The sequence below is a fragment of the Macaca mulatta genome, chromosome 9 (genome assembly GCF_049350105.2).
Source record: "Macaca mulatta isolate MMU2019108-1 chromosome 9, T2T-MMU8v2.0, whole genome shotgun sequence".
NCBI classification, from domain to species: domain Eukaryota; kingdom Metazoa; phylum Chordata; class Mammalia; order Primates; family Cercopithecidae; genus Macaca; species Macaca mulatta.
The window spans coordinates 79,385,034-79,445,883 of NC_133414.1; the positions used below are offsets into that span (position 1 = coordinate 79,385,034).

The 60,850-nt window shown below is 42.2% G+C and overlaps 1 protein-coding gene and 1 pseudogene across 2 annotated transcripts; both read left to right on the top strand.

Annotated features, from left to right (window-relative positions):
- Positions 1 to 14,631: 14,631 nt before the first annotated feature.
- PPA1 (inorganic pyrophosphatase 1) lies at positions 14,632 to 44,382 on the top strand. The gene is made up of 11 exons (XM_015147456.3): positions 14,632 to 14,763; positions 17,802 to 17,860; positions 28,690 to 28,743; positions 29,573 to 29,692; positions 32,589 to 32,675; positions 33,587 to 33,713; positions 37,485 to 37,612; positions 37,876 to 37,961; positions 40,883 to 40,952; positions 42,306 to 42,348; positions 44,031 to 44,382. The coding sequence occupies exons 1-11, from the start codon at positions 14,700 to 14,702 to the stop codon at positions 44,060 to 44,062; spliced, it is 870 nt and encodes a 289-aa protein (XP_015002942.1). The 5' UTR covers positions 14,632 to 14,699; the 3' UTR covers positions 44,063 to 44,382.
- Positions 16,771 to 17,415, top strand: LOC100425012 (interferon alpha-inducible protein 27, mitochondrial pseudogene; annotated as a pseudogene). The gene has a single exon (XR_013398098.1). The product of XR_013398098.1 is annotated as an interferon alpha-inducible protein 27, mitochondrial pseudogene (transcript).
- Positions 44,383 to 60,850: the final 16,468 nt, after the last annotated feature.

Here is a 60,850-nt window from a genome sequence, read left to right on the forward strand (position 1 = left end):
GCCATGCATTTCTGGTACTGTGTCAGTGTCATGTGTCACATAGGCCAGAGAGTTCTGGGCTATTTATGTGAATAAATAGCTGGTTCTGGGCTATTTATGTGAAGAAGTCTGACTCCAGGCTCTAAAAGTAAGCCAGAGAAAGGGCCATCTCAAACCCCAAATGCCTATCCCTATGGCTGGGTGTGAACTGTCTGAAGACACCATCTGGTGTCTCCTATGGGGTGTGTTTCTCCTTTAGCATAGCCTCCCCAAGTACAAAATCAGTATTTGGGGCTGGGGGCAGGTACGGATACCAAGGTACTCACTCAAGCCAACCTTTCCATCACAGCCCCTTTATCCTCCCCCAAAAGATGTCATGCTTTGACAGGTTATAACTGCCCAAAAAACTCCTTCAACTCTCACTGAAGATCACAATTAACATATTTTGCTGTTGTTTTTGTTTCTTCTAGGCTATACCTGCCCATTCAGATCTGAGTGATAACAGGTGTGACTTAATGCTTTAATGAAGCAGTGAGACGTTGTGGGTATGTAGGGAGTTTGTTTCTTTGTGGATGTGGTAAAATATAAATAATACAAAATTTACCATTTTGGCCATTTTTAAGTGTACAGTTCTGGAATTAAATATATTCACATTGTTGTGTAACCATTACCACTATCTATTTTCAGAACTTTTTTATTATCCCAAACTGCAACTCTGTATCCATAAAGAGTATCACCCCATCCCCTCTCCTCCTAGCCCCTGGTAACTACTATTCTACGTTCTGTCTGTGAATTTGGCCACTCTAGGTACTTCTATACAAGAGGAATCGTACAGTATTATCCTTTTTGACTGGCTTCTTTCACTTCGCATAATGTCTTTGAGGTTCATCCATGTTGTGGCATGTGTCAGAATTTCTTTCTTTTAAAAGCTGAATAATATCCCATTGTCTAGATAGTCCTCATTTTATTCATTCATCCATCAGTGGACCTTAGGTTGTTTCTATCTTTTGGCTACTGTGAATAATGTTGGAGTTTTTAGATGCTAGAAGTAGTTCCTGACAATAGTGCCTGTGTGAATCCTGAGGACAAATACCCCAGGTTGGGAACCAGGGTCTCTCCCAACTTACCATTTATGGGTGACAAAACAGAGGCTTCCAGGACAGCTGTGATGTGTCTCACTTACCTGTGCCCACCCCAGCTGCTCTGGGGTTCTGCTGGGCTTTACTTCTTGACTAGAGTGGCTAGAAAATTGTATGTTTCCTCTACAAGATGTTTTTATGAAGCTATTTTATAATTATAGACTTATTATCCCACTGGATTCCTATGTTCTGACACCTGGACCTTAACGGGGCCTTGTGCAGCCAAGGCACCCAAGGGCAGGCGGTGTGGACCGTTCCTGACGCGCCATCCTCCACCTCCAGGTTGGCTGGGTTTCCTAAGGTGACTGCCCTTTCATAAGCGGAAAGTTCGGAGATGAACGGGATGCGTGATGGGGGAAAAGGGCCAGAGGCCTGTTGACACTGAGCATCCCCACCCAGAGGGCCTCCTGGAGGGACTCTGTGTCCTGTCCTGCCATGTGCAGCATGAGTGGTCACCCTCATTGTGGGTCTCCAGTGATGAATGGCCTCTTGACTTTACCAAGACCAGGCAGCACCCAACAGACCAATGTGAGCTGGAGGCGGATGCCGGGCCCGGACCCCACAAACCACAGTCTGCCCGGCCCTGTGCTGAGGAGTCTCTCTTGGGGCCTGGAGGGTGCATGAGCTAATTTGCATTGGAATGGAGGGCGAAGTTGGCAAAGGAAGATGAGAGTCCCCCTATCATTAGTCTACTGTGTATTCATCCAAAAAGCAAGGTGAGAGCCAAGCCCAGGGCTGGATGGACAAAGCATTGCTATTAAGCTCTGTACCTTTTTGCACCCGTTTCCTCAGCTCACCCCTCAGAAGTGCCACTGATGAAAGATAGATGAGAAGGAGGCGGTCTAAATGGGCTTCATTACAACAAACAATGTTGAATGAACAATACATTCCTTGTTGAATAACCCAATTATTTATGATCATGGCATTTTATTGTTGTTTTTCTCTGTCTCTACAAAAGCCCTACATAATCATTGTGGAAATTTTACAAGATCTGGATAAGCAAAGGCAAGAAAACGAAAAGCACCCAAATCCTACCACAGGAGATAAGCATAGAGTCCTTTTCTGTGCATGTATCTCTCAATATATTTAACATTCTTAGAACAGCTTTATTGAGGCAGAACTTGCATATGAAGAAATTCATCCATCTTAAGTGTACTGCTTGATGAGTTTTAACAACTGTATATAGTTATGTCCCTGCGACACTGAAGATATTTCCATCATCCTAAAATGTTTCCTTGTACTAATTTATAGTCAATCCTTTCCCATGCTCCTGATTCCAGAAAACAATGATCTGATTTCAGAATGTCATGTAGATGGAATCAGTCTGCAGCCGAGTCTGGTTTCTTTCACTTAAAATGATGTTTGCAAGATTCATTCATGCTGTAGCATGTATCAGTAGTTTTTCCTTTTGATTGCTGAGTACTATTCCACTGTATGAATAGATCACATTTTGTTTATCCATTCATCAGTTGATAGACATTTGGTTATCACCAGTTTTTGGCTATTATGAATAATGCTGCTATAAACATTCATGTATAAGTCCTTATATGTATGTGTATGTATGTTTTCCATTTTTCTTGGGTAGATACCTAGGATTGAGATTGGTAGGTTGCATGGTCTGTGTATAATTTAACTGTGTAAGAAGCTGCCAAAGTGCTTTCCAAAGTCGCTCTACCATTATGCACTCCCATCAGCAGTGTATTCCAGTGTTCTGCATCCTGGCCAACACTTAGCAGTATTAGCCTTTTGAAAATTTCTGGGCCAGGTGTGGTGGCTCATGCCTGTAATCCCAGCACTTTGAGAGGCTGAGGTGGGTAGATCACCTGAGGTCAGGAGTTCGAGACCAGCCTGGCCAACATGGCAAAACCCCATCTCTACTAAAAATATAAAAACTAGCCAGGCATGGTGGCGCACACCTGTAGTCCCAGCTACTTGGGAGGCTGAGACACGAGAATCACTTGAACCTAGGAAGCAGAGGATGCAGTAAGCCAAAATTGCACCACTGCACTCCAGCCTGGGTGACAGAGCAAGACTCTGCCTCAAAAAAAAAAAAGAAAGAAAATAAGGCCGGGCGCAGTGGCTCAAGCCTGTAATCCCAGCACTTTGGGAGGCCGAGGCGGGCGGATCACAAGGTCAGGAGATCGAGACCATCCTGGCTGACACGGTGAAACCCCGTCTCTACTAAAAAATACAAAAAACTAGCCGGGCGAGGTGGCGGGCGCCTGTAGTCCCAGCTACTGGGGAGGCTGAGGCAGGAGAATGGCGGGAACCCGGGAGGCGGAGCTTGCAGTGAGCTGAGATCCGGCCACTGCACTCCAGCCTGGGCGGCAGAGCGAGACTCCGTCTCAAAAAAAAAAAAAAAAAAAAAAGAAAATTTCCCTGATGACTAGTGATGCTGGGCATCTTTTTGTGTGTTTATTGGCTATTCTTATATCTTTTATTGTAAAGTATCTTCAAATCTGTCTTTTAAAAACATGATTTTGGCTGGGTGTGGTGGCTCACACCTGTAATCCCAACACTTTAGGAGGCCAAGGTGGGCAGATCACTTGAGGTCAGGAGTTCAAGACCAGCCTGGTCAACATGGAGAAACCCTGTCTCTACCAAAAACACAAAAATTAGCCAGGTGTGGTGGTGTGCGCCTATAATCCCAGTTACTTGGGAGGCTGAGACAGGAGAATCACTTGAACCTGGAAGGCAGAGGATGCAGTGAGCCAAAATTGCACCACTGCACTCCAGCCTGGGTGACAGAGCAAGACTCTGCCTCAAAAAAAAAAAAAAAAAAAAGAAAGAAAGAAAAGAAAAGAAAATTTCCCTGATGACTAGTGATGCTGGGCATCTTTTTGTGTGTTTATTGGCTATTCTTTTATCTTTTATTGTAAAGTATCTTCAAATCTATCTTTTAAAAACATGATTTTGGCTGGGTGTGGTGGCTCACGCCTGTAATCCCAACACTTTGGGAGGCCAAGGTGGGCAGATCACTTGAGGTCAGGAGTTCAAGACCAGCCTGGTCAACATGGAGAAACCCCGTCTCTACCAAAAACACAAAAATTAGCCAGGTGTGGTGGTGTGCGCCTATAATCCCAGTTACTTGGGAGGCTGAGACAGGAGAATCACTTGAACCTGGGAGGCAGAGGTTGCAGTGAGCCAAGATGGCGCCACTGCACTCCAGCCTAGGTGACAGAGTGAGGCTCCATCTCAAATAATAATAATAATAATAATAATAATAATAATATGATTTTATTGTAGAGATTTTAGCACAAAAATTTGCCCTAAATCTAAGGGGTATTTTTTTTGTGAATATAATTTTTTTTTTTTTTTTGAGACAGAGTCTCACTTTTGTCACCCAGGCTGGAGTGCAATGGCGTGATTTCAGCTTACTGCAACCTCCGCCTCCCGGGTTCAAGCAATTCTCCTGCCTTAGCCTCCGGAGTAGCTGGGATTACAGGTGCCTGCCAACACACCCAGCTAAATTTTGTATTTTTAGTAGAGATGGCATTTTATCTGTTGGCCAGACTGGTCTCGAACTCCTGACTTCAGGTGATCTGCCCGCCTCGGCTTCCCAAAGTGCTGGAATTACAAATGTGAGCCACCGTGCTCGGTCAATGATTTTTAAATACATTAAGAATGGGTCTAAAGCAAGGTAAAAGGATATAGTGTGATAGAAGTAGGAGGGCTATTTGAACAGATGGTTAGGAATGGCCTCTGCAAGAAGTGACGTTTGAGTATAGATAAGAAGTCAGAGAGGGAGCCATGTGACTAACTGGGGAAAAAACAAACCCTGACAGAGAGAACATCATGTACAGAGGTTCTGAGGGAGGACTGGGATAACTGAAAAGGGAATTAGTAGATATCAAAATGCTATTGAATTTCAATAATTAAATTTCTGGTTAACTCAAAATATGTATTCAGTGTCTATTAAAAGTCAGGCATAGGCCAGGCATGGAGGCTCATGCCTGTAATCGCAGCACTTTGGGAGGCCAAGGTGGGTGGATCACTTGAGGTCAGGAGTTCGAGACCAGCCTGGCCAACATGGTGAAACCCCATCTCTACTAAAAATACAAAAATTAGCCAGGCATGGTGGCAGGCACCTGTAATCCCAGCTACTTGGGAGGCTGAGGCAGGGGAATCACTTGAACCTGGGAGGCGGAGGTTGCAGTAAGCCAAGATAGCGCCACCATACTCTAGCCTGGGCAACAGAGTGAGACTCCATCTCAAAAAAACAAAAAAACAAAAACCAAAAAAAAAACCAAAAACACAGCCAGGCATAGTACTACGTACTTTGTGTCTGTTATTTATTTCTCACAATGGACCATAAGCTCCATGAGAACAGGAACTATGTCTATTTCACTTACCTTTGTGGATTCAGCTAGGATATTGCCTGGTGCATAGGAAGCACTCAATAAATGTCTGTTGAATGAATGAAGTAATTAACTAAGGTATTTGTTATTATTCCCGTACAATAGATTGGAAATGCAAGTCTTATCAAGAAATAAAGTAACTTACTGGAGATTATATAACTAGGAGGTCCTGAAGGTGAGACTCAAACCTTAGTCTATCTGACCAGAAAGCCCAGGTTTTTGCCATTCCCCAAGCTGCTGTGGTCTCTCCTTCCTATGTCTGGGAAACTGAGGTTCAGAATAACAGAAAAGAGGCTTGATGGAGGTCTCCCATAACCCTAAAAATAAAATCAGCCAGCCACAGGCTCCAGGCTGCTGTTTTGGCCATGAGACACATTTGCATCACTTTCAATGGCTTCCAAAGATTTGGGATAGAAGGAATACCTGCAGTTTAGGTAAAAGGCTTAAATTTAGTTTGACTCAATACCACATCAAGCCCTCAAAGCTGCCACGGGCTCCCCTGCCCTGTGGTCACGGAAGGAGCAAAAGCTGCTGAACTGGCTGTAGTTGTTTGTGTTCTCCTGCTAGCTGCAATGCCTAGGTCTTTGAATCCTGTCACCAACAAATGATGCTGTTGTCATGTGCAAGCAACCAAATTAATGTGGGTGGAAAAACCCAAGCTTAGTGATTTGGGCAAATTAGTTTATCTGTCACATAGCCAGTGGTGGTATTAAATCACTCTCTGTTTCAGGAGTAATCACTCTCCCCCCATCACCACCCTCTCTGTCTTCCTTTCTGTGTGGAAGTTAGAACAGCCAAGTTAATCTGTTTTAGAGACTGAGTGATCTACATTTCTGTGTTTTGACTGCCCCCCAGGAGGAGTATGTTGTGTAGTGCATTTTGTTTGTCCATAGTACTGTCTCTTGGTCCTCCGAAGCCACCTCTAATGATCATAATCGCCTCTTTTATTCTTCTCTAGTCCATGTCTTTGCAAAATGATTCTGTTACCTATGCTATAAATTATGGAAAATAAACTCATTATGAAAGAGTTGTTTAATTTTTACTCTCCATTGCATTAGTAGTTTTTCCCTTTTGCTTCCTCACTGTGAATGAGGTTTTCAGGCAAAATAGCGATCCTTTCCAAAAAGGTAGAGAGTAGGCTATGTGACCACTAACATAACTGCAGTATTTCCACTTTGCGGATGGGGAATTAAGTTGCATGGAGGTGAAGGCATATTACCGAGGGCCCCATAGCTCCTAGGTGTTGACAGCAAAACAACATTTTAGGCTTTGTGGACGGCAGTCCAGTGTTCTTAACACAACACCAAATTACACATTTATAAATATTTGTGAGTTTAGGTGAAACTTAATTCTAGTATGTTAACACAAACTCAACATACTTAGTGTCTACTGAGTCTGGGAACATTGGGCCTCTCCACAGTCCAGTGAGCAGAGAGAGAAAAGAGAAAAACCTACAATCAGGTACCATGGTCGGCCAAAAATGTTAGGGAACAGCCAGAGGGATGTCAGAAAAGGGTTCCCATAAGAAGCCTGAAATAAGTCTTAGAGACTGAGTTAGGGACCACCACTTAGAGAGGAGGGTTTGAAGCAGGAAAGGGACGCGCAGAGACCTTCATCTTCTAGAGCTCATGTTGGCAGCACGTAGAGTACACTAAAAGGAAAGGGAGCTGCAGGCCAGTAAGGCCAGAGGTATTTCCAGGAATTCAGGTGAGAAATCTGGGATTGGCTAAGGCAATAGGGATAGAGAAGAAACAAGAAGTTCAAGAGATGTTTGAGAGCTCAGTTCAATGTTCCCTGGCCTGGGAGGATGTGGCAGGATGGCTCATCACCTATGATGCTTTTAGTTGCCAGTAACAGAAACTTGACTCAAGCTGGCTTAAACTAAAAAGAATACAATGGCTCACATAACAGCTAAGTGCAGAGGACTGGTTGGTCCAGGGGCTCAACAGTGTCTTCAGGGACCCAGGTCATCTCCATTCCTCTGCTTTTCCATCTACCCTGTGTGACCTGCATGCATCCTCATTCTGGTTTCCCTCAGGGTGTAGAATGTGGCCACTAGCAATCAAAGCTGCTTGCTTCCTTGTTTACATCGACTCAGAGAAGTGGGGAGGGGACAGGAATCTCTATCATCATGAGTTTCTCTAACAGCAAGCAGTGCCAAACTCTCAATGGCTCAAATTATTAGGTGAAGTACCTATTCCTGAACCCATCACTAAGGCCAGGGGAATGCCACATTCTGAATCCCGTGTTCTGGGATGGGGTTTCTGAACAGTTAATGAGGATGAGATTATAATGATTTGGACAAATCAATGCCCTCCCTGGACCTAGAGTCAATCCCCCAATTTAATTAGTCTGGGTTAACTAATCTGGGGAAAGGGTGAAAGGCTGTTGAGAAGTTGGATCCATTAGCATGTTTTTCAGCTGCAAGAAACAGAATACCCTGAATCTAACTGGTTTAAACACGACAGCACAAGAAAGTCAATTTATTATCTCATGTTACAAGATCTGAGGCAGGGAAGCTCCAGGGTTGTTAATTCAGCAGTTTAATGACACCATCAAGAGTCAAGGTTTTCCCACTATGCACCTTCATTGTAGATTTATCAATATTACCTAAGTCTACCTCTCCTCCAGCTTGTAAGGCAGTGGCTGGCAAATTTCTGTGACAACGTCCAACAGAAGAGGAGCGGGCCTCCTCCTATGTATCTCTCGTAGATGCAAGAGATCCTTTCCCAGAAGTCTCTCTTACAACTCCCCTTACATTGCTACGGCCAGAACTGTGTCACATACCCATGACCAGACCAGTCACGGGCACGGGGAATGAAATAACTATGACGAACTTAGACTGATCAGGATCCTCGTCCGGGGCTGGGGATGGCACTGAGTTAGGGGTGGTAGGTAGACGCATGTCTCTGAGCAGAGTACTGTTAGAAAGGAGGGAGAGTGAACAGGTGTTAGGTGGGTACCACCAGTGGCTGCCTCAGAGGTCAACCAGGAAGAACCCAGAGGAACTTCCAGGTTAGCTGACTGAGCAGATACTGCATCATTAACTGAGACAGAAGACTCAAGGGAGAGATGGTGAATTCACTTTTGAACTGGGGTAAGGGGTTGTTTATTACAATATTATCTAGAAAAACTGACTAATAGAGCAATTGGTACCAAAAGCAGAATGCTGTCCCAAAATGTGTATTGTTGCCTTTGGGGCCCAGTGGTAGGCAGCAAGGAAAACGTAGCCTTTGATCACCTGAAAGACAGGCAATATACTAAATAGCATGTGGTTTTAGGCAGAGAGGTGGGAAACATTATTACGAATGTGACTTGGTTGCTTTTAGCTGGACTTGACAGGATTCTATAATAAATAGATGAACTCAGAAAAGAACTTGGTGTTTTGTAAGCAAGGATGAAAGGAAAAAGAGAGAATCCAGAAGTTCCAGGGTTGATAGATGCAACTGTTGTTCATCTCCAAACAATAAAGGTAGATATTGAGAAATGCTTTGATTCATGAAGTTGATTAAGTCTCAACTTAAAACTTAGCCTTGGGACAGACCAAGGGGCTGAGCAACACCTCCGAGTAAGTCCTTTGTTGGATAAAACGGCTCAGGGAAAACAGACCAAAGGCATGGTTCTCCCATGGAGGCCTGTTCAAGTTACCTTAGTAATTATGCCCAGAAAGCAAAGAATTATAGGTGTGGTGATTGACATACAGTGCTGACTAGAATCAGACAGGTAAAGCACTATCAAAGCTTTCAAGGACATTGTGAAGCCAAAGACACACCAGCCTGGCTTAAAAGGGACTATGACTGTTGCGGAAAACCTTTGGGCTCTGAAGTTTCTGTGGGCAGGAAGGAGGCTGAGAAAGCTACTCAATCCTCATGGAGTGGATATTTTCTATAATAGATATGGCCAAGAAGGATAATGCAGAGGGTAAAGCCAAGAGCCCTCAAGAATGATACCAGGGGGCTACTTCCAGGTAGCTGAACTGGGACCAAATGAAAGAACATTTCCTAGACCCAGAAAGATTTGGAAGTCTAAGAACCACTGATGTTCTTTCTGTTTATGAATGGGAGTGTTAATTTCAGTGCTTATTCTGTCTTTGTTTGACCATTGCACGTCAGATATAGATGTGGGATAGGGAAACCTTTTCTCTATAAAAGATTAGCTGGGTGTGGTGGCGTGCACCTGTGGTCCCAGCTACTTGGGAGGCTGACGTGGGAGGATCACTTGAGCCTGGGAAGTTGAGGCTGCAATAAGCTGAGATTGTGCCATTGCACTCCAGTCTAGGTGACAGAGTGAGATCCTGTCTTAAAAACAACAACAATAAAAAGATATAGATGTGGGGTGATAGGTCACATTTGCTTACATCTCTGGATGAAGAGGAGCAGTATCTGGACATAATGTTGAAATTATCATGAGATACTAAACTTGATACCAGGATTGTTTGAGACTTTTGGTGTCACTCTTTAGGGCGAGTGAGTGTGTTTTTCCTGCAAAAAGGGAGAGATGAACATTTATGACTAAGAAGGTGGACTTGTAATAGAGGGTATTATCGTTCCTAGTTAATTGCTTCTCTCCCTGTAGGAGGATTATACAGTCTTAAACATGGTTACGCATTTGCAGTTCCCCCTAGGGGAGTATTCATACGTCCGTGCCCAAAGTCATAGGACTTTGTGCATAGAATGAGTGAAAGTGACATATACCATTCCTGAGCAAAAGCTTGTGAGCCATTGTACGGTTTGCCATTTCTTTTTTCCCTCTGCGGCAAGACCAAGATGGGGGATGCTACTTCAGTCTGAGCTGAAAATAGGAAGGCAGATGGGGCAGAACCACAGCTGACCCGTTGTCACCACCATGGAACCCAAACAAGAAATACGTGTTCATTCTCACAAGCAAATGAGATTTTTTATATTGTTTGTTACAGCAGCATAAACAGGTAAAAACTGACTAACTAAAGCTGGCTTACCATTTGGGCCCAGCCAATGGAGACACAGACAGGAGATTGGAGGAGTGGTTGAGGAAGGGAAGGGGTGTGTCTCCCTTCCTTTTCTGCCTCAGGCAGCATCTCCAGCAGCAACTCTGTACAGATAAACAGGCCCACTGTGCTGCCAGCTCCACCCAGAGACCCTGCACTCCTCCCTCTGGGTGACTGTGCCTCTTGCTCCCATCTCTCCAGCCTCGAGATGGTAGTGGCTTCTTGCCATTGCCAATCTCCGTTTGGTTTCTCAACTCTTTTATTATCTATTGACCAACTCCCCGCCTTAAAGTTCTTGTCTTAAACACTTTGAGTAGCTTTTGTTTCCCTGGTTGACTTTAGCTGATACACCATCCTATGTACAAATTTTGGAGTAACTTAATCTCAGATGTCTCAAACTTTGTTTGTTTGGAAAAAAGATATATCTGCTTTTATAATTGTTTTTTTACCATCTAAACCATTTTTAAATGTACAGTTCAGTGGCATGAACACTCATATTGTACAACCATCACTACCATCCATCTCCAGAACTTCTTTCTTTTTTTCTTTCTTTTTTTTGAGACAATCTCACTCTGTTGCCTAGACTAGAGTGCAGTGGTGCGATCTCAGCTCACTGCAACCTCCGCCTCCCGGGTTAAAGTGATTCTCTTGCCTCAGCCTCCTGAGTAGTTGGGACTACAGGTGCATACCACCAGGCCCAGCTAATTTTTGTATTTTTAGTAGAGACAGGGTTTTGTTATGTTGGCCAGGCTGTTCTTGAACTCCTGACCTCAAGTACCCACCCACCTTGGCCTCCCAAAGTGCTGGGTTACAGCCGTGAGCCATGGCACCCAGCTTCCAGAATTTTTTCATCTCCCCAAACTGAAACTCCACATCCATTAAACAATAACTCCTTTTTCCTCCTTCTTTCTAGGCCCTGACAACCACCACTCTTCTGTTTGTCTCTCTAAATTCCACTATTCTAGGTATCTCATGTAAGTGGAGGTACACACTATTGGCCCTTTTCTTGTTTGGCTTATTTCACTGAACATAATAATAGATTTCAATATAAATTTGAAAGTTTTCATGTTATAGGACCTCTAGGTGGTAGCTGACACCAAAGATATACATGAGATAATGTAGACAGACAGTATCTCTCTAGAGAGAGAGAGAACATGAGAAATAAGAAAGACAATGATGATTAAGATGATGAAATGAAGAAGACTGAGAGGGAGAATGAGAAATGAGTAGCAAAGAAGTAGGAACGGGCAAGGCATGGTGGCTCATGCCTGTAATCCCAGCACTTTGGGAGGCCGAGGCAGGCGGATCACGAGGTCAGGATTTTGAGCCCAGTCTGGCCAACATGGTGAAACTCCATCTCTACTAAAGGTACCAAAAATTAGCCGGGCGTGGTGGCACACCCCTGTAATCCCAGCTACTCGGGAGGCTGAGGCGGGAGAATTGCTTGAACCCGGGAGGCAGAGGTTGCAGTGAGCCGAGATTGTGCCATTGCTCTCCAGCCTGGGTGACGAGGCAAGACCGTGTCTCAAAAAAAAAAAAAAAAAAAAAGAAGTAGGAAGAACACGAAAAGAGAATGCAGTCATGGCCTGGCGCTGTGGCTCACACCTGTAATCCCAACATTCTGGGAGGCTGAGATGGGCGAATCATTTGAGGCCAGGAGTTCGAGGCTAGCCTGGCCAACATGACAAAACCCCATCTCTAATAAAAATACTACAATTAGCCAGGCATGGTGGTGCATGCCTGTGATCCCAGCTACTCAGGAGGCTGAGGTACAAGAATCACTTGAACCTAAGAGGTAGAGGTTGCAGTGAGCCGAAATCACACCACTATACTCTAGCTTGGGTGACAGAGTGAGACTCTGTCTCAAAAAAGAAAACAAACAAAAAAAGAGAGTGTAGTTGCAAGCCAAAGAAGGAAATTAGAGACACCCAATAGGGTCACCCAGAGCAAAGGGGACAGGATATGGACTGGAAAGTGCCACTAGATTTGGTCACTGAGAAAGATAATATTTGAGAAGAGATGGACTCCTTCTCTGTCAAACTAATGTACTTAAGAAGGTATTCACCTTTTCATTAATTCCTCTACCCATTCGTCCAGCAAAGATTCAGTAAACATCTACTCTAGGCTGTGTACTGTGCTAGGCCCTAGGGAGACATAGTAGACCAAGGTCCTTTTGGGCCTATGGGCTCACTACACTTGACTGCAAAGGAAAGTTACAATGCACCAGGGCTGGGTGTTTTACCAGAGCTGGTACTGACTGGCTCTCTGAATACATTCGATGAAACAAGAGCCAGTGTGCAAGTTCAGAGGTCAGTGAGACTTTATTATCTTGCTGTGAACTGGCAGGAGGCAAAGGGAAAGTGTATGTAGAACATTATTATTGCATCACTGCTGTCTCCTTAAGTCAGTCACAGATGAGAGTCTGGGTATTTCCAAGAAAATTGGTTCCATCTGCTCAAAGGCAGAAAAGTGATAGAGCAGTCCAATCAAAAGAGCATCCCCCTTAAAATATTCTCTGAACTTGATCCTACTTTTTTTTTCTTTTTTGAAACAGAGTCTCGCTCTGTCACCCACACTGGAATGCACTGGCATGATCTCAGCTCACTGCAACCTCCGCCTCCTGGGATCAAGTGTTCTCCTGCCTCAGTCTCCCGAGTAGTTGGGATTACAGGAGCGTGCCACCACGCCCAGCTAATTTTTGTATTTTTATTAGGGACAGGATTTCACTGTGTTGGTCAGGCTGGTTTCGAACTCCTGACCTTAGGTAATCTGCCCACCTCAGCCTCCCAAAGTGCTGGGATTGAAGGCGTAAGTCACCATGCCTGGCCTTGACCCTAATTAGTGACTAAACTATTGCTTCGCTATTTTTTTTTCCTGCCCTTTTGTTCTAACTGCAGTAAAACTGTGGTGTAATGTTCCAAAAAAATCAGTGAATCACAGCCTTCTGAAAATTAATGGGTGTCAGTGGGATTTGGGAGTTGGACAGAGACAAAGGGAGGGACACCATAACTAACTGGAGATCTTACTAGGTTTTCATTTAATATTCATTTTTTACAATAGACATTGTTTTGAAAAGAAGAGTTTAATTCAAAATGTCCTTAAGACACATTATCTTTAATGCTCTAGGAAAAGTTATTTAAATAAATCCTGGCCATGAAAATTTTTTAACAAATAAAACTAGGCATTCTTTGAAATGTAAATAATAATTTTCTAATTTATATTGAGGATTTTGGACATACTTTTTTTCTTTAACATGTATGCCCGGGGAGGTAGGTAAGTGATGCAAATATTTGCCCATTGCCTCTATCAGACTTTAGTTTTTGGGGTCTGGCCTGACATGATGAAATATAAACAGGAAAACAAGCTCAGAGGAGCCTATCCCTAAGAGCAATCCTTCACGCGACTCTAGCTCACGCCTGGACCTTCCCAATGCTTCCATCTGAAGCCCCTGGGGACCCGGGTGGGTTAAGTAAGGTGGTGGGGGGCGGGTAGGGGAAAGGGGGTAGTAAATCTTCCCCCACTGGGGAGGGTGACAGTAACAACTTCCAGAGTGTTTACAAAGACCCAGGTTCTGCTCCAAGCCTTTGACGTGTATTAACTCGGGTAATCATCCCAGTAACTCATGAAATAGTTACTATTACTATCTTCACTTCCCAGATAAGCAACGGAGTCAGAGAGGTTATAGAAAGTGGAAGAGCGAGTACCTTACTGCTAGCCACTAGGGGCGTCAGTATGGCTCAACTTTGTTAAGACGGATCAGAAAAATGCTCACCTTTAAGACCGCAAGCAGGGCCTGTCTGGGGAAGCAGATGACTTATCATCGCCTTTTGAGATAAGGAATAGGTCTGCGGGGAGGAGTGTGTGAGAATCAAAGGTGAGTTCCCTGTGTGCGTGGTCGGCCGTCAACTCCTAGCTAGTCCAAGCTTAGGGCCTGCGCATTTGCCCTCCCGGGTCAGAGCCCAATGCCGAAGGAATAGAGCCAGCGCCGGCGGCAGCCACGTGGCCCAGACTCTGATCCCCCACTGTCATCGCAGAGGCTGGGCCCGAGGGGCGGGGCTCGGGAGTGCGGAGTGCGCCTGCGCACGGGGTTGGCCCGGCGGGGGCGGGAACGCTAGCGGAGCCGCGTTAAAGGCGCTCCCCGCCCCGCCCACCGGTCCAGTACTCGTAGTGCGCAGGCGCGGGGCTCTCTGCTTGTCTGTCGGCGCCGCGTGCGGGCTGGTGGCTCTGTGGCAGCTGCGGCGGCTGGACTCCGGCACCATGAGCGGCTTCAGTACCGAGGAGCGCGCCGCTCCCTTCTCCCTGGAGTACCGAGTATTCCTCAGTGAGTGTCTGCGGTCCCCGGCCCCTCCGCGCCGGTCCGCCCATTCATTCCCGGGCCTCGCCTCCCCGGGAGGGTGCGGCCCGCGTTCGGCCCCAAGTCTCCGACGCGTTGTGGGGCCTGGCCGGCCCTCACATTGCACACTTGCCGCCGCCGGTCGGGGCAGCGGGGGTCGCCTCCGGCCATCCCTCCCCGCTGAACGGCGATGGTCCCTTTCTCACGCCACGGGGTACCCGAACCTGGGCCCAGCTAGTTTTGCATGTGTCCGACTCGGACAGGGTCTGATGGGAAAAGGAAATCACAGACCCACTCTAGAAAGGTGCCTGGAGGTAGCATAATGCCCGTAAGAGGATTGCTCAGTTTGGAGGGACGGCGACTCCGAGGGGGGGCAGTGACTTCCTAAAGACCTTAATTCCGCCGCCGTAGCTCAGATTATGGGCGCTGAGCGGAGCCAAGTCCACCCCCTCATTTTACAGAAGGGGAAACTGAGGCCCGGATCGGGAGCCTCTGTGAAGGCGCTGGACCGGTCCTCCGGGGTCCCGGTAGCGCTCCTGCCTCTCCGCCGCCTGTGTTCCCTCAGCGCCGATGCTGGGAATCCTTATGAAACAGAAAGCTGTTCCTCTCAAATCAAACAGATGACGTCAATCTGGAAGAATGACTGAGAAAGTGCCAAGTTTTTTACCTTTGCAGGATTCGGCGTCTAGGGGGTACCTACCCCGGGTCCTGCACCTAGGGCTGCACGGGGAAACCGGGAGGCTGCAGGCTGGCGCCCTCCACGCTCCTTAGGGCACCACCTTTTTTTTGGCCTTGTAGGTGGAGGAAATCTACTTGGGGTTTTTCTTTATCCTCTTACTCCCCCCACCCCCAGCTACTAGGAGTAGATTATGGGCGATAACGGAGGCGTTCGTAAATGTGTCACCACAAGCGCTTCTATTTTAATCTCTTTACAGTTTTATTTGGAAGGAAATGGGCAGGTACCTCGAACTCTGAGTTGGTGTATGAAGGACCGGGAAGCGGGGAGTAGAGGGGACGAATGGGAATAGGCATTGAAGGAACAAAGCTCCTAGCAAAAAGTAGCCTGGTGCGGGAGGAAAAGGAAAGTGAACCGTAAAGCAAACATCTAGCTGAAGGTTAACTATCAGAAAAATCCAGGAAGCGTGAGAACTACCCACCCCTCCCCATTTTATTTAATTTTGCAATTAAGCAACAAGGGCAGTGCAGTGACTTTTGACTAATAATTCATGGAACTGTTTTTCTGGAAATAGTGTTGGCTCCAGAATTTCTCTGTAGGAAGGGCTTACAGAGGTGACTGGTTTGAAGGTGAGGGGTGGATCTTCAAGCTGTATATGCAGAATAAATACACTGCTTTTACTTAGGTTATTTGCAATTAATATTTTCTCTCTATATATATAATATATATGTTATATATATCTTCCGTTATGGGAGACCAAAGCTACTTCTAGAATTTGGCACTAGCTGAAGTAACTGTTTTTGTCGAGTGGAACTCTCTGGAACTTAAGAAATACTAATAATTAGAACCCACTATATAGTTATCAAATTTTAAGTGCTTTATCCTTCCTTAATATAAATAAACTTTTTTTTAGCTTTGTAATATTACATTTGTCAGTTTCTCTAAAACTGATAGAGGACTGGACAGACTGCAAAGTCACAATTGACCCTAAAAGGACTTTTATGTTTTATTGTTTGTGTTTTGAAACAGAGTCTTGATCTGTTGCCCAGACTGGAGTGCAGTGGTACTCTGCAACTTCAGCCTCCCGGGTTCAAGTGATTCTCCTGCCTCAGCCTCCCGAGTAGCTGGGATTACAGGCACTTGCCACCACGCCCGGCTAATTTTTGTATTTTTAGTAGAGACAGGGTTTCACCATATTGGTCAGGCTGGTCTTGAACTCCTGACCTCATGATCCGCCCACCTTGGCCTCCCAAAGTGCTGGGATTACAGGCGTGAGCCACTGCGCCCAGCTTAGTGTGAGAATAATATCTTGGTTTAAAAATGTGTACTGGTGGAACACATCCGAGCTTAAGATGGTGGGGTCAGCTTCACATTCTCAGGAACTCTCCTTCTCTGGGCCAGGGAATTAACCCGAGCAGGCATGGTGGCCTCAGCTTTCACCTCATCAGCAGTGACCGGTGTGGCCAAAGTGGCCAGGGTGGCCTCTAGCCGTGCCGTAGTCTTACCCCTGGCGAGGATTGCTACAGTCGTGATTGGAGGAGTTGTGGCCGTGGAGGCTGTGCCCATGGTGCTCAGCGCCATGGGCTTCACTGCGACGGGAATCACCTCGTCCTCCATAGCAGCCAAGATGATGTCCACAGTGGCCATTGCCAATGGGGGTGGAGTTGCCCCGGGCAGCCTTGTGGCTACTCTGCAGTCACTGGGAGCAACTGGACTCTCCGGGTTGACCAAATTCATCCTGGGCTCCACTGGGTCTGCCATTGTGGCTGGCATTGCGAGGTTCTACTAGCTCCCTGCCCCTCGCCCTGCAGAGAAGAGAACCGTGCCAGGGGAGAAGGCACCCAGCCATCCTGACCCAGTGAAGAGCCAACTATCCCAAATATACCTGGGGTGAAATATATCAGATTCTGCACGCCCAGAGGAAAATAAGAAATAAAGATGAATTGCTGCAAAAAAAAAAAAAATGTGTATTGGTTGGGTGCAGTGGCTCACCCCCGTAATTCCGGCCCTTTGGGAGGCCGAGGTGGACAGACTGCTTTGAGCTCAGGAGTTGGAGACCAGCCTGGGGAACATGGCAACACGACCTCCCTACAAAAGATACAAAAATTATGCAGGCATAGTGGCTCATGCCTGTAGTTCCAGCTACTCCAGCTACTCAGGAGGCTGAGGCTGGAGGATCACTTGAGCCTTCAAGAGGGAAGCAGAGGTAGCAGTGAGCCAAGATCACACCATTGTACACCCTCCTGGGTGACAGAGTAAGAGACCCTGTCTCAGGAAAAAAAAATGTGTACTATGTGCATTTAGCACTACAATTAATTACAGTAATAACTTTTTCTAATTTATTTTGCAGAAAATGAGAAAGGACAATATATATCTCCATTTCATGATATTCCAATTTATGCAGATAAGGTAAGGCATCCTTGTCTTTTGGACACAGTCTGTTTACTCAGATCAACTAGTTCTACATATGAATTTTCTTACATGTCTCTCAACAAGTGCTTAAAATGCCTCGCTGTGCTGTGAGTTAAAGGTCGGTTGATTAGACTGGGCGTGGTGGCTCATTCCTATAATCCCAGCACTTTGGGAGGCTTAGGCGGGTAGAGGCCAGAAGTTCAAGAACAGCCTATCAACATGGTGAAACCCTGTCTCTACAAAAAATACAAAAATTAGCCAGGCGTGGTGGCATGTACCTGTAGTCTCAGCTACTTGGAAGGCTGAGGTGAGAGGATCGTTTGTGCCTGGGAGGCAGAGGTTGCAGTGAGCCGAGATGCCACCACTGTACTCCAGCTGGGTGACAGAGTGAGACCCTGTCTCAAAAAAAAGACCATTGACTAAATAAGAAGTTAGTCTTAAAACTAGATTATTTAGTTAAAGAAGCAAATATAACTTGGGGAACGAGAGGAGGCATAAAAGCAAAAGTATTTAATCTGTCTTGGTTAAAAAAAAAAAAAAAAAAAAAAGAAAAAATTACATTAGTCCTTTTTGTATGTGTATTTGGAACTAAAGTCGCAATACTTCATTACTGGTTCTAAAATAAACCAGGTAGCCAGCACAGAATTTTGACTGTGGGAACTTTATGAAATAGTAAAAATAAACTAGATTATTCAATGAGTATAGGAAAATTTAGTAATGGGCTAGTACAGTTAAGATTTGCACAGTTAAGATAGAGTTAATAAAGGTAGGCACACAGACTTCTAAAAGGAAATAGCTGTTCCTGTATATACCAGTGAAAAGAAACCTAACCGTAGCACAGATTGGTAGGTTTACCACAAATTGGTAAAAACCTTTACTTTTCTAGGGGGAAAAAAGTCTACAACTGTATACACCAGAATAGCTGAGTGTGGGGCGATTGTAATCTCACTTAGGAGGCTGTGCTGGGAGGACCACTTGAGCCCAGGAGTTTGAGACCAGACTGGGCAACATAGCAAGACCCTGTCTCAGGAAAATAAATAACAATAAAAATATATATCAAAATATTTATGATTCATGGGACTGCCCGTGACTCTTGGTTTTATTTTCGTTTTTGTCTTCTTATATTGTCTAATCTTTTTACAAAGAACATGTGTTATAAGTACAACTTTAAACATTTTTAAAAAACCCATCTCTTCTTAGCCTCCTTTCCAATGGAAGTAGTTTGTACTGTATTTAGCAACTTGGCACAAGGACAAATATCTTTTTCTTTTTCTACCTTTCAATTTTTTTCCTTCAGTACGGAAGTTTGATTCACATTGAGTACAAAGGTTTTTGAGTTGTAAGAATTACATAGGTTATTGACCTTCCTTAGCTAGATGTCAATACACAACACACGTGAACATCACTTTGCAATGCACGTCTAGAATAATAGTAATTTTGTTCTTGTGTGTGCTGTCTTACTGTTTTTCTGGGCGTGACTATTAGATAGAAATAGACAAATTCATTGCACTTCTACCAGGAAGTTTGCTGCAGTTCTGTACTGCCAGAAATTCCAAATTTTGCATTGCTTCCAAGGAGCCTTCCTGGGTAAGACTCCAATTGGAGGCAATGGAGCAAACAGCCCCAGGCCAATTATGTGCCACAAATACAGGAGGGACCTCTAATTGGCATGTGTTTTTCCTGTGGGAGTATCAGCATTGTATTTATTCAGAAACTTGAATTTGTTACATCTGATTTCCTGGGAGTTGATATAAACTGCAGAATCCTTCCCTCTTGAATTGGCCCCATTGGGTTGGCTTGAATTATCTGCTTGTTGTATTACAGTATGTATACCATACTGTAGCATCTCAGACCATTTTGAGCAATGAAGAGGTATAAAATGATGACCCTAAGTTTATTGATAATACCCTGGCATACAGGTGTGCTACAGGAAGAAAACATTTTCTTGACATAGAGCTGTTTTCCCAGTGTTCATAATTGATTGTATTCCTACCAAGGACCAGAATGATCATAGATGTTTTGGTACCTACTCTTATTGCTGCTTCAAGTTACTCCAGAATAGGAAACAAGCTACATTTTGGTGTCCTGTTAAATGTGTTCACTTAGATTACTTAGGGACACTGAAGTCTTATAAGGGACTGGTTGTGTCTATAAAGTGGATTACTCAAATGAAGACTCTGCCCTTGGCCTGCCCTGTCCCAGCTCAAAAGCACAGGCTTTTATGACTCTGGATTTTACCAGTGGTCTAGACCTCAGTGGACCTTGGGCAGGAGCCTTCCTGTCTGACAGGCCGGAAAGAATTCTTTTGTTTTGTTTTTAAGGAAGTTACTTGTTTAAAACACAAATAAAGGTGTGGTAGACATCATTTTGGATTATAGCCTTTAAAAAAAAATCTGATTAACTTGATTCGTTAGAGTGTGATTTTCTTTCTTTTTTATAAAAAAATCCATTGTGATTAATTTTACATGAATACATTCTTATGAGCTTGGCCTTGGACTTTGTTCCTAATGTGGTCAGTCGTCTGAGGGATGATAATGGGGGAATGTTGATCAAGTGAGCATGTACCTTTAACATGGCTCAGCCAGCTCCACTAAGGAAAAATGTCCAAGGACTCATATCCATATCAGACCTTTTTTTTTTTTTTTTTTGAGACAGGGTCTCACTTTGTCACCTAGGCTGGAGTGCAGTGGCATGATCGTGGCTTACTGCAGCTTATACCTCCCAGGCACAAGTGATTCTCCTGCCCCAGCCTCCTGAATAACTGGGACCACAGGCACATACCACCACGCCCAGCTAATTTTTCTATTTTTTTGTAGAGATGGGGTTTCCCTATGTTGCCCAGGCTGGTCTCAAACTCCTGGTTTAAGCGATCTGCCCACCTTAGCCTCCAAAAGTGCTGGGGTTGCAGGCATGAGCCACTGTGCCCAACCCATATCTGGACCTTTTAATGTGGCTATTCAGTTCGGCATATGCCGTTAGGTAATCAGTCCAGCCAGTTCTGGAAAATCTTTTGACTCGGGTACCCTGCTTTGATTATTACCAAATCCAGTGGGTAGAGAAGGTAAAGGCAAGGGCTCACTGGATATTTTTAAATTGCAGGGATGTCCTTTGCTCTGGATCAATTTTAGGATCAAATATAAAAGCACCTATAGCTCAGAGTATCTTCTAACATAAAACTTCTGAGATACCAGAAATTTTCCAAAACATGGTAATAAACAGTATGAAACACTGGGTAGATAAAAGCTTTCTGTAAATCTTAAAGTGCTCAAATATCATGACCTGATTTTTTAGTTTTGGAAATCAGATATTTTTCTATTCCGTATCTTAAACTTTCATGTTAAATTCTAATTCTGACAATGTAGGGTTCTGTTTTTTTCAGGTGATTGTTGGGAGCATATAGAAGCATGTATAAATATGGAATATGTGTTTCTTTTTTTCCCTTCTGAAAGAAAGTCAAGCCTCTAATCAAACAGATTGATGCTTCAGAAACTTAAAAGAATATTATCTACAATTTGGCATAAATGCATTTTTTCTTGGGAATGTTTCCATTGTCAAAATTGTTAGTCATTGCAAAACAGAAAAGTTTGACAACTGGAAATGCAGACCCTTGTGCTTGATATTATAAAGACATTAAAATAAACAGATTATGCTTAGAATATCTGTTTTCAAAATGTAGTCATCATAAAGCTTATCTGAAAAGAAAAAATAGCAAAAATAGCAGCTTTTTCTTTCCTCCCCCCTTTTTTTTTTAAAGACAGGGTCTCACTCTGTTACCCAGGCTGAAATGCAGTGGTGTGATCTTGGCTCACTACAGCCTCCACCTCCTGGGCTCGAGCAATCCTCCCACCTCAACCTCCTGGGTAGCTGGGACTACAGGTGCGCACCACTGTACCTGGCTAGTTTTTTTGTATTGGTAGAGACAGACTTTCGCTGGTCCCGAACTCCTGAGCTCAAACAATCCACCCACCTCAGCTCCCAAAGTGCGGGATTACAGGCATGAGCTACCACACCCAGCCAGCAGCTTATTCTTAATTATGACATGACAAATTAAGTTATTGCTCTACGTAGGTACATATGGTAGTGTGTAGTAGCAAATACAGGCATTTATTTGAGCTGCAATGAGTAGAAGATCTATGTAACTGGAAAACAAATGAGTATTTCTAAAAGTTTTGTGTGTATGTGTTTTAATTTCTTTAATAAGTTAATGATCTCCCTTGGAATCTTAACACAATTTTTTGAGCAAATGTTTTTTGGGTTGGTGTAAGTCATGTCTTTCTTTACTAAGTCACAATTCTAAGTGAATAAGGGGCACAACAGTGTGAACTTCGGTCATCGTGTTTCTTTCTGATAGCTTCTCAAATAGACTTCTGTCACTGTTGATGAAATATTTCAGGTATCCATATACTTTTAACAAATTAGAGTATATCCTTCTAGAATCATATTACCAACTTTACAGCCAGAACAGAGTTAAGAGCCATTGTCATTTGGTGAGCAGTGAATAAGGTAAAGTATTGTTGGAAATGATGAAATCTGGTATACCTTTTCGAAAGCATCTTTATGGGGATGGAACATTTTCTTTTAACTATATGAGTTCTTCTGATAGGGATTTTATACTCCAAAACTAATCTAGAAGTTAAAAAAAAAAAAAAAAAAAAAAAAAAAAGGAAAGCTTGGTTTGGATTAGCTTCTTGCTGTATGTTTATTCTCTAGATAAATTTAGAAGAAAATTCTCTCCACCGCTACTGTTTTTTCTCCAAATTTTATTGCAAAACAATAAAGATTTAAAAACGGGGGGTAGACTAGGTGCCGTGACTCATGCCCATAATTCTAGCATTCTGGGGGGCCTAGGTGGATGAATTGCTTGAGCTCAGGAGTTCAAGACCAGCCTCAGCAACATGGTGAAACCCTATCTTTACCAAAAAAAAAAGAAAAAAAAAAAGTTTAGTTGGGTGTGGTGGCAGGTACCTGTGGTCCAGGAGGGCTGAGGTAGGAGGATCACTTGAGCCCTGGAGACGCAGGTTGCAGTGAGCTGAGATCGTGCCACTGCACTTCAGCCTGGGTGACAGGTGAGACTCTGTCTCAAAATAAATAAATAAATAAGAGTGATGGTACCAGAGGGTGATTTTTGTGTTTCTTTCTAAGCCTGGTATTTACTAGATTTCTGAAGTTATCTAGAGAAACACACAATGAGTCAACTTGAAAATGCTAATGTCAGCCACTTGGTGTAATTCTGTAGTATAGTTCATCGAATTTACCAAATCCAGGGTTAGAAATAAGTCTCAATGCCGGGCATGGTGGCTCACGCCTGTAACCCCAACAGTTTGAGAGGCCGAGGTGGGCGGATCACCTGAGGTCGGGAGTTTGAGACCAGCTTGACCAACATGGAGGAATCCCGTCTCTACTAAAAATACACAAATTAGCTGGGTGTGGTGGTGCATGCCTGTAATCCTAGCTGCTCAGGAGCTGAGGCAGGAGAATCGCTTGAACCCAGGAAACTGAGGTTGCGGTGAGCCAAGATTGCACCATTGCATTCCAGCCTGGGCAACAAGAGCGAAACTCTATCTCAAAAAATGAAATAAAATAAATAGATAAGAAATAAGTCTCAATAAGGACACATTGAACTTAACTGCTAAGATTTAAAGATGAGATGTAATTAAATTAAGAGCATGTTCCCTATATATGTACTTAACTGCGTTAGTAATACCAGCCTACCAAATGGCCATAGCCTGGTCATTAGTAAATGACTTGTCAGACTACTGACTTGGTCCACAAGACTCTAACCAGTTTGGAGATGAGACTGGCCCTCACTATATTACTGTAATTAATATTCCTGTTTAATTAGTGAAGTTATAAGCCTAACCAAGATATAGGAGATATTTCTTCTATTCCTGAAACATTTTTATTTTAAATCTTTTTGATTAATGGAGTGATACAATGTAGACTTGTTGAGTTGCCAATTTCCTTAGAATCTGGACATCTTTAACATTTTGTTGTAACGTCTTGACTACTTGATAAAATGATTATAAATCTGGGAAGTAAAATAGACTTTTATTTTTTTGTAGAGACAAGGTCTATGTTGCTCAGGCTGGTCTTGAACTCCTGGCCTCAAGCGATCCTCCTGCCTCAGCCTCCCAAAGTGCTGGGTTTACAGGCACAAGCCACCATACCTGGCCTGAAATAGATAGTTATATTTCTGACTTTGGGAAGTCAGAGGTAAAGTTATAGTTTGCCTTTTCCCGTATCCGCCACTGGTTTATCAGCAAGGTAATTATTGGGTTTATCAAAATCATCCCTTTAGGGAGACTTAACTTCCTTCTTTTCTGAAGCTGTTAACAGAGCTGAGAGCTCTGATGCCAGACCAATGACTGAGACTCCAAAGCATGGTAGGATTGGAGGATGCATTCTGGGAAGTCCTAACAATGGGGGTAACAAGATAGTAAATCCAAGATCCAGCTAAGTAACAGTTGAAACAGTTGGGATTAAAGAAGAAGGAATGAATTTGTAACTGAGTAGTACTAAATTTCTTAAAATCGCTATTTTTTAAGTGCATGAATATTGGAATCATTAAAACGCATAAAAACAGTACAGTTTTATAGCAACTCCGTTGCTATAAAATTCATTGAATTTCTCATATCAGTTGCCCTGAAAAATCCTAAATATCACTGTTGTTCACCTAGTGGCAACTCTGAATTATTAGCCAGGATGTCTATAAGAAAGTTGTTCTTTAGTAGTAATTCCTGCTAAAGTATGTGGGACACCCTCTCCTTATAAGTACAGAGTTGGGCAGGATGGCTTGCACCTGTAATTCCAGCTACTAGGGGGGCATAGACGGGAAGATCGCTTGAGGCTAGGAATTAGAGACCAGCCCGCTCAACATATCCTGACTTCATCTCCAAAAACATAATTAAAAAACAATTAGCCAGGTGTGGTGGTGCACACCTGTAGGCCCAGCTACTCAGGAGGCTGAGGCAGGAGGATTGCTTGAGACCAGGAGTTGGAGGCTGTAGTGAGCTATGATTGCATCACTGTACTCCAGTCTGGGTGACAGAGTGAGACCTTGTCTCTCTCTCTCTTTTAAAATTTTTTTTTTTAAGAGACAGGTCTTGCTATGTTGGTCAGGTTGGTCTTGAACTCTTGGCCTCAAGCAGTCCTCCTGCCTCTGCCTCCCAGAGTGCTAGGATTATAGGCATGAGTTGCCACGCCTGGCTGAGACAAGTATTACTACAGCATCTACATGAATTTGAAAGTGTGCTAAACATTGATTTTTACAGATGAGTCACTCACCCCAAGCTGTAGCATGAGGCCTACAAGCTGGAGTACCTGATTTAGCAGGCGAGAATTCTACCCCTGAACCACCACCAAGGCTACCAGCAGGAAGTATCTGATTTGGAAATCCAACGCTTTGGGAGTTAAAATAACTTTTATTTTGTTCATTGCTAGTCTTCAGAGCCTGGAAAAGTACCTGGCACATCCTGGTGGTCCACAAAAAATATTTGTTGAAAAAAATCAATGAATTGACTCTGGCTTTTGCAGGTACTCCCTGCTGTTTTTGCCCAGCTAATTTCTTCTTCTTCTTCTTTTTTTTTTTTTCTTTTGAGATGGAGTCTTGCTCTGTTGCCCAGGCTGGAGTGCAGTGGTGTGATCTCGGTTCACTGCAACCTTTGCCTCCCAGGTTCACGCTGTTGTCCTGCCTCAGCCTCCCGAGTAGCTGAGACTACGGCGCCCGCCACTACGCCCGGCTAATTTTTTTGCATTTTTAGTAGAGATGGGTTTTCACCGTGTTAGCCAGGATGGTCTCGATCTCCTGACCACATGATCCGCCCACCTTGGCCTCCCAAAGTGCTGGGTATAATCCCACCTATAATGGGTATAATCACACCTATAATGGTGTGAGCCACCACGCCCGGCCTCACCCAGCTATATTTCTAAAAAGCACCAGACCTTCAGGCTTTTGTTCGCTGTAGAATTCTCTCACCATTTTCTGAAGGATGTTTTCTTCCTTGTTATTTTTTTCCTTCCCATTAATTATGTAGATTTATGTTATTAGGTAATACTGTTTTGAGAGTCTACACATATTTGTCATTTAATGCTATTAAAGTGTTCAATATAGTTTCTAAACTTTGAATTAGTTATTTCAGCTCTATTTGCTATATCTTTCTTGAAGCAATGTATTCATTTGGTGGCTTTCTTTTTTTTTTTTTTTTTTTTTGAGAGGGAGTTTGGCTCTTGTTGCCCAAGGTGGAGTACAATGGGGCGATCTCGGCTCACTGCAACCTCCGCCTCCCAGGTTCAAGCAATTCTCCTGCCTCAGCCTTCCCAAGTAACTGGGATTCCAGGAATGCCTCATTATGACCGGCTAGTTTTTATATTTTTAGTAGAGACAGAGTTTCTTCATGTTGGTCAGGCTGGTCTTGAACTCCGTATCTCAGGTGATCCACTCGCCTCGGCCTTCCAAAGTGCTGGGATTACAGGCGTGAGCCACAGCGCCTGGCCTGGTGGCGTTTTAACAAAATTAACAGCTAATCTTGGCGAGCTCTTCAGTTGATCTTTCATGTCATAACAGCTCCATCTTGTGAATCTTTAGGGTACTGCTACTGAAAACCGAAGGCCCTGACTTTTCTTTTCACGGACCTACAGATCTCATTTTTACGCCTGAGAAGTGGACAAAACTCTTGAAAACTTAGTGGGCAAGGTGAAATGTAGTCAAAGATTGGTTCTGAGGTTTTCTACCCAGGATGAACAATCAGGGTTACATTTTCTAAACCATCTAGTTATTTTAGAGGGATACAGGGATAGAGCAGTTTCTTCAGTCCTAGATTTAAGTAATATCTCCATTCTTTTGGTTTTTATGTTGTACTGGGTAGGTGAGGTGTCAGGAGGCTTGGTGCAGAAACCCATGGATGCTTTAGTCTTCCATGGTTTCAGCAGGAACTTAAAATGACAGAAGTTTTACACTTTTGAATTGAAATCAGTGTAGTTTTTCTGCTTGGTACCAGCAAGGTAATTATTAACTTGGAACCTTTGACTTATTCCCTTGTGGCTTATCAGTTCCCATGTTTTGATGGAAAGTAGCAAAGAAGTAATTCTAAAGAGTGATGTAACCAAGTGATTTTCATTTTAAGTTAAGTTCTTAAAATGTACTTTACCAGTCTGGGTAACATGGCAAAACTCCATCTCTACCAAAAAAAAATTTTTATATATATATATCTATCTTTTATCTATCTATCTATCTTAGCTGGATGTCGTGGTGTGCACCTGTAGCTCCAGCTACTCAGGAGGCTGAGATGGGAAGATTGCTTGAGCCAGGGTGGTTGAGGCTTCAGTGAGTCAAGCTCATGCCACTGCACTCCAGCCTGGGTGGCAGAGTGAGACCCTGTCTCAAAAAAAAAAAAAAAAAAAGAACATTTTATAAGCAGGACTGCAGGCCAGGTGCGGTGGCTCACACCTATAATCCCAGCACTTTGGGAGGCCAAGGCAGGTAGATCACCTGAGGTCAGGAGTTTGAGACCAGCCTGCCAACATGGTGAAATTCCATCTCTACTAAAAATACAAAAATAAGCCCAGTGTAGTGGCACGCCCCTGTGTAATCCCAGCTACTTGGGAGACTGAGACAGGAGAATCACTTGAACCCAGGAGGTGGAGGTTGCAGTGAGCCAAGATTATGCCACTGCGCTCCAGCCTGGGTGACAGAAAACAGTTATTACAGATTTAGCTTCATCTGTGCCCTTTGTAGAGGCTGAAAACTGAAAAACTGCAGTTAAAGTTCTATTCCTTGAAAAAAAAAATAGTATTCTGAATAATTAAAGCTCAAGTTTAAATAACCTATGCCATATTTAACTCCAGTGTGCAAAATGGGTTGGCAAAGTATGGTTTGTTTTTCATTATGTTTTTAAACTGCACATCTGAGAATTTACTCCCTGAATATATCCATTTTATAGTAGTCAATTTAAGGCTATAAGCCAATTACAATAGAACTATCATTGATTAAAATATTTTTAGAGCATATTCTCTTATCTTCAAAGTCAAAGACCTTTTGAGGGGGTCTTTATTTCTAAAAACAGCCAAATTGGGAGAATAATATGGATAATGAAGCTGATGAGTTTTGTTTGATGCTAAAACTAAAGTATGACCAAGTAATTAGGCTGACGGAGGTTCGCCTTATAAACTAAAGTATGATCAAGTAATTAGGCTGACTTGGGGTTTGTCTTATAAACCATCTCTGAAATGGAGGCTCTGAAAACATTTTGAGTAATTGCAGTGTCTCTGAAGGAAATAACACTGGCCTTTGGAGAGTGTTTTGAAGATGGTCTTCTTCAGAGATACAGGTTCTGTTATGTTTATTTAAGAACTGTTTCCTTCCTAGGAACATTCTTTCCACTGTCAATTTTTATTCTGAAACACTTAAAGCATACAGAAAAGTTAAAAGATTTATATAGTAAGTGTGGGCGAGATGGCTCACACCTGTGATCCCAGCACTTTGGGAGGTAGAGGCAGGAGGGTCACTTGAGGCCAGGAGTTTGAGACCAGCCTTGGCAACATAGTAAGAGCTTGTCTCTACAAAAAATTTAGAAGTAAATAAAAATTAAGAAGAACTATACAGTAAGCAATCATATACTGACCACCTTGATTCTATAATGAATATTTTCCTATAATTGCATTATTTCTTCATCCATCATTCTCTTTTTTTTTTTGATGCATTTTGTTGAAAATCCAATTGACTTCAAAGATCTGATACAATGAACAGTTTGACTTTGGAAGAAATAGTGCATGCTCCCTTAAAGAACAAATTGGCTCCTGTGACCATCTCACTTTCTCTGTTTTTTCAGGATGTGTTCCACATGGTAGTTGAAGTGCCACGCTGGTCTAATGCAAAAATGGAGGTAATATTTCACTTTACATTTGAGTGAGACTTAGGATATTGGTTTTGATCGAGTCACACTGACTTGATCAAGGATGAACCATCTGAACTCCAAGGTTTTTCTCCATCTGGTCCCAGTCTGTTTTCTAGTTGTATCTCCCATTGCCAGCAGTCTTCCCTTTGGGCTCCAGCTAAACTCAGCTGTTTACAAATATGCCCCAAACTTTTCTTCCCAACATCTTTGCTTCCGATGTTCCCAAAACCTAGAACTACTTTTTCTCCTCTTACTCTCTGTAAGCCCATCACTGACCCCTCTTTAGTCACCCCAGCCACAGATACTCTCATTGGAATTTCAGTTGCATGGTGTTAGTTTCTTTCTGACGATACCTACCATCATTGCCTTTTTGTTATGGATATTTATAACATTTTATACCACATACTTTTTTACAGTAATCACATTTTTTGTGTGTAATAAATACCCGAGTATTTGAATAATTTTAAATTCTGTAAAGGAAAATAAAATTGGATAGTATTTATTTTGCCCTTTTAATAAAAATTACAATATTTTTATTACTCAAACATTAGAATTTATTCCAGGTAATTTTAGTCTTTGCTTTCTAGAATTAGTAAATGTTCTTCTTCCCTTCTTGATAGTTCCTTTATACCTCACATAACCTTTCCACTTAGTGGCTGATTATGGAAGCACCTTAGTTCAATTATAAAATTGTTAGGGATAGAATATCATTAAAGTGGAATTAGGGAACATAGATACCATAATTCATTTCCTCAGATCCTTATTTGAATAGTATTTCACATCCAAATATGCAACGATTTGAAATTTTTTATTTCAGATTGCTACAAAGGACCCTTTAAACCCCATTAAACAAGATGTGAAAAAAGGAAAACTTCGCTATGTTGCGAATTTGTTCCCGTACAAAGGATATATCTGGAACTATGGTGCCATCCCTCAGGTATGTCTTCATGCAACTGCTGACAATGTACTTTTTAACTTACTAAATATTAACTTACTGCTATTCGTAAAAAAGATTTGAATACCTGTGGAGAGTTTTTTCTATGGTAGATTTTAAAAACATAAGAAGGGATAATTAACTCATTTGAATGCTTCCTTAAATAACTTATTTTCAAGATAAACTGAAAGGTAAATATTTACAATGTTTAAATTCAGATTTGAACATTTATTCTTTTCTGAAATATTTTTTCTTTTTTGGACTGGTTGTAAGCTATATAAATTCTCTACAGACCAAGTTGCAAGTCTATTCAGTCAAGAAAGAGTGTATGGTAGTAGTCAAAAGCACTGATTTTTGGCACCAGACAGACTAGAGTTCAAATCCCAAGATGGCCACTTCCTAGCTTATCTAACTTGCCTCACTTTCTTTCTCCTTGAGACGTTAATATTGCCTCCCTGAGCTATTCACAGTATGTAGGTGGTATGGTTATTTCAAAAAATAAAGCCTTAACACCTGCACATACAAGCTCTCATAACTGCTGACTTTTATGTTTAGAGTCTTGATTCCCTCTTCTTCAGGTCAAGCTCTTTGTGGTAAAGTAATGAGGGGATCCTGTTTTCTTAAATAGTCAACCCTTTGAGAAGGGTTGTTTACCAATTTATTCCTGGCACAATGTCAGTATGTAGCAGGTTCTTATTTAATATTTGAGTGAAGAATCACTAGGATCTTGTCTATAATGAGTAAATGACATCTATTTAATTCTGGTTTGGCTAGGCCAGTGCTGTGGCACTTAAAATTTAATGCTGAGACACTAAATAAACATTCAGTTGAATTTGTTGATAAATGGTTTGTTTTTATTAACAATGAAGTCTGTTAAATGGAACCTACTATGAAACAACCTATAAGATAGTAGAACATAGGTCTGACCCATCTGGCTTGTTAGGTAAGCACAAAGTCATTTGTTTGTCTTAATTACAGTGTTTCACCTTATACTTTAATTGATTTTTGTTGTTGTTGTTGTTGTTGTTGTTTTTGAGACGGAGTCTCACACTGTTGCCCGGACTGGAGTGCGGTGGCGCAATCTTGGCTCACTGCAACCTCTGCCTCCCAGTTTCAAGCGATTCTCTTGCCCCAGCCTCCTGAGTAGCTGGGATTACAGGCACCCGCCACCACGCCCAGCTAATTTTTTGTATTTTTATTAGAGGTAGGGTTTCACTATATTGGCCAGACTGGTCTCAAACTCCTGACCTTTTCATCTGCCTGCCTCGGCCTCCCAAAGTGCTGGGATTACAGGCATGAGCCACCACACCCGGCCTCAATGGATTTATTAATAGTATTCAGCCTTGATATATCATCCTTGTAGGAGAACATTGCTGAAATACTATTCTGTGGGTTGGATTTTGCTTTCTTAATGTTGGATTTGTTAGATGTGGTCTTCCTTTATCACCCTTCTCATTTATCTTTTGCCTTTACTCCAGCTGAGTAGCCAAAAAATCCAAGTAATGTGTTCCAGTTGGAGGCAAAAAGAACCAATAGCAACAGCTACATTTTAAACCTAACATCCTGGCTAGCACAGGCTATCAGTGTTTTTGTGAGATGTTCTGCAAGGACTCTGGCTTACAATTTAGGAAGGAAAGAAAACCAGTCATGTAAAGTTCTGAAAAATCCTGATTAAATGTTTCAGTCTTGACTCCTGGTCAGTGATGATACTTTTAACATCAGAACGTAACCTTTTGGCTGGGTGTGGTGGCTCATACCTGTAATCCCAGCACTTTGGGAGGCCAAGGTGGGAGGATCACCTGAGGTCAGGAGTTTAAGACCAGTCTGGCCAACATGGTGAAACCCCATCTCTACTAAAAATACAAAAATTAGCCAGGTGTGGTGGTGTGTGCCTGTAATCCCAGCGACTCAGGAGGCTGAGACAGGAGAATTGCTTGAACATGAGAGGCAGAGGTTGCAGGGAGCCAAGATTGTGCCACTGCACTCCACCCAGTCTGAGCGACAGAGCAAGACTCTGTCTCAAAAAAGAAAAAGAACATAACCTTTCCATCTTACTATTCTTGCCTACCTACTTCTGTTTTGGGAATTTATTATAAAGAAAATCTAAGACCAGGTACAGTGGCTTATGCCTGTAATCCCATACTTTGGGACACCAAGGTGGGAGTATCACTCGAGCCCAGGAGTTTGAGACAAGCCTGGGCAACATAGTGAGACCCTGTCTCTACCAAAAAAAAAAAAAAAAGAAAGAAAAGAAAAGAAAACACACACACACACATTTTTGTGTGTTTTATTTTCTGGTTTTTTTTTTTTTTTTTTTTTTTTTTTTGAGATGGAGCCTCACTCTGTTGCCCAGGCTGGAGTGCAGTGGCATGATCTAGGCTCACTGCAACCGCTGCTTCCTGGGTTCAAGCGATTCTCCTGCCACAGCCTTCCAAGTAGCTGGTATTACAGGCATGCACCACCACGCCTGGCTAATTTTTATATTTTTAGTGTATACAGGGTTTCACTGTATTGGCTAGGCTGGTCTCGAACTCCTGACCTCAGGTGATCCACTTGCCTCAGCCTCCCCAGCCTAAAACCACACATCTTTAAAGTAAACATTTCGGTCTATATTTGTGTTTTCCCTGTTGTCTCAGTTATTAAGTAGTTGGCTTTTGCTTGTTTAAAATAGGATCATTATCTGTTTTAAAGCTTAAATTTAGCATTATATGTGTAGTAGGAGCTACAACATTTAATTGAAACTATTGTGCGTAGTTAAGATTCTTACATGTGAATAAAGAACTAAAACAATGAGATAAAAAATAGCTGAAGAGTCATAGGATGTTATCTATTATTCTCAACATGATCCATTTTGTCCATATGTATAGGAACGATATACACTAAGTATTATTTTTTTCAGACTTGGGAAGACCCAGGGCACAATGATAAACATACTGGCTGTTGTGGTGACAATGACCCAATTGATGTGTGTGAAATTGGAAGCAAGGTAATGAAATGTGACGTTTTTTTCTTTAGTGTTGAGAGATTAATGAAGTATACCAAATTTCATACTTTAAAAAATACTGTGAATAAAATGGATGAATATTAGTGAAATAATGATGTCTCTTTGGTATTAAAGGCTTCTCTTGCATTTTAAGCATTTGTATATTATAATTTGTACATTTAAACCTAGTCTGGAAAAACAACGTGTCTGTGTATGTGTGATTGAACATATATCTGGAAAAACTGGACGTGTTCTGCATTGCTTTAGAAGATGGATAATTAGTCAATAGGTGAAAGGTACCAGGAGGGAAATTCCCTCTCAATCCATGGCAAACCTTGCCTAACGATTTAGAGTGATCAGTAAATTGACCCAAACCAAATAACCTCTTGAGTTGGAGATTCATGGTAGTAATTCCTCCATCAAGGAGGGTTGTTCTAAGATTCTGATTATAGTTATTTCTTTATGTCTCTCTCAGGCTCAGAGAAATAGTAAACAACTAAAAACAAAGTTTTCATTTTGTTTTTTAAGTCATAAACTTTTTAAGTCATTGTATGACTTGCTTAACTCAATGACTTTTATAAAATAAAAGGTAAAGCATATTAAGATACATATTTGAGACTATGGAGGACTATTCTTCAGTATAATCAATGATAGTGCAAAAAACATTGATTACCCTGAGCTATGTACTGGTTTCCCTATGACCTAGAAGAAAATAGGACCTATAAGTCCTGTTTTCAACTTCAATAGGACTGATGAAACATTTACTTACCTAGGTTTTTAAAATTTGCTTAAAGAAACAGTCTCCAGGTAAATTCACAAGAACTTGGCCTCTTTCTTACTTCCTGTTAGCCAAGTAAAACCGTCTTCTAGAGTTTCATTCTGTAATGTTGTCCTGACTTTGTCTATTGACTCAGGTATGTGCAAGAGGTGAAATAATTGGCGTGAAAGTTCTAGGCATATTGGCTATGATTGATGAAGGGGAAACCGACTGGAAAGTCATTGCCATTAATGTGGATGATCCTGATGCAGCCAACTATAATGGTAAGAAAATTTGAAGAGTCTGAAGTCTTTCTAATTAATTCATAAACACCACCAAACTTAACCTGTAATGACAGAATTGTAAGCCCATTACTTCAAACTATTAAAGGATGGAGGAACAAAGCACTGTTCAAGCATTATTTCTATGACTACTTGTAATTAACTAAGTACACTTTCTCCTTCATTCCAGAACAGAAAAAATCTGGTAAGTTCTTACTGTTTCTCTGTCCTTTCCTTCCCCACATACCAGCACTCAGTTGCTATGTTTATTTATTTTAAAACATTTAATTGAGATATTCACATATCAAAGAGTCACCACTGTAAAATGCACAATTCAGTGGTTTTTAGTATATTCACTAAGTTGTACAACCATCACCACTGTCTAACTGCAGAACATTTCATCAGCCCAAAAGGAAATCCTGTGTCCATGGGCTATCACTCTCTGTCCCGCTTCCCTCAGTCCCAGGTGACTGCGGATCTATTTTGTGCCTATGGATTTGCCTATGCTGTCATTTCATGTAAATGGCATCATATAGGTGGCCTCTGTGTCTGGTTTATTTCACTTAGTGAAATAAGTGTTTTCAGAGTTCATCCATATTGTAGCATGTATCAGCACTTCATTCCCCCCCCCCTTTTTTTTTTGGTGCTAAAATTTACATAACATAAAATTCACCATTTTAATGAAAGTGTACACTTCAGTGGCATTTCATTCATTCACAAGGTTGTGCAGCCATCACCACTAGTTCAAGTCATTCCCTATTCCCTCCTCCTCTCCAGGCCCTGGCAACCACTAATCTGCTTTTTGTCTTTATGGAGTTGCCTATTCTACCTATTCTAGGTATCTCATACATGGACTGGTACAATATGTGGATTTTTTTTGTTGTTGTTTCTGGTTTCATTCACTTAGTATAATGTTTTCTAGGTTCATCCATATGGCATATTGTAGCATCTGTCAGTACTCCTTTTTATGGTTGAATATTATTCCATTGTGTGGATATACTACATTTTGTTTATCCATTCATCAGTTGATGGACGTTTGGGTTGTTTTGACTGTGTAATGCTGCCATGAACATTCCTGTACAAGTTTTTGTGTGGACTTATGTTTTTATTCTTGGGTACATACATAGGAGTTGCCAAAGCTAGAACAATTTGAGCAAGAAAATAAAGTAGTATTTTAATATAACCTGGAACATAAAATAAATATCCATGAGTCTCTACTGACATAAATAAATGATTGAATAAATAAACAAATGAGGAAGAATAGATAAATCTCAAAGCAGAAGAATTCCAAATAATTTATGTAGATACTCCCTTCTCAAGGAGGTCCTTAATTGTGAGCTGTGCATGGTGACTTCCTTCCAACGAGTACAACGTGGGTAAGGGACAGGAGAGAATGACTTTACAGCACAGAAACTTGACAAACACTGCCTCAGCCAGGTGATGGAGGTCAATGTCAGCAGTGATAAGAGTCACCTTGAGAGCATGTTCCCTCAAAATGATGTGATGTATATTTGCATCTGTGTTAATTCATTGAAGAAGGACTGGAAGAATGCCAATCCTTTAACGTTTCGTTTCAATTTTGAAAGGTGAGAGTGCATTCACACCATCTGTTCACTAACTTGGTGGTGCGGCTCTGTTCTGTAGGTCGGTGCCTGCATTTCCAATGTACTTCTTATACAAGAGAACTTGGCATGCTGTGGCCATGATTAGTGAAGCCAAGCCCGTCACTCTGTCAGCACTCATTTACTAAGGCATTATTTCCCTGCAGTTCAGGTTATTAGAACCGTGAAAACTTTCTTGGGGTGGCTGGTCCCATGGTGCAAGTAGTATGCAGCTTTCCCTAATGTCAACCTAAGGCAGTATCTATTGTCCATCCTGTAGCTTGCCCCTGTGCATCTCTTCCATTTGCTGTCCCTGGGTTGCATGCGTATAACAAAATGTTAAACTTCAGTGTTTTCCTGAGTTCTGTGAATCATTTTAGCAAATTAGGGAACTTAGGGAGAGGATTGTGAAAACCCCCAATTTATAGCTGATCAGTCAGAAGTACAGGAGGCATCTGAAGTGGGGCAGTCTTATGAGACTGGGCCCCTAACCTTTGAGATCTGATGCTAACTCCAGGTAGATAGTGTCAGAATCACACTGAATTACTGAGCACCCAGTTGGTTTCTGAATAAATGGAGAATTGGTTTCTGGTATTGGAAAACATCAACATTTGCATGTTGGATTTCTGGATTTCCAAATTATTTCTGTATCAGGTGACACATTTTATGTAAATTATAAGTTCTTTGAAATTTACTAGTGCTTAAACATTGCCCAGTGCATTCTGTAAAGTTTCCGTACTTTTAGTGATACTATGATAATGGAATGCATGCTATTCTTTACGCAGATTATAAATTGGATTGAATTATAAATCGGCCGGGCGCAGTGACTCATGTCTGTAATCCCAGCACTTTGGGAGGCCGAGGCAGGTGGATCATGAGGTCAGGAGATCAAGACCATCCTGGCTAACACGGTGAAACCCCATCTCTGCTAAAAATACAAAAAAACTAGCCAGGCATGTTGGTGGGCACCTGTGGTCCCAGTTACTCAGGAGGCTGAGGCAGGAGATGGCGTGAACCCAGGAGGCGGAGCTTGCAGTGAGCCGAGATCCAGTCTGGGAGACAGAGTGAGACTCCATCTCAAAAAAATAAATAAATTGGATTGAAGCAATGTTATCTTATACAAATATAAATAAGCTTTTGTTGTTGTCAAATGTATTTCTCTTCCTCATGATACTTTTCCTAACTGACTTTTTAGCATGTGTATCTCTGTTTGCTTGCATTGTGCAGGAGTTTGTTATTTAAAGTGCAGTTTGATGACATTGAGGCTAGCCATTGTTGATGGCTACACAGAAACTTAAAGTTTTTTAAGCAGTACACTTTTCTGTCAGCCAGAACTAAAGTATTGTTATATATAGTGCCTGTACTATCCAGCAAAGTCTAGTCACATTTAATACATAACCCAACAATGGATATCAATCTAATCTATTTTTCTTATCTTTTAGTACGTAATAGTGTTGTGATTCTCTGACATATAGCCTCTGCCTCTGGACCAGGGATAGTACCTCAAGCCTGTAATCCCAGTGCTTTGGGAAGCCAAGGCAGGAGGATTGCTTGAGCCCAGGAGTTTGAGACCAGCCTGGGTAACATGACAAGACCCCATCTCTACAAAAAATTTAAAAATTAGCTGGGCACGTGCATGCTTATAGTCCCAGCTACTCAGGAGGCTGAGGTGAGAGGATCACCTGAGCTCTGGAGGTCAAGGCTGCAGTGAGCCTTGTTCGGGCCACTGCATTCCAGCCCGGGTGACAGAGAGAGACCCTGTCTCCAAAAAAAAAAAAAAAAAAGATAACCTCTGTCTTTTTCAGTATCTTGTACACTTCTCATAGGAATTATCTACATTTGCCAAACTGGTTGTTTCATTATGTAGCCACCAGCTGTTGGCCCTTACCTAACAGAGATTACTATTGTACTGATTGTTCTCTGTACTTAATGTTAGAGATATTTGGAGACACTAGATGATTTCCTTTCAATGTATGGCTTCTCTTCTCAACAAGGGGCTTCGCTCCAACATTATCTTGAACTTCCATGATAAGTCATTCCACAGCTCTTTCAAAATAAGTACTTGGAATTTTTGTTGAATGTGTAATTATTTGTGCATCTTGAAATCTGCTTATTCTCTTTCTTTTTTAAAAAAATCATTGTCACTGTCATCTTATGCTTCTTCTCTTCTTAGATATCAATGATGTCAAACGGCTGAAACCTGGCTACTTGGAAGCTACTGTGGACTGGTTTAGAAGGTATAAGGTTCCTGATGGAAAACCAGAAAACGAGTTTGCTTTTAATGCAGAATTTAAAGATAAGGTAATATGTCATTCAGAACTGTAGCTTTAGGCTCATTTCTATTGAGACTTATAATTTAACCATATTGTTACTATCTAAAGATTCATAAAACAGAAGTCTGGAAACATAACACAGTCTTGGTGTTTATTCACTTTAATATTCTCTTCCATTTTTAGAATAAGGAAATGATTCAAAAGAGACAAATTATCAGGCTTTGGGGAAATGTTGATAATAGGAAAAGAATACCTTTTTATCATTGTAATGCAAATCTCTTCAAATTATAGGACTTTGCAATTGATATTATTAAAAGCACTCATGACCATTGGAAAGCATTAGTGACTAAGAAAACGAATGGAAAAGGAATCAGTTGGTAAGTGTAAACACTTTGCATGTTTAACACACAAAGCAGACCAGCTTGCAGAAGAGGTTTTAATAATCATAAGACACTGTGCTGTTACTTTCACTTAGAAAAGAGATACAAGGCGGGGTGTGGTGGCTCACAACTGTCGTTCCAGCACTTTGGGAAGCCAAGGTGGACGGATCGCTTGAGCCCAGGAGTTGAAGACCAGCCTGGAAAACATGGAGAAACCCTATCTCTACAAAAAGTACAAAAATTAGCTGGGCATGGTGGTACACACCTGTAGTCCCAGCTACGTAGGAGGCTGAGTTGGGAGGATCACCTGAGCCTGGGGAGGTTGAAGCTGCAGTGAGCCGTGATCGTACCACTGTACTCCAGCCTGGGTGACAGAGTGAGACTCGGTCTCAAAAAAAAAAAAAAAAAAGGAGAGAGAGAGTATGAGAAAAGGCTAATGTACAGAAATAATTCTCCCAGAAATCTTCTATTCTGTGTCAGGATAATGTCCTATAAAATGAAAACACTGTCCTTCAAACAGAAGAAAAATGGAGAAGAGTTATATATATTTGTGTAAAATTGTACAATCCTAAGAGTTGGCATTTGGCTGGGTGCTGTGGCTCATTCCTGTAATTCCAGCACTTTAGGAGGCTGAGGCAGGAGGATCACTTGAACTCAGGAACTGGAGACTGTGGGGGCAACATAGTGAGACCTTATCTCTACTAAATATTAAAAAAAACTAGCCAGGCCTGGTGGCGCTTGCCTGTAGCAATGCTGAGGTGGGAAGATCACTTGAGCCTTGGAGATCAAGGCTGCAGTGAGCTGTGATTGCCTCACTGCACTTCAGCTGGGGCAACTGAGCAAGACCCTGTCTCAAAAGAAAAAAAAAAAAAGGAAAAAGATTTGGCTTTTAAGTTAACTTCTCTATTTTTTGGTATCTTAACGATTTCTATGAAAATGGTCTTAATGTATGTTAAATAACAGGTAAGCAAAGTTTATTCATTTTTCATTTTGATGGAGTATTTCTTTGTTGTTGTTGCTGTTTGAGACAGAGTCTTGATCTTGTTGCCCAGGCTGGAGTACAATGGCACTATCTCAGCTCACTGCCACCTCCACCTCCCGGATTCAATTGTTTCTCCTGCCTCAGCCTCCTGAGTAGCTGGTATTACAGGCGCATGCCACCATTCCTGGCTAATTTTTGTATTTTTAGTAGAGACGGGGTTTTGCCATGTTAACCAGGCTAGTCTCGAACTCCTGACTTCGTGATCCACCTGCCTTGGCCTCCAAAGTGGTGGGATTACAGGCGTGAGCCACCATGCCCGGCCTTGATGGAATATTTCTAATTGGGCATATATTATATTAATACTATAATGACTAATATATAGGAAAACTTGAACTATGGATAAACAAAAAAATGTATTTTTAAAATATGATCCATATTTTAGACTAAAGTGGGCTAAAAAAACAAAAAACAAATTAGGATTGTATTATATATACGGCTTGTCTTATGATTTTTAAAATTTAACACTATATAATAAGCATTTCCTCATGTCATTAAAAATATAATTTTTTTTTAGAGACAGGGTCTCTCACCCAGGCTGAAGTGCGATGTTACTGTAATAGCTCACTGTAACCTCAAAGAAGTGATCCTTCTGTCTCAGCCTCCCAAGTAGCTGGGGACTACAGGCACAAATCACCACTCCCAGATGATTTTTAAATTTGTTGTAGAGACAGTGTCTTGCTATGTTGTCCAGACTGATCTTGGCCTCCTGGCTTCAAGTGATCCTCTCACAGTCCAGCCTCCAAAAGCACTTAGACTACAGATGCAAACCACCATGCCCAGTCTAGAAAGATCATATTTTAATAATATAATATTCCATCTCTGTATAATATGTTTTATGGATAAACCTTTTTATGTTTTATTTTTAAATCCCCTGCAAAGAAGGATAAACTATTTTTAATCATTTCTTATTATTGGACATTTTAGTTACTTGCAATTTTTCACTATTATTAATAGTGAAATAGTATATGGTAAACACCTTTGTAAATTACCGTTTCAGTCTTGAATTGGGTTCTTAGAGGTGGAATTTCTCTATCAAGACCTACGAGCTTTTTAAAAGGTTTTGGATACATTTTACAGAATTATTTTTCAGAAAGATTGAACCAGGACTCCTGCCAGAAGTGTCTGTTTCAGATGTCTCACCAGCACTACAGGAACTGGGTTTTTTTTTTGTTTGTTTCATTATTTTTTCCAATTAAGAAAGATATGTTTCTCATTTTAATTCACATTTCTCAGCTATTTCAGTGAGAGTTACAAAGCATTCAATCTCAGTTTGTTTGCCTTCCTTCCTTCCTTTTCTCTTCTCTTCTCTTCTCTTCTCTTCTCTTCTCTTCTCTTCTCTTCTCTTTTCTTCTCTTCTCTTTTCTTTTTGTGACAAAGTCTTGCTCTGTCTCCAGGCTGGAGTGCAGTGGCACGATCTCGGCTCACTGCAACCTCTGCCTTCCAGATTCAAGCGATCCTCCTGTTTCAGCCACCCAAGTAGCTGGGACTACAGGCACGCGCTACCATGCCCAGCTGATTTTTGTATTTTTAGTAGAGATGGGGTTTCACCATGTTGGCCAGAATGGTCTCAATCTCTTGACCTGTGATCCGCCTGCCTCAGCCTCCCAAAGTGCTGGAATTACAGGCGTGAGCCACCGTGCCCGGCCCAATCTCAGTTTCTTAAATCCGAACTTGTTAAGATGTTTGAATAAAATTGATCACAAGAATAGCTATGCCTTGCCAGAATAAATAATTAGAATGTTAAATGTACGTGAAAAAGCTTTTGACTAAACTAAACTTGAACATTACCTGGTCAACCACTTTCAACTCAATTTTTAACTCTTAAGAGATAATTTTTGTTATTTTGTCTTATGACTACTTTTGTTTTATTTAATAGCATGAATACAACTGTGTCTGAGAGCCCCTTCAAGTGTGATCCTGATGCTGCCAGAGCCATTGTGGATGCTGTATGTAAAAGTTTCCTTTAAAAAAAAACCTGGTTGCTAAAAACTATGATGCTAAATGGGGAGAGGAAGTACTTGTTTCAACAAATACTTGAGTGCCTTTTGTATGCATATTACTGTGTGGAGTCTTGAAATTAGAAACCATGAACACATACAAGTGGCCATTGACTGAGGGAGAAGCTGAGGGAGTGATTCTAATCAATCGTAAGTTGGACAGATAGCATGGTAGTAAAATTTGTAAAACTCAAAATGGTTCCAGAATGTACCAAGTAACCTGTGTGCCTATAACCCATCATAAGCCACTTCCACAAAAGAACCAATGGGAATTTACTTACTTGGTTTTAGCAAGGACTGAGGAAGGTATCAAAGTTTTAGGTGCCATTGCAGGAATGATTTGTAACCTAAGAAAGGCTTTCATGTGAGGTAGTAAAAGCACCCATCAAAGCAATAATTTTGCTTTTGTACTATTTTTAATTATTTGATTTGGATTTACCAAAAGATTGAATGAGATCATCTTAAATTATTTTCATTTATAATACTAAATAAGGAAAACAAAAGAAAATGAGGTCTGACTTTTTTATTGCCTTCTTAATGGGGTGGAAGAAGGAAAAAAGGACAATTTAATGATGAAACCAGTACATTTAGATTTATCTTTATTTATGTATGAATCCTGACAAAGTTGAGATAAATAAGAAAAATTGTAAGGGAAAAGCCAGTGGTTAGCTATCATAATTTTTCAGTGAGAACACTTTGCCCATATTTTATAAATATGTGTGTATATATAAAATTGTTATATATGCATAAATCGGTTTTTTCGTATTAATTATTCTCCATGTCATAAAAAGTCAAGAGGCCTGAATTTTTTTTTTTTTTTTTTTTTTTTTTTTTTTTTTTTTGAGACGGGTCTCACTCTGTCGCCCAGGCTGGAGTGCAGTGGCGCAATCTCGGTTCACTGCAACCTCCGCCTCCCAGGTTCAAGCAGTTCTCTGGCTCAGCCTCCCGAGCAGCTGGGATTACAGGCGCCTGCCACCACGCCCAGATAATTTTATTTTTAGTAGAGACGGGGTTTCACCATGTTGACCAGGCTGGTCTTGAAATCCTGACCTTGTGATCCACCCACCTCGGCCTCCCAAAGTGCTGGGATCATGGGCGTGAGCCACTGTACCATCCAAGAGGCTTGAATTTGTTAGCATCTCAGCACTAGAGCAAACTTTCTGTTATTCCTATATATTACAAATTATGTTTAGATCCTAAAATTTGGGATAGTCCAGATTCTCCTAAATTTTTGTCAGTATACCTTTTTAGCTTTTTAAAAAATGAGATTAGACTAATAGATTTTAATATTTTATATTTTAGTTACCACCACCCTGTGAATCTGCTTGCACAGTACCAACAGATGGTAAGATTTCTATTCCAGTAAAATTTCATTAAAAATTACACAGATGTATGGAAAAATTATGTTACTTTTATTTTTAGTTGACAAATGATAATTATATATACTTATAGCATACAGTGTGATGTTTTGATATATGTTTACAATGTGGAATGATTAAATCCAGCTAATTAAGAAATCATTACCTCACATACTTAATCATTATTTGGTGTGTGGTAAAAACATTTGAAATCTACTCTTAGCAATTTTGAAATAGACATTACAGTCACCATTCTATGCAATAGATCACTAAAGCTTATTCCTTCTGTCTAACTAAAACTTGGTACCCTTTGACCATCACCTGCCCTTTCCCCATCCTTCAGCTCCTGGCAACCACCATTCTACTCTCTACCTCTATGAATTCACCTTTTTTATATTCCACATATAAATGAGATCATGTGGTATTTGTCTTTCTGAACCTGGCTTGTTTTTTGACACAGAGTCACCCAGGCTGTCACTCTGTCACCCAGGCTGGAGTGCAGGGGCGTGATCACAGCTCACTGTACCCACAACCTCCCCAGGTTAAAGTGATTCTCTCATCTCAGCCTCCCAAATAGCTGGGACTGCAGACACGTGCCACCATACCTGTCTAATTTTTTTATATTTTGTAGAGATAGGATTTCACCATGTTGCCCAAGCTGGTCTCGAACCAGGTCTCGAACCAGGCTGGTCTTGAACACTAATCAGGCAGGGTTTCGCCATGTCACCCAGGCAAGCGATCCACCCACCTTGTCCTCCCAAAATGCTAGGATTACAGGCGTGAGCCACTGCACCCAGCCACATACATATTTTTAACATATCACATACACAGGAAGAGAGGGAAGAGAGTGAGAAATGTTTTTAGAATTCTGTAGTGTGCGTGGGAAGGAAGATGAGCTGCTACATATCACCTTTAGTGCCACACTGTATCAGAGCGGTTTCCAAACCATGACCCACTGTGCCCCTCTGAGTTCCGTGGAGGTGCCTGCTGGACGTTGGAGGGGACCCTGAGTGGGCTGATCTCCACATTCCCATCTAGCCACAGGCTGCTTCACCCAGAAAACAGTTCTCTCCTCCTTAGATGTCAGAATTCTCTGTAAGATTTTTCTGGTAAGAAAATGATTCTGCCACTTAAAAAAAACAAATTTGAAGGCTGGGTGTGATGGCTCACGCCTGTAGTCCCACCACTTTGGGAGGCTGACGTGGGCGGATCACTTGAGCCCAGGAGTTTGAGACTAGCCTGGCCAACATGGAGAAACCCTGTCTCTACAAAAAAATACAAAAATTAGCCAGATGTGGTGGCACACGTCTGTAATGCCAGCTGCTAGGGAGACTGAGGCACGGGAATTGCTTGAACCTGGAAGATGGAGGTTGCAGTAAGCCATGATTGCTGCTACTGCACTCCATTCTGGGCAAGAGAGTGAGACCCTGTCTCAAAAAAAAAAAAAAAAAGTTTGAAAATCACACTATACAATTAGCATGAAGTGTAAGAAAGCCCAAAAGAAAACACATGCATGTGCTGTAGAGAAATTTTGTATGTATGTCCATTCATTTTCAGGTAATTCATAGTAGAATTCATTAAAGCAAGTATATTAGTCTTTGTTATATGTTAGGTGTAATTTTGATTCTTAGCAGGAATTCTAATTTGTTTTTCTTTTCTCCGAATACAGTGGATAAGTGGTTCCATCACCAGAAAAACTAATGAGATTTCTCCGGAATACAAGCTGATATTGCTGCATCGTATTCATCTGGATGTATTAGATGTAAAAGTAGTAGCTTTTCAAAGCTTTAAATTTGTAGAACTCATCTAACTAAAGTAAATTCTGCTGTGACCAATCCAGTATACTCAGAATGTTATCCATCTAAAGCATTTTTCAAATCTCAACTAAGATAACTTTTAACACATGCTTAAATATCAAAGCAGTTGTCATTTGGAAGTCACTTGTGAATAGATGTGCAAGGGGAGCACATATTGGATGTGTATGTTACCATATGTTAGGAAATAAAATTATTTTGCTGAAACTTGGTTTAGGATATTTTTATTTTAATCTGAAGCCAACATTAAGTAGGTATGGGTACTTTTTGGTGTTTGTTTTCTGTTGATAGTCTTATAATTCAAATGTATAATTATTAGACAAAAAAAGAAACCCCTTATATTTATAGTACTCTTGATACTATGCTCTAGTGCCTAAGTCCTAGCATACCATTCTAAAGCAAAAGCTTTTAAATTTATATCACATTAGCAGAAAGCACAATGTTGCTCACCCTTTGAAGTTATATATTAATAGTTATTTTTTTACTTCGTCAGTCAACTAATTGAACCCTTAAGTCATTTACATTATATTCTAAGTTATCAGCTGAACAAACCAGAGTTTGAATGCCAGCCTGTCTTCTTACTAGCTCTGTAATCTTAAGTCAGTTACCAACCACTCAACTTCAGTTCCCTCATCTGTGAAACAGACATTATTCATGTGATGGCATGTAGCATACATTCAGATTTTTTTTTTTTGAGACAGGGTCTCACTCTGTCACCCAGGCTGGAGTGAATATAGATTCACATGTAGTTCTAAAAATAATTCAGAGATAATTCAAATAATTCTGTACACCTTACACTGTTTCCCCTAAAAGTAACATTTTGTAGAACTATAGTATAACAACCAGGACATTGACTTTGATATAATCTACCAATCGTATTCAAACTTCCTAGTTTCACTTGTATTAATGAATATTTCTATGATGTGTTCTATATAATTTACAATTCTATCGTTTAATCACCTATGTAAGCTTATGTGTCCTATAAGATACTGAACAGTTTCGACACCACAAGATCTCTCGTGTTGCCCTTTTATAACCACACCCACCTCCCTCCTGTCTTCCCCACACCACCATCCTTAACCCCTGGCAACCACTAATCTGTCCTCCATTTTCCTATGATTTTGTCTTTTTAAGAATATTATATAAATAGAATCATACAGTATGTAACCTTTTGGGATTGGCTTTTCACTCAGTGTAATTTCCTGGTAGTCCTTCAAGTTGCCGCATATATCAATGTTTCATTCTTTTTATTCATTCCTTTTTATTGCTGAGTACTTTCCATGATATGTATATGTTTTACCTGTTGAAGGATGTCTGGGCTGATCCAGTGTTTGGCCATTACAAATACAGCTGCAGTGAACATTTTTGTACATGTTTTCATGTCGACATAAAACATTTTCATTTCTCTCAGATCTCTAGCAGTGTAATTGCTAAGTCACATGATAGATGCATATTTTATGAGAAGGTACCAAATTTTCTAGAGTTATGGTCCAATTTTACATTCCCAACAGCAATGTTGGAGTGATTCAATTTTTCCACATCCTTGCCAGCCTTTGGTTTGTCTTTTTTTTTTTTTTTTTTTTTTTTTGAGGCAGGGTCTCACTGTCACCCAGGCTGGAATGCAATGGCACGATCTTGGCTCACTGCAACCTCCACCTCTCAGGCTCAAGCAATCCTCCTGCCTCAGTTTCCCAAGTAGCTGGGAATACAGTTGTGTGCCATAATGCCCAGTTAATTTTTGTAGAGATGGGGTTTTACCATGTTGCCCAGGCTGGTCTCAAACTCCTGGGCTCAAGTGACCCACCTGCCTCGGCCTTCCAAAGTGCTGCTGGAATTATAAGTGTGAGCTCCCCTGCCTGGCCTACTATATTGTATTTTAGCCATTCTGTTGGGTATGTAGTAATATCTCATGGTAGTTTTAATTTGCATTTCTCTAATAGCTAATGATGTCAAACATCTTTTCATGTGCTTGTTTGCCACCTATATATCCTGTTTGGTGAAATGTCTGCTCATGTCATTTACTCATCTTAAAATTGTATAGTTGCTTTTTTAACTGTTAAGTTTTGGTTTGCAAATATTTTTTCCCAGTCTGTAACTTGTTCTTTCATTGTTTTCACATGCTGTTTCACAGAGCAAAATCTTACCATCTTACTACATTTTCCTTTTATGGATCATGCTTTAGGTATCAAGTTAGAACTCTTCCTAGCCCTAGATCGCAAACATTTTCTCCTGTGTTTTTTTCTAAAAGTTTTATAGCTTACATTTAAGCCTATGATTCATTTTGTGTTTATTTTTATATAAGGTTTATGGTTTAGGTCTAGATTCATTTTTTCCTATGGATGTCCAGTTGCTCCAGTGCCATTTTTTTGAAAGCTTATTCTTCCATGGAATTGGTTTGCACGCTTGTCAAATATCCATTGAGCATATTTGTGTGGGCCTATTTCTGGGTCCTCTGTTCTGTTCCATTGATCTGTATGTCTGACCCTCTGCCGATACCACACTCTCTTGATGACTGTAATTATATGGTAAGCCTTAAAATCAAATAGAGAGATTCTTCCCACTTTTTTCTTCTTTGTCAAGATTGTCTAACTAGGGCCTGTGCCTCTTCATATGTATTTTAGAATAAGTTTTGGCTATGTCTATTGTCTATGCCTGTAAAAAATCTTACTGAGATTTTAATAGGCATTGCATTAAATTGACAGATCAATTTTAGTCGTGTGTTTAGACATCTCCTAATATGTTTCTGCTACTAATTTCTAGTTTGGCTCCATTGCGGTCAGAGAACACACTATCATTTCGATTCTTTTATTGAGGTTGTTTGATGGTCTGTCCAGAGTGTTTCATGGGTGCATGTGTTTTGTTATTGTTGGGTGGAGTGTTCTGTTTATGTCAGTGAGATCCTGTTGGTTTATGTGTTGTTCTGATCTTCTATACCCTTGCTGATTTTCTCTTTAGTAGTTGTATCAATTACTGAAATGGAGGTATTGAATTCCCCGATTATAACCATAAAGGCATTTGAACTTTTAGCTCTATCAGTTTTTGTTTAATATATTTTAAGGCTCTGTTATTTGGTGAGTACACTTTAGGATCCTATATATTCTGGTGGATTGAATTTTCTGATTTTTGTTGTTGTTGTTGTTGAGACAGAGTCTCGCTCTGTCGCCCAGGCTGGAGTGCAGTGGCCGGATCTCAGCTCACTGCAAGCTCCGCCTCCTGGGTTTACGCCATTCTCCTTCCTCAGCCTCCCGAGTAGCTGGGACTACAGGCACCTGCCACCTTGCCCAGCTAGTTTTTTGTATTTTTTTAGTAGAGACGGGGTTTCACTGTGTTAGCCAGGATGGTCTCGATCTCCTGACCTTGTGATCCACCCGTCTCGGCCTCCCAAAGTGCTGGGATTACAGGTTTGAGCCACTGCGCCCGGCCCGAACTTTCTGTTATTACATATGTCCCTCTTTGTCACTAGTAATTTTCTTTGCTCTGAAGTCTACTTTATCAGATATTACTATAGCTACTCCTGCATTTTAAAAAAATTACTAATGTTTGCATGGTATATTTTGTTCTATTCTTTTACTTTCAACCTATTTATGTTGAATTTGAAGTGAGTTTCTTATAAGCAGTATAAAGGTGTCACTTTTTTTTTTTTTTTTTTAATCTATACTGCCTCCTTTGCCCCAGAAGTACTCACAGTGGCAGGAGGCTTCTGGCCCTTTCCTGAACAGTACTTCCTTTTAGTCCAACATCTCAGCAAAGCTGCAGTGGTCACCACTGCTCTCTGAGCTTTGCAATGCTTCCCAAGGACCACAAGAAGAAAAAAGATGCCGGAAAGTCAACAAAGAAAGACAAAGACCCAGTGAAGAGATATGGGGCCAAGGCTGAAAAGTAGTCCAGTGGCAAAGTTCGAGACAAGCTCAGTAACCTAGTCTTGTTTGACAAACCTACCTATGACAACCTATAAGGAAGATCCTAACTATAAGCTTATGACCCCAGCCGTGGTCTCTGAGAAACTAAAGATCTGAGGTTCCTTGGCCAGGGCAGAGGTAATTATGGATATGTTAGTACTTTATCCTGTGAGATTTGCTCATCATCTTGGATCTGTAGGTTTGTGTCTTTCACTAGATTTGGGGGATTTTTAGCCACTTCTTCAAATACTCTTTTTTTTTTTTGAGACAGAGTCTCACTTTGTCATCCAGGCTGGAGTGCAATGGTGCAATCTTGGCTCACTGAAGCCTGGTCCTCTGGGCTCAAGTGATCCTCCTACCTCAGCCTCCTAAGTAGCTGGGAGTACAGGCATGCACGACCACATCTAGCTCATCTTTGTATTTTTAGTAGAGAGGGGATTTTGCCATGTTGGCCAGGCTGGTCTTGAACTCCTGACCTCAGGTGATCAGCCTGACTAGGCCTCCCGAAGTGCTGGGATTACAGGCACGAGCCACCACACCCAGCTTCAAATACTTTCTGTCCTACTTTCTGCTCTATTTCTGGGACTCTGATATGAATGTTAGATCTTTTGTTATTGTCCCTTGGGTCAGGAGCTTCTGTTCTTTTTCTTTTTCACCTGGCTGAGTTCTGTTATGTCCTTACTTCATTGATTCTATCCTCTGTCACCTAACTTCCATTTTTGGGGATTTTCTTTTTATTTATTTATTTAGAGACAGAGTTTCATTCTTGTTGCCCAGGCTGGAGTACAATGGCGTGATCTCGGCTCACTGCAACCTCCGCCTCCCGGGTTCAAGCGATTCTCCTGCCTAAGCCTCCCGAGTAGCTGAGATTACAGGCATGTGCCATCATGCCTGGCTAATTTTGTATTTTTAGTAGAGACGGGGTTCCTCCATGTTGGTCAGGCTGGTCTCGAACTCCCAACCTCAAGTGATCTGCCCACCTCGGCCTCCCAAAGTGCTGGGATTACAGGTGTGAGCCACCGTGCCTGGCCAGGGATTTTCTGTATTTTAATTTGTTTCTACCGAATTTCTAATTGACAGTGCACTTTTAAGACAGTTGCTTTAAAATTCATATCAGGATTCACCTCAGTGTTGGCATCTGTTGATTGCTCTTTCTCATATGAATTGTGATTTTCTTGGTTCTTAGTATGATGGGTGGTTGTCAATAGTATTGGAGACATTTTGTCTGTTAGGTTGGGAGACTGTAGGTCCTATTTAAATCTTTTGTTTTAGCAGGCAGCACCCTGTTTAGCTTTGGCACGTGGGTCTTGGTCTACAGTTGTGGTCTGTGGTTCCAATGGCGGTTTAATTTTCAGCAGCTTTGCAGTGTTATCTTGCTCTGCATGGTTTATCCAGTGCTGCTGGGCTCTTGCTTGTTCCTGCTGGTGGTGCCTGAAGTGGCTCATTGTTGTCTCAGTGGTGGAAGGGAGTGTCCCCCAACTGGTCCCCGACCCCTGCTGCTCTAGTGTCTGAGTTGGGGAGAGAGTCTTGGGCCGCAGGAATGAAGAAGCTTCCTGAAGCTTTAGGCCACTTGCTATAGCTCGGTCTTTCCTTCAGGCTCAGCCTGCCCACCTACCTGCCTCTGTAGCTCTTGGTGGAAAAGGTGTCTCAGGGCTTGCAGGGAGGAGAGTCCCTCCCCTGGTTGAGTGTTTCTGGCTCGGCTCCCAGTTGATCTCCCTTGCCAGTGGTGTCAGCCTCACCGGAACAAACCCCGTTTGATCCAGGGAAGGAATGAGCCTTCTGTTGCTAGGTTGAGGGTCAGGAGGCTGGGTGTCAGGATGCATGTGCCTTGCTGTGTGCTGTGCCTGTGATCCTGGGATCCCAAACCAGTTTGCCCTCTTACCACGTTTCAGAGTTCTTTGGTCGTCTGTCTTACCATTTCCAGGGATTATAGTGTGCTTAGCATGGAGTAGCAGGGAAAAACAAATCTATGCATCTTGTCACTACATTCAATTTTTTTTTTTTTTTTTGAGACTCACTCTGTTACCTGGGCTGGGGTACAGTGGCATGATTGCAGCTCACTGCAGCCTCAACCTTCTCGACTCAATCAACTCTTCTGCTTCAGCCTCCTGAAAAGCTGGGACTACAGACACGTGCCACCACCTCCAGCTATTTTATATAGAAGCGGGGTTTCACCATGTGGCCCAGGCTGGTCTTGAACTCCTAGGCTTAAGCAATCTTCCTGCCTAAGCCTCCCAAAGTGTGTCAGCCACTGTGCCCAATCCACATTCGGATTTTTTTTTTTTTTTTTAGATGTGGTTTCATTCTGTCACCCAGGCTGGAGTGCAGTGGTGCAATCTTGGCTCACTGCAACCTCTGCCTCCCCGTTTCAAGCAATTCTGCCTCAGCTTCCTGAGTAGCTGGGATTACAGGTGCCTGCCACCATGCCTGGCTAATTTTTGTATTTTTAGTAGAGATGGGGTTTCACCATGTTGGCCAGGCTGGTCTCAAGCTCCTGACCTCAAGTGATCTGCTGGCCTTGGCCTCCCAAAGTGCTGGGATTACAAGCGTGAGCCACCGCACCCGGCCTGGATTTTAATAATATTTTTCTTATTCCTTTTGTAAGTGCTTCTATTTTTAAATGATGTCTCAGTCATTGTAATATGTGATTTATAAAATGATTCAATTTTGTAGGGGTAAGAAATCAGTTTTCCAATGACGGTTATATAATGTGAGAGACCTCACATGTATTGGCCTGCTAGATAGGAATTACTCATATTATGAAAAGGAAAGAGGATGGAATAGTGCAGGAGGAAATATTAGCAATATTTTTGTGCAAGATCCTCTGTAGAAAGCTGTCACTCCTCTGTTAAAGCAAGGAAATGTATAATACTCATGTATTTGTTTGCTAGTGCTGCCATAACAAAGTGGCAAACAATTGCATTAAACAACAGAAATGTATTGTCTCATAGTTCTGAAGGCTAGAAGTCAGAGATCAAGGTGCTGACATGGCTGTGTTCCCTCTGAAGGGACTGGGGAAGGGTCTGTTCCAGGCCTCTCCTACCTTCTGGTGGTTCCTGGATTGTGGCAGCAGAACTCCAGTCTTTACATGGTATTTCTCTATGTGCCTGTTTGTGTCTAAATTTCCCTTTTGTATAAGGACACCAGAAATACTGGATTAGGGGTCCATCCTACTCCAGTGTGACTTTTTTTTTTAGACAGCGTCTTGCTCTGTGGCCCAGGCTGGAGTGCAGTGGTGCAGTCTCCGCTCACTGCAACCTCCGCCTCCTGGATTCAAGCAATTCTCCTGCTTCAGCCTCCCGAGTACCTGGGATTACAGGCGCCCACCACCATGCCCTGCTAATTTTTGAATTTGTAGTAGATATGGGGTTTCACCATATTGGCCAGGCTGGTCTTGAACTCCTTGGCTCAAGTGATCCACCCACCTCGGCCTCCCAAAGTGCTGGGATTACACGTGTGAGCCACCGTGCCCGACTCAGCATGACCTTATCTTAACTAATTACATCTGCAATGACCCTGTTTCCAAACAAGGGTCACATTCTTATTCCTTTTATAAGTGCTTTTATTTTTAAACGATGTCTCAGTCATTGTGATGTGTAGTATCTAAGTGATTTATTTTTGTTGGCGTAAGAAATTTGTTTTCCAAACCAAACATTGTATGTTCTCACTCATAAGTGGGAGCTAAGCTGTAAGGATGCAAAAGCATAAGAATTACACAGTGGACTTTGGGAACTCAGGAAGTAAAGAGTGGGAGGGAGTCGAGGGATAAAAGACTACAAATTGGGTGCAGTGTACACTGCTCAGGTGACGGGTGCACCAAAATCTCACAAATCACCACTTAAGAACTTACTCATGTAACCAAACACAACCTGTTCCCCAATAACCTGTGGAAATAAAAAAAATTTTTTAAAAAGAATTTCATAATAGAATTGCAAGTATTAACACCAGAATAGACCAAGCTGAGGAAAGAATTTCAGAGCCCAAAGACCAGTTCTCCAAATTCACTCAGTCAGACAAAAATAAAGAAAAAAATAAAAATGAATGAACATCCAGGGGCGGTGGCTCACACCTGTAATCCCAGCACTTTGGGAGGCTGAGGCGAGTGGATCATGAAGTCAAGAAATCAAGACCATCCTGACCAACATGGTGAAACCCCGTCTCTACTAAAAATACAAGAATTAGCTGGGTGTGGTGGTACGCACCTGTAGTCCCAGCTACTCAGGAGGCTGAGGCAGGAGAACCTGGGAGGCAGAGGCTGCAGTGAGCCGAGATCGCACCACTGCACACCAGCCTGGGCGACAGAGCGAGACTCCATCTCAAAAAAAAAAAAAAAAAAAAAAAAAGAATGAACAAAACCTCTAAGAAATATGGGATTTTGTAAAGAGACCAAATCTATGACTCATTGGCATCCCTGAAAGAAAGGGTGAGAAAGGAAGCAACTTGGAAAATATTTGAGGATATCAAATGTTTCCCCAACCTCCCTAGAGAAGCCAACATTCAAACTCAGGAAATGCAAAGAATCCTTGTGAGATACTACACAAGACCATCCCCAAAACACGTAGTCCTCAGATTCTCCAAGTTCTCAACTTCTCCAAGGTTGACATGAAAGAAAAAATATTAAAGGCAGCTAGAGAGGAGGGAAAGGTCGCCTACAAAGGGAACCTCATCAGGCTAACAGTGAACTTTTCAGCAGAAGCCCTACAAGGCAGAAGAGATTGGGGGCCTATATTCAGCATCCTTAAAGACAAGAAATTCGTTTTCCAAAAGAGGGTCACAGGCCAGGTGCGGTGGCTCACGCCTGTCATCCCAGCACTTTGGGAGGCTGAGGCGGGCAGATCACCTGAGGTCAGGGGTTCGAGACCACCCTGACCAACATGGTGAAACCCTGTTTCTACTAAAAATACAAAAACATTAGCCGGGCATGGTGGCAGGCACGGGTAATCCCAGCTACTCAGGAGACTGAGGCAGGAGAATCACTTGAACCCGGGAGGTGGAGGTTACAGTGAGCCGAGATTGCGCCATTGCACTCCAGCATGGGTGACAACAATGACTGTTTCAAAAAAAAAAAAAAAAAAAGAGGGTCATAAACACCTCACATTCTGAGGTGCTAGGGATTATTAGGACTTCAACATGAATTTTTGTGGGACACAACACAGAACTCTCAAAGAGAAGTTTTGGTGTTTGGAAAATTCTCTTTTTCATCATCCATGCTACATAAAAGTTATCTGTTTACTAGAGCCAAAAGAAATCTTAATTCCTGGAACAGCCCTCTTAGGAACACTTCTTGAGATTTGAGTTTGCCAGGCACTGTTTTAGACACTGGGGATATAGTGTTGAGCAAGACAGACGAGGTCACCCTGACAGTAGGATGGGCTTGGTTACGCCCAGTAATCCCCCCCAATCTCAATGGCTTAAGGAAACAAAAGTTGATTCCTCACTCACATAAAGTCGGCTCTGCTTGTGGGCAGCTGTTTCCCTATGATAGCATCGCGCCTCCGTGTTAACATGTGCTTTCTCATGTTGATCAGCCTCTCGGAGGAAGAAAGTGGTGGAGTCTTGCACTGGTAATTAGGTGCTTCTGCGCAGAAGTGACCACATCACAGACATTTCATTGGCTAGAGCAAGCCGAATGACCATGCCTGACCTCAAGATGGTAGGGAAGTGCAGTCTTATCGTGGAGTAAAGGAAATAACCATGAGAGTGCCAGGTATTTTGACACATCTCATTTAACCCACAGAGAAATAAGCTCTTATTTATTCATTAGTTAAACAGGGTTTTGCTCTGTTGGCCAGGCTGGAGTGCAGTGGTATAATCATAGCTCATTGCAGCCTTGAACTCCTGGGCTCAAGCAATCCTCCCACCTCAGTCTCCTGAATAGCTAGGACTACAGTCATGTGCCACTATGGCTGGCTAAATTTTAAATTGTTTTGTAGAGATGGGGTCTTACTATATTGCCCAGGCTGGTCTCAAACCTCAAACTCCTGGACTCAAGTGATCCTCCCACCTCAGCCTCTCAAAGTGCTGGGTTTACAGGTGTGAGCTACCACACCCAGTCTCTCTCTTTTTTTTTTTTTTTTGTAATAAGAAAAAGATGCAGAGAACCTAAGTAATTTAGCCAGTCACTTAAATTTATGCAAAGTCAGTAAGTGGCTGAAGCAGGACATGGACCCAGGTCATCTGACCTTGAGACCAGGTATTTTCCTACTAGCTTTATGTTATTTGTCTGCCTTCAGGATCATTATTAGTGGGTACTTAACATGTCTGGGCTTTAGTTTTCCCATCTGTGTCACAGCGTTGGCGGGAACATATGTGAAGGAGCTTGCCCACTGTCCGTGTCATTGTGGGTGTTCATTGAAGGCTGGTTGTTTATAGTTGTGATCTCAACAGCTCTTACTGTGATCAATGCATTTTTTTCCCCCAGATAGGGAAAACTGATGCCTTGGCCTGGTTATGTAAAGGGTCTGAATGAGAACCCAAATCACTCACCACTGAGCCCAGGCCTACATGTGCTGCTGCTCTGATGGCAATTATGTTCAATCTGATAAGCATATTTGCTCTACCACGGCCTAACTTGTGCTTTTACACATAACGTTCTTTACATTTAGAAAAAGCTGCTCCTACTGCTTCCTGGGAGTCTCAAGGCAGAAAGGAATTTACTTTTGCATTAATAAGAATGTGCAAATTGCCATGGTGGAAAAGTTTTTATGAGTTATAAATTTGAATCAATTGCTATATAGTTCATTGCTACCTCTGTCGATCTTTGAGATCTTTCCCTGATTATTACAAAACCTTTAAATTAACAGGAAATACTTCCCAGGAATAAGTTTAAGCAATGAGAATCACAAGGTTATATGGCAATCTGAACTTAAAAAGAAGTCTGAAAGCAATTTGGCAATATCTATCAAAAATTTAAATTCATACTTAACATTTGACTCAGCAATTCTAAGAATACATTCTGCAGAACAGTAAACCAAACACATAGTATACAGCAGCTTTGTTTATAATAGCAAAATCTGGAAAAGTAGCTAACTGCCCCATAGAGGAATGGCTGAATCTGTTACCCATATCCAGAGCACTTAAAGAGTGAGGTCAGGCCAGGCGCGGTGGCTCAAGCCTGTAATCCCAGCACTTTGGGAGGCTGAGATGGGCGGATCACGAGGTCAGGAGATCGAGACCATCCTGGTCAACACGGTGAAACCCTGTCTCTACCAAAAAAATACAAAAAATTAGCCGGGCGCGGTAGCGGGCGCCTGTAGTCCCAGCTACTCGGGAGGCTGAGGCAGGAGAATGGCGTGAACCCGGGAGGCAGAGCTTGCAGTGAGCTGAGATCCGGCCACTGCACTCGAGCCTGGGCGACAGAGCGAGACTCCGTCTCAAAAAAAAAAAAAAAAAAAAAAAAAAAAGAGTGAGATCACTGCATGGATTGATATGGAAAAGAAGTTCAAAATATGTAAGTGAGGAGAGAAAATTGTAGTACTCTATTGTGGTAAACTGTGACTTGTGGGCCAAATCCAGCCTGCTGCCTGTTTTGTAAGTAGAATTTTATTGGAACATAGCCAACATCTTTTCATTTGCAAATTGTCAGTGGCTGCCTTCCATCTACAATGGAGTGTTCAGTAGTTAGAACAGTGACCATATGACCCCAAAAGCCAAAAATATTTACTATTTGTCTGTTTACAGAAAACGTTTTCCAATCCCTGCTCTATCATATGATCCTATTTGTGTTTTTTACAAAGGGAGCGTTTGGAGGAAAGACGTATATCAATAGACACGCTTCTACAAGCCTAGACAATGAAAATCCAAATCCAAACCACAGTTAAGAAAATCTAAAACCACAGTTAACTATGATTACCTCTGGGGAGTGGGACTGTGGAGGAAGCAAGGAATAGATAAGGTCAGAGAGTTTCCTTCTTCTTTAAAAGCTTCTGTACTCTTGGAATTATTTTTCTAAAAGCATATGCAGTATGCCTTATTTTATTTAAAAAAAAAATCAAATGAGGCCGGGCGCGGTGGCTCACGCCTGTAATCCCAGCACTTTGGGAGGCCGAGGCAGGTGGATCACGAGGTCAAGAGTTCAAGACCAGCCTGACCAAGATGGTGAAACCCCGTCTCTACTAAAAATACAAAAATTAGCCAGGCGCAGTGGCAGGCGCCTGTAATCCCAGCTACTCGGGAGGCTGAGGCAGGAGAATTGCTTGAACCTGGGGGCCGGAGGTTGCAGTGAGTCGAGATCATGCCACTGTACTTCAGCCTGGGTGACAGAGTGATACTCCATCTCAAAAAAAAAAAAAAAATCAAATGAAGTAGGAGGAGAACACTGATGAGTGGTGTTCAGCACACCCAGTGATAGAAGGGCTGCCAGCTCTCTAAGGCAGACTTTCTCCAAGTGGTGCCTGAACCACCAGAGTTGTCGGTTTTTTTTTTTTTTTTTTTTTAGTCAAATGAATCAGAACAGGGAGGGGCTGGGCCCTAAAATCCACTTTTTTTTTTTTTTGAGACAGTCTCACTCTGTCACCCGGGCTGGAGTGCAATGGCACGATATCAGCTCACTGCAACCTCCACCTCCCAGGTTCAAGTGATTCTCCCACCTCAGGCTCCCAAGTAGCTGAGCCTACCTGCGCACACCACCACGCCCAGCTAATTTTTTGTATTTTTAGTAGAGACGGGGTTTCACCATGTTGGCCAGGCTGGTCTTGAACTACTGATATTAAGTGATCCTCCTGCCTCGGGCTCCTAAAGTGCTGAGATTACAGGCATAAGCCACGGCGCCTGGCCTAAAATCCATTTTTCAACCAGGACCCTGATGTTTGAAACCACTGCTCTTGTAATAAATGCCAGAGATCAGCAAAAGATTTCTCTGTGGGGTTTAATAGAATTAGTGTGAGATCATCCAGCAAACATCTACTCACAGCAAAAGCAACAACAATAATAGCTCCCAATTATGAGCACTTCCTAAATGCAGGCCCTGTGCTATAGGCTTTACTCACTTGGAACTCTTGAATTCACTTAGCAACCCTGAGCTGAGTGTTACTATGATGAACGTGGCTCCGGGAAGGTTGCGCGCTGACCCGAAGTCTCTGAGCTCCTTGTTTGGGCCTGGCACTAGGCTAGGGGCTGGAAATGCAGATCCTAGCCCCATGGCACTTGCACAGAGACGAGTTAGTCGTCTTCTTTGTGTTGTTCACCCAGCAAGCCATGTGATGCTGGCTTAGTAGCTGGGTCATCTTCAGCGCATGACTTCCACGCCTGCAAAAGAAGAGGTTGACCCAAGTCCCCTGGAAGCCCTCTTCCAGCTCCAACATTTCTCTGGCTTCAAGCAGCCTTGTCACTCTTCATAGTGTGGATGTTCAAATGTGACATGTGGCTCCTTGTCACTGCCCCCACGCACCGGAGCCCTCCTCCTAGGGCCTGTCCTCCTGTCCTTCCCTGTTGAGACAGGCAGAGGTGCTGTGCCCCGTTCCTGCACATTCAAGTCCATTTCCTTGCTTCTCTGTCTGTTCTCATGAAAGTGGATTGTGACTTCAGAACTTGGATCCCTGACTAGTCTGCCAGCTCCTCACAAGCAGGGGCCACGTCACAGTCATGTTTATGCCCCTGTCGTCCCACACCGCCCATAGCAGGAACTCGGTTAATAACCTTCCGATTGCTTCTCGAATGGCTTTTCAAACAGGACTGCCTTTTTGTGCTCCTCAAGATGACTAAGTCAGCAGCCTAGTGACTGCCTGATTCCACAAAGAGGTTCTGCATGGGCATTTCACATGGCTTTCCACACTGGAGTTTCTACACCCCACGGGGACACACAGTATGTGCCAAAAGAGACTGAAGCCACAGGGTAGACACCATGCAAAGCCCTGGGGCTTTCATTTTACTGGGGAGTGAATAATGACAAGTTTCTTCATAGGCTACAATTTTATTATGTAAAAAAATTAAAAAAAAATTTTTTTCAGATGGAGTCTCGCTCTGTTGCCCAGGCTGGAGTGCAGTGGCATGATTTCCATTCACTGCAACCTCTGCCTCCCAAGTTCAAGCAATTCTCCTGCCTCAGCCTCCCAAGTAGCTGGGACTACAGGCGCCTGCCACCATGCCCGGCTACTTTTTTGTATTTTTAGTAGAGACGGAGTTTCACCGTGTTGGCCAGGCTGGTCTCCAACTCCTGACCTCATGATCCACCTGCCTCAGCCTCCTAAAATGCTCAGATTACAGTCATGAACCACTGCCCCGGCCATAGGCTACAATTTTAAATGCCAGTTTTCCATGAGTTTTGAAGGAAAAATGTGCTATTTGAAGGCAAGTTGCTATTGGTGGCTGCCATGTCATGACTGTGCCACCAGACTCCTGGAGATGAAGTTGAGAACACTCTGGGGAAGAACTCTGGCTGGGAGTCCTAAGACCTACATGCAGGTCCTGGCTCCTTTGTGACATCAGGCAGGTCTTTTCACTTCTCTGGCACTCAGTTTCCTCATTCTGGATAACAAGACAGTAGGCTCCTACCTTGTGCATGTGTTTTAATGTGGAAGATGTCACATCCCCACGATTTTGATATAGTCCAGTGGGGCGGGATGCAGTGGGAGAAAAAAACCCTCTCTACCACTGAACTGGACAAGGTGGGTGATTGGGAAACTGATATTAAAGTTCAAAGCCATATCTGCATGATTCTGAAATTGCAGACCACCAAGACTGGTCATGACCCTTCGCCATGTCAGGATGTGTTCATAGCTTCTGTCAGAGGATGTGACAGGGCGAGGTGGGACCTCACGATGTCCTGCTGTGTCCTGCTGTGGCTTTGCCTCTACAGTTCCTGCCATGGGGATAGTGTGCAGGGTTAGAAAGTTAAGGTTATTATTGCAGAAAGTAGAACAAGTCCTCAGGCACCCTCAGGGTCCTAGTCTAGTGCTCAGTCACAGTGGGCAATCTCTTTTTTTTTTTTTTTTTTGAGATAGAGTCTCGTCCTGTCACCCAGGCTGGAGTGCAATGGTACCATCTCGGCTCAGTACAACTTCCACCTCCTGGTTTCAAGCGATTCTCCTGCCTCCACCTCCCGAGCAGCTGGGATTACAGGCATGTGCCACCATGCCTGGTTAATTTTTTGTATTTTTAGTAGAGATGGGGTTTCACCATGTTGGCCAGGCTGGTCTCGAACTCCTGACTTCAGGTGATCCACCCACCTCGGCCTCCCAAAGTGCTGAAATTACAGGCGTGAGCCACCGTGCCCAGCCTTATTTATTTATTTATTTATGAGACAGTCTTGGTCTGTCACCCAGGCTGGAGTGCAGTGGAGTGATCATGGCTCACTGGAGCCTCAACCTTCCATGCTCAAATGATCCTGCCACTTCAGCCTACTGCCTAGCTTGGACCACAGGCATGCACGACCATGCCTGCCTAATTCATTTATTTATTTTTTGTAGAAATGGGGTCCCTCCATATTGCTCAGGGTGGTCTCAAACTCCAAGGCTCAAGGGATCCTCCTGCCTCGGCATTCCAAAGTGCTGGGATTATGGACTTGAGCCGCCACACCTGGCTACAATCTTTGCCAGTAGGAACCACAAAGAAATCTGCTGGAAGAATTTGAGGAGGAAAGTGTATGCAGAATTGGGCTCCCTTCTTTTTGAACAAATTCTCTTTCCTAAGGAACAGCAGAGGGAAGCAGACTCAATGATTGGGGTGACTTTATAGGACATAATTATTGCCAATAGCAAGAATCAATTGTAGATAGAGACGCATGTCTTTGTGTGTGTGTGTGTGTGTGTGTGTGTGTGTGTGTGTGTATGTATATTTCTAAAACAGGCCAGGCACAGTGACTCATGCCTGTAATCCCAGCACTTTGGGAGGCCGAGGGGGGCGGATCACTTGAGGTCAGGAGTTCTAGACCAACCTGGCCAACATGGTGAAACCTGGTCTCTACTAAAAATACAAAAATGAGCCAGATGTGGTGGTGTATACCTGTAATCCCAGCTACTCGGGAGGCTGAGGTGTGAGAATTGCACCTCAGCTACTCTGGGAGGCAGAGGTTGCGGTGAGCTGAGATCACGCCACTGCACTCCAGCCTGGGTGACAGAGCGAGACTCTGTCTCAAATAAAAAAACATAAAAATAAAATAAAATTTAAAAATGGGGAAATTGATTTACACCTTTGTAATCTTTTATTTTAACTTAAATGTGAACTCTTCTTCATTTATAAAGATATTCAATACTATACAACATTACTCAATTAATTATATAATGAAGATAACAGTTCATGTATTCAGTCTCCTGTGATTCGCCTTTTGATTTATTTCCAATTTCTTCTGATTTTAAATAATGCTGCAATAAGAGAATGTCATTATAAATAAACCTCAGAGAACATCTTTTGCTTTTTTCCTGAGGATAAACTTCTGGAATTGGAACTGCAGGGTCAACAAGCGTGCACATTGACAAAGATCTGGACATGTGTTAAATTGCCCTGCAGAAAGTTCTTACCTGCTTGCCCGCCTGTTTATGAAAGTGCCCCAAATCTCAGGGTTTTGAACATAATAAAAATGTTTTAAAACCTCTTGGCTTGTTAAAGGCACTTTCTCCCTCCTCCTAACAATGCCTAATTAACCCTTAAAAGAATACTGTAATGCTGTGCTTCTCAAACTCCAGCAAACATCAGAATTACCTGGAGGGCTGTTAAAGCCAATTGCTAGGCCGCCTGCCCAGAGATTCTGATCTCCTAGATATGGGGTGACACCTAAGAATGTGCGTTTCTAATAAGATCTCGGGTGGGGCTGGGGTGTGGACTGCACTTGGCGAGCACAA

Excerpts from the sequence above, each read along its gene's own strand:
- PPA1 (XM_015147456.3), top strand. The coding sequence starts at position 14,700 with ATGAGCGGCTTCAGTACCGAGGAGCGCGCCGCTCCCTTCTCCCTGGAG. Across the intron at positions 14,764-17,801 it reads GGAGTACCGAGTATTCCTCA|AAAATGAGAAAGGACAATAT; the intron begins GTGAGTGTCTGC and ends TTTATTTTGCAG. Across the intron at positions 28,744-29,572 it reads GGTCTAATGCAAAAATGGAG|ATTGCTACAAAGGACCCTTT; the intron begins GTAATATTTCAC and ends TTTTTATTTCAG.